Consider the following 72,089-nt stretch of genomic DNA (forward strand, 5'->3'; position numbering starts at 1 on the left):
CAAAAAATAGTTGTTAAAAAGTTTGTTCACTTCACAATAATTTATCATGTTGATCACCTATGATTTATTTACATTTAAAAATAACAACTTTAGATATTTGCACAATTTCATGATTAACTTATAATAATGATACTCTTACTATATATGTGCATATATATAAATATACATGATCTATACTATTACCCTATAAGCTATAAAATAGCTTATAATACATTTAGTAATTTTATTTGCACATTTACATCCCCTTGTTAAATGTCCTAAATCTTTTACACAACATAGAGAGAAATAAATAAATTGATAATACATGGATGGATAGGTAAGCTGATAGATACACAAATCACACATATATAAACATACTCACATAAATATGTGAATCACTGGAATCAATGAGACTGAAGAACCTATTATAGTTATATAGATAGATAGATAGCTTTTATGGGGAAATTATATGCTGTATTTTTAAACAGGCAACAATTTGCAAAGTCTTAGAAAATAACTCAGTAAATACCAAGAACCAAATGTCCTTATATTTTTACTGTATTATATAAGAAATAAATGAAATAATGTACAGAAATTATTTTATAATCTGTAAAACACTTATTATGGGAGTTCCCTTCGTGGCGCAGTGGTTAACGAATCCAACTAGGAACCATGAGGTTGCGGGTTCGGTCCCTGCCCTTGCTCAGTGGGTTAACGATCCGGCGTTGCCGTGAGCTGTGGTGTAGGTCGCAGACGCGGCTCGGATCCCGCGTTGCTGTGGCTCTGGCGTAGGCCGGTGGCTACAGCTCCGATTCAACCCCTAGCCTGGGAACCTCCATATGCCGCGGGAGCGGCCCAAGAAATAGCAACAACAGCAACAACAACAACAACAGACAAAAAGACAAAAAGACAAAAAAAAAAAAAAAAAAAAAAAAAATTAAAGGTTAGCAAGTTTAAAAAAAAAAAAAAACACTTATTATGGAATTAGAAATCATGACTTGTTTACTAAATTACCACTCTGCAGGAAAACATCAGCATTAATAGTGTTAAATTGGTTGTTAGTAAAGTAGTAGAGCAATAGATCAGAGAAAACTGAATAGCTAAATCAACTTTGTAGAAATTCCTCCACCCAACCCCTCTAGAATTTACCACAGTTCTGGGATATGAAAGAAAAACTTCCATGACTGAAAAAATAGAAGTTTATCTCTTACAATAGCTAAAGTTTGATAAAAGTTGTCCTTAAGGAAAAAAAAAGTCTGTTGAAACTTCCCAGAAGGAGTTAAGTAATGGCAACATGTTTAAATAATACCTTATACAGTATTTTTATTCATCTATTGTGGTGTGGAGTGGTGGGTAGAATTAAAATTATCTAAATCAGCTCTCTTGGTAAGGCGATAATTTTTAAAAGCACGTAGCTTTCTTTAAAAGCTGTTTCTATGAACAATCCACAAGTTTAAAATGGGGAAAGGCAAGGTAAAATTATGAAATGAATTTAACAACAGACGCATGAATGTCAGGGAAGTTAGGATTACAACCAATCTTAATACATAAATGTCTAGATTCATCCTTTTATCATATTATTCAATAAATTAAAATTATATGAAAAATTGAAACAATTTTTATTATAAAAATTCAATTGGATTTTTAGAATTTCCAGTTGTATTTATTCAATGAAAGTAAGCACCAATCTTAGACTGAATGTTAGAGAACGTAAAGCAGAAATACAAGTAGATCCTCTTGCTTTTCCCCTTTAACTCCCAGTGCTCTTGGCCTCTTTATGATGTCACTTCTCAACATCATTAATTTGAACTTACAGTGTTTAAGTTCTGGCAAATCATAGGTGGGGGAAATGTCTGTACCAAGATTGTAAGTCCTCTTGTCAAATTTAATGTTTTAAAATAACTGAATTGCTCTAGTTAGCTTTACATTATCCTCTTTAGTATAGAGATATGTTTGCTAATATTATTAACATGCCATTGACAAATAAGAGAGTATATGTTTAGCAGACACATATGTTCTCAAGCAATATCATGAGTGGTGTTGATCCCAGACTTAACTAGTTCATTCTCTTCAGTAAACAGATATTGGGTATTGGTTGATTCTTTTTCAATGTGAGTCCTCAGTTTTTTTTAATAATATTGTATTTTGGGACATATAGAATGAAATAATTAGTGGCTGACATTCAGAGAACTATCACTTCCTTAGAGCCTATTTAAAAATTTATGGAAACTTTTTTTTTTTTAAATCACAGTGACTGAGGAGTACTACTGACTTATAGAGGGTATATAGGTCTAGGGTACTAAACCTTTGGTAATAAGTGGTGCAGCCCCACACAAATCACATCTAAATGCTAACTATATCTCCTTTGAGAAATACTGAGTACGCAAAAGCGCTTTGCAATGAAAAGAAAATTACCCAGATGTGGGAAGTTTGATGATAGTAGTATCTTTATGCTTAATTTATCATATGTTCATGTGAGAGGAAAGTAAAACCTTTTAATTATGTAAACCTTTTCACCGTGAAGACATGGAACAAGGGCAAAGGCATATAACTCTGAAATATGAAGGATATAGGTTTTCTTTGGACACTTCTGTTAAAGAAAAGATGCAGTCAGATACCTTATGATATCACTTTATATGGAATCTAAAACTTAAACTAGTGAATGAAACAAAAAAGAAACAGATTCACACATATAGAGAAAAAATTAGTGGTTACCAATGAGGAAAGGGAGTGGGGAGAGGCAATATAGGGATAGGGGATTAAGAGGTACAAACTATTACATGTAAAATAAGCTATAAAGATATATTGTACAATAAAGGGGATATAGCCAATATTTTAATAATTATAAATGGAGCATAACATTTAAAAACTATGAATTACTGTACTGTATATCTGTAGCTTATATAATATTAGACATCAACTATACTTCAATAAAAAAGACATACAATGAATCTGTGGGTGATAACACATTATTGAGACCCTTTATCCCTTAAATATTTTATACACTTTTAAAACATATCCTAACAGATACATTGTTAAAGGAAGAGTAAAAGCAAATGTATTTTGTACTTAGATTAAGATTTTTAAAAAAAATTCATAAACTTGGTTAACATTAACCCCTTTTAAAAAATCTCTCCAGTGATAATGTACAAACATTTTTCTCTTAAAAAATAAACTCTCCATGTCTCCTATTTGGGATCTCCACTTTTTATTTAAGAAAACCTAAATCTAGACTCCTTTTCTAAGTCATGAACATATTCTATTCCACAATGACAATGTGTATCTTCTTTACCTAAAAAAGCTTAGAGATACCAAGACTGATTTTGAAATGATTAAGATATGTGGACCTGAAGTGAAGGCAGATTTGTGGCTTCTGTGTTCCATGTAATCTTGCTTAAGATCAAGTATTAGCTATTGTGTGTATATATACATATTTCAAAAACTAGTCATATCAAGAAATAATGAAATGTTTGATTTAATTGTTGCATTTCTTCCTCTTTTTAGAGTAAGGAATTATATTGGACTACAAACTTTATCTTCAAAGTTTTGAGGGTCCTATTTATAAAGGATATAAATAAATTTATATTCACATAGAAATAGTTTCCAAACAAAAAATAATAGGAGTTCCCTTGTGGTATGGCAGGTTAAAGTCTGGTGTTGTCACTGGTGTGGTTTGGGTTTGAACCCTGGCCTGTGGACCTCTACATGTTGCAGTTATGGCCAACAAAACCAAATAATAATAATAAGAGATACACTTACAGTTTTTTTTTTTAAATATGATACTTCAAAAATTGAATCTGAATTCATCTTAGAAAACTTGACTGTCTCAGAGAAGTAAGAGGAGAGATGTGCCACCAGCAGGATCAGACTTAGGGGAAATAGTGAGAAAACTATCTAATTCCAAAAGATTAAACTGATTTAACTGCTTATGACATATGTACATTTATATAGAGAGTGAGAACTACAGTATTTAGATCAATGCCATTTTGGGGTCCCATAAACTCTTTTCAGTAAAAATGAAAGAAATTTACATGTAATGAATTGTCACTAACCCTAACCTAACCAACTTTAAGAAACAAAGGCATTTTCAACCACACCATTCAGTTACATTTTGCCAGCTTCCAGTCAGTCCATTCTGCCCCTCACCCACAAATCGCTGCTAATTTACCATAAACAGTCTTGCCTATTCTTGAAATTCACACAAATTAAATCATAGTGTATAAGTTTTGTGTTTCTGTATTTTTTTTATTTCATTATATGTTTCTGATTCATCCATGTCGTCATGTTGCATACATCAGTAATGCCTTACATAGCTAAGTAGTATTCCAGACATTCACTAAAGAGCCCGAAATAATTATTTTTCAGGTGTCAATTATGCCTCCTGTGAATAAAAACAATTTTATTTCTTCCTTTCCAATCTTAATGCTGTTATTGCCCTAAAGTGCAAAACAGGGTGAGGATCACAATGCTGAATAAAGTGAGCATCTATGCCTTGTTTATAGTTTCTATAGGAAACAGTAAATATTCAACTACTAATTTAATTTTAATAGTAAGTATTCTCTAGACTCATTTTATCCATTTGAGGAAGATGCCTTCTATTCACAGTTTTCTGAGTTTTTATTGTGAATGAATATTATGTTTTTTCATAAATTCTTCTGCATATCTTGAGATAATCAGATGAATTTTCTTTTTTTTTCCCTTTTCTTTTTTTTTTTTTTTTTAGGATTGCAGGTGTGGCATATGGAAGTTCCTAGTCTAGGGGTCAAATATGAGCTGCAGCTGCCAGTCTACACTACAGCCACAGCAATGCCAGATCCAAGCCACGTCTGCGACCTAGACCACAGTGTGTGGCAACACCGGATGCTAACCCACTGAGTGAGGCTAGGGATAGAACGCACAGTCTCATGGATACTAGTTAGGCTCGTTTCCACTGAGCCACAATGGGAACCCCACAGATGAAATTTGTTATATGTTACTTGGAGTGATTGCATTGGTTAATTCATGTATGTTAAGCCAATCAGTTTACACACCAGAAAGTAAACCTCAATGGTTATGATATATTAGCCTTTTTATATATTATTTAGCAAGAAAAATTAATGAACCATTAAATAATTATTGTCTCATTCTGGAGTTCCCATTGTGGCTCAATGGAAAGGAATCTGACTAGCATCCATGAAGATGTAGGTTCAATCCCTGTCCTCACTCAGTGGGTTAAGTATCTGCTGTTGCTGTGAGCTGTGGTGTAGGCTGCAGATGCTGCTGAGATCTAGCATTGCTGTGTCTGCAGCATAGGCCAGTGGCTACAGCTCCCATCTGACCCCTAGCCTGGGAATCTCCATATGCCATGGGTGCGGCCCTAAAAAGACAAAAAACAATAATAATAATATTTTTTGTGTCTGTGTTAATGCATGGTATTGGCCTACAATACACATTTCTGGTAATGTCCTTGAGACATTTTGCTGACAAGTTTATTTATATTGGTCTAAAAAATGAGTTGTAACATCCCCCATCGTCTTGTTTCTGAAAAACTTGTGTCGTATTACTATTTTTTCCTTAAGTTTTTAATTTAATTTATCAGTAAAACCCCACAGGCCCTGTGCTTTTCCTTCTGGGAAGATTTTTGATAGTGAATTAAATGTATTTAATAATTATAGGGCTAGTTAATTTTTATTATTTCATCATGTGTCAGTACTGATACATAAAATGAGTTTTACAAGAAACTCATCTATTTCACTTACGTTGCTCATTATTAATGATAGTTCTCATTATCCTTTAAAATCTGTATAGTTATAAAAATCTTCATCTGTCCTAATATTGGTAATGTATGAGTTCGCTGTTTTTTCTTCATCAGCTTTAATAGGAGTTAATCAGTTTTAATAATCTTTTCAAAAAACAAAACATGGAATTTTTATATTTGCTCTAATTTTTTTTTCTTTCACTGATTTTGGCTTAAGCTTTATTATTTTCTCCCTTTAACTTTGACTTCAGTTTTATATCATCATAATTCTAAACCAGAGATTTACAACAATGATTTTAAATTTTTTTCTTATATAAGACATTAAAAGATATAAAATTCTCTCTACAAACTGTTCACAATATTCCACAATTTTTGATATAAATTATTATCCAGTTGCTTCTTTTTTATAAGTGTGCATTGTGATTTCTGTTTTACCACTGGTTATTTGGAGATGCTTTTTTTTTCAAAATATTTGTGTGGTTTCTACATACTTTTGACCTTTGAAATATGTGGGGGCTAATGGCACTGATCCTGACAAAGTTAAAATCTGAAAATAACTTAATAGTGGGCTCTCCAAATTCATGGTACTGCATCCAGGGATTCAAGTAATAATGGGTTATGTAGTACTGTAATACACATTTATTAAAAAATATTCATGTCTAAGTGGAAATGTGATGTTTAAAACTGTGTCGTCCAAGGGTCAACTATGATTTTGTTATCAATTTTTAATTCAACAGCTTAATGATCAAAGAATATGCCCTAGAGATTGCACAAAAATTTAATGGACCATGCCTATGTAGCACTTTTTATATCTCAAATTTAATAAAATTTAAAAATAAATTTAATAACATTATTTCATGAAATATTTCCTCTTTCAGAGCATTTAGAACATAGAAGTTCATAAACATGGTTGAAAATCAATATTTTTCAGCAGTGTATAAATGTACATTGGCTAGATCCAAACCTAGAGATTTGGATATAATAGGGCAAGTAATTTTAATGTATATCCTCAGTTAAGAAATCACTAGGCTTTATAATATTCAAATGATTTATTCAAAATTTTGTAGAGTGGCAAAAATGTGCCAGATTTTGTTCTGGGAACTAAAGCTTTAATGAAAGTACCAAGTTTTTTTTTTACTATACTTTTAATATTTATGTAATGTCAACATAAGTAAAATACTGTGTGAGTATGTGTTATTATGTTTGCATGTGTGTTTGTGTGTGTAAGCCTAAAATATACTAATGATAAACAATGACTTTATTTCTATAATATAATGGGATGGTGTATAATGATATTTCTCTAACATATATTAATATCTGCCTTGATTACAAACAAATACAAATTAGGTATAAAACTCCTCTTTGTGTAGAGGAGTACTACATGTTCATATAGTTCTGAAAGTAGAAACATAAGTAGAAATTACTTTGCAACATGGTTTTATTTTTCATATTTTCCTAGAGAAGAAAAAAATATCAAAATTCATATTAATACTTGTAGTATATACTGACACACACACACATTCAGAGACACCACATATGCCATTGAATGATTTGGATTTTGTTTAGTTCTGAGAATATTTTGAGGATCTGATCTTATTATAGTTTTTGTAAGATGAATTTTATAATTCTTACAATATCTTAGAGTTCAATTTCAAGAGAATTAGAAGCATAAGGTGGGAAACAATCCAATCATGATTTCACATTAAAAATAATTGCCCATATTTCAATAAAGCAAGTTAGAGAATTTTTTTAATGTTTTTAATCCACCTTGTTTTAGTTCTGTTGAAGCCTGTGCTAAAATCACATATTTGCTCCCCTATATTTTTCTAGGATGAAGTAATCTTACATAATATTAAAGATCTAAGAATGTAAAATATTTCTCTATTTGGTGGTGAGAAGTGTTTATGTACAATAAGAGTCATTAACTAGAGTGATTTTTTATAAGTTAATTAAACTTTCCCCTTTTATTTTAATAGCCAAAAAATAAACTTTGGGACATATGATAATTACATTCCAGGTAAGATGATGAATTTTTTTATCATAGATGAATGAATAAATGATAAAGTGATAGCTGTCATGGAGATGCAAACTATTACATGTAGAATGGATAAACTGGAGTTCCCGTCGTGGCTCGATGGTTAACAAACCCGATTAGGAACCATGAGGTTGCGAGTTCAATCCCTGACCTCGCTCAGTGGGTTAAGGTTCCAGCATTGCCATGAGCTGTGGTGTAGGTCGCAAAAGCGGCTCGGATCCCGCGTTGCTGTGACTGTGGATAGGCCAGCGGCTACAGCTCCGATCAGACCCCTAGCCTGGGAACCTCCATATGCTGAGGGTGTGGCCCCTAGAAAAGACAGAAAGACAAAAAAAAAAAAAAAAAAAAGAATGGATAAACTATGAGGTCTACTGTTCAGCACAGGGAACTCTTGTGATAAAACATGTTGGAAGATAGTGTGAGGAAAAAGAATATGTATATATGTATGACTGGGTCATTCGCTGTACAGCAGAAATTGACACAACACTGTAAATCAACTATAATAAAAATAAGATAAAATTTAAAAAAAATCAGCTTTTAGTTTTCCTATGCACTTTTCTCATGGGTTAGTGAATACTTTCTAAGGACATTTTGTTTTTAACCCCTAAGACTATTAAGTGAATATATTTAGCAGCATAAGGGTGGGCATATTTACATATTAGAAATCATACAATCAGATAATATTACAGTTGAAAGGCAGTATAAAAATATGGATAAACAACATCTTACCTGTGTCAGAAATATCTTCTACTATATTCCTGATAAGATTGTATATGGCTCATAATTGGCCAAAAAAATTCACTATTTGACAAGGCCAGTCAATCTGATGTTGAAGGACTTCATATATCATATAATTAAATTTTCCTCATATACTGAACTTAAATATGTCTTTCATTCTGCATATTTTCTCAATGATTCTGATTGTGTCTTTAGGAGACTCATAGGGTGAACCTATTTGCTCCTATATACACAGTTATTGTACATATTAAATAGAGTTATGTTATCTCTCTCACTGGTTTCACTGATAACTTCAATTTTTTTAACTATTTATATTACAGCTTCCATGTAACTGTCAATCACAAGTCTGTAGGTACTCTTTATTTATCAGTTTTCTCAATTAGTATGCCACCTATGACAATGCAGCTCTTGGGTGTATAACATTTACTCTTGCAGCTTAGTAAATTATGATTAACTCAGGGGATCTCAAGCGTTAGCGTCTAGATTCAACCATACAGATAATGAATAATTTAAACAGGCACTGTGCTAACTACTTTGGGAGCTACAGAAGTAGTTATCATATTTTCTGTTCTCAGGAGAATTGTGTTCTATCCAAAAGAATACAGATCTTTCTGGGAGAGATAGAAACATTAAAAGGAAACAATAAAACTGTTTCTCTTCATTTACATTACAGACTGTATTAGTTTCACAACGACTATATAGAAAACTGAAAAACTAGTCAAATTTTTAAAAAATCAAATTTTATTTTCTCATATTAATAGTACTGAATTTCAAACACTAGCAATTAAAAGAAACCATAATTTGAATCACTTATTTACATTAAATTATCTTACTGTCATTTTAGATCTGATGAAATTCTATTTACTCTGAAGTACAGCTTAATATTTTCTTATTTTAGTCAGTGAATTAAGCAAAAAATCATGGAATCAGCAACACTTTGCCCTGGTATTTCCCAAACCACCAAGACCAGGAACAAAAAGGAGATCAAAACCTTCCCAACTACGCGACAGTACAATTCCTGTGAGTATTGAAACATCACATACGTTTATTGGTAATAAGCTTGTGAAATTATGTACAGTTGTATATGTTATAGATCAGTGCTGACCAGTGGAATTTCTGTGATGATGAAAATATTTTATATTTTTTGCATTCTGATTCCAGTGTGGCTACTCTACAACTGAAATGAGGCTAGGGCAACTGAGCAATTGAATTTTACAATTCAATTTGATTTAATTCACATGCAGCTTTTAAATAGCATATTGGACAGCATAGTTAAAGGTAATACAAATTCTTCTACTTGGAGAAATTAGGTATATTTTATGTGCATTTCACCATATAAAAATAATTACTTTATCTCATATTAACTATTTGTTTAGCAACCCCACATTACAGAAAATATGTGTCCAAGAAGCAAAGAAATACAGAGATCCTAATGCTACAGTTAGTATGAACATTCAGAAAATATTACCCAGTTAGAGATAACCCTTCATTAGAATCATGGAGTTACATTATACACTGAGGAAGTTTTGGTGCATTCTCATTTCCTATGATACAGAATTCAAAATTCTGAATATTAGGAGATTAAAATTTCCCAACGTTTCTGGAATCATCAAGGTATATAAAAATGTTCTAAGAAAAGTTTTCACAAAATAATTTATCATCAAATTGTTTGCTTTAGGTAATGTATCTAATCAGTAGTGATTCACATTACTTCTGACTTTTGATCTTCCTTTTTCTTTCTTTATTCAACTTATTTTTCCATTGTTCATTAGCATTCTTCCCAAATTTGCTATTTTTGCAATTAAACTTTTATAGCATGAAGCTATTAAATGTTAGAGAATAATTAGTTTGAGTTAGCATAGAAATGGAAGGGGGTAAGAAAGTCCAGGAAATCTCAAAAACAACAACAAACACAAAAGCCTCTCATAATTACAAAGAGAGGTTTTAATATGTCATTAGTTAGTGGATATCTTTAAGAATTTTAACATAAAATCTTGAGGTAATTATGAAGATACTGTAAATTGAAATTAGGCCTAAAATGAGGCTTGGTTATCCTTTAGTACCAAAAGGAACAAAATTGGAAAAGCATAATAAACTATAAAATCTACCATTTATCCATTGTCTATCAAAATCTAAAATTTTTTCATGGTTGAAGTTAAAATATATTTGATATCTAGTAATAAAGGCAGTGTTACTCACACAAAAGTTGTTCACCATTATTCTAACAAATATTTCAGAAATATGATGAAGAGAAATTAAGGGGAGATCACAGACGACCACTATGGATGTACCGTTCTTTAATGAGAATTTCTGAGAAACCATCTGTTTATTTAGCTGCCAGGAGGCAGCCTGTACCAATGAAACCAACTGGTCCCTCTAAGGGGGATGCTAAAAGTGTAGGGAAACCTTTATCTCCATCAATAAAGAAAGGTAAAGAAGACAAGAAAACAGACAAGGACAAATCAGATTCAGAAGCAGAATCCATCATTTCACAGGGAAAATCTAGGAAAGCTTCAAAGAAAGAACCAGGAGCTAAAGAAGAAAAAGCAATTGAAAAGAAAGAGTCCAAAAAAGATAAGAAAGGTCCAAAGAAGGGAAAGGAATCTGATACAGAATCAGAAGCTGAAAAAGGAGATGCAAAGAAAGGTTCCAAAAAAGAAAAGAAAGATTCAAAGCAAGGCAAGGAGTCAGCTACAGAATCAGAGGGTGAAAAAGGAGATGCAAAGAAAGATCCCAAAAAAGATAAAAAAGGTCCAAAGAAAGGCAAGGAGTCAGCTACAGAATCAGAGGGTGAAAAAGGAGATGCAAAGAAAGATTCCAAAAAAGATAAAAAAGGTCCAAAGAAAGGCAAGGAGTCAGCTACAGAATCAGAGGGTGAAAAAGGAGATGCAAAGAAAGATTCCAAAAAAGATAAAAAAGGTCCGAAGAAAGGCAAGGAGTCAGCTACAGAATCAGAGGGTGAAAAAGGAGATGCAAAGAAAGATTCCAAAAAAGATAAAAAAGGTCCGAAGAAAGGCAAGGAGTCAGCTACAGAATCAGAAGGTGAAAAGAAAGACGCAAAGGACAAGGAAGGGAAAAAGGATTCAAAGAAACCTGGTGACAAAGGTGATGAATCAAAGGACAAGAAAGATTCAAAGAAGAAGGAGAGTAAAAAAGGAAAGAAAGATGAAAAGAAGCCCAGTGAGGCAGACAGTGAATCAAAAGATACTCCCAAGAAAGATGCCAAGAAAGATGCCAAGAAAGATGCCAAGAAAGATGCTAAGAAAGGTACTGAACCAGAATCTGCTGATGCCAAGAAGGATGCCAAAAAGGATGCCAAGAAGGATGCCAAGAAGGGCAAGTAGGCCTTGGATAATAATTCGAAAGCATATTAGATGAAATAATTTTAGTAGTCTGAAACTGAAACTATGAGTGAAAAAGGAGATTTAAACATTAACAAAATAATTTTTTAAATGGAGTAAAGAATACAAAGATGGACCCAGAAAATCTTCATTAAAAATATAAGAAAGATGTTAAAAACATAAGAGATGATTCACTGAAGGACCTGGAAGATACTTACGCTAAATCTGGGGATACGGAGAATTCAATGAAGATCCCTAGAAAGTTTCAAAAAGAATATTCAGATAAGGATGTAGAAGTTGATGATACTGAATTTGTAAATACAAAGAAGAAAAACAAATCAACAAAGGTGTCAAAAAATCCAAGGATGCAGATGCTGAATCCACAAATTTAAACAATCTGAAGTTGTACCCACAGATAGATTTAAATAAGGAACCATAAGAATCAAGAGAAATAAAAAAAAAATGTCAAAGTCTACCTCAAATAAATAGAACTACAAATTAAAGGTAGCATTTCTCAAAACAAAAATAAAATACTACTTTTTTGGTGAGCTGATACCACCAGATCTGAAGTATAAACAGCCACAACCAGGTTAATGGATATTGAATGCTCTACTTCCAACCCAAGATAAACACACTTGGTAAGTTTGTTTTCCTTTCAACTCCAATAAGGTAAAAAAAAAAAAAATAACTGAAGTAATTTGAATTAAAATTTACCATTCTTTAAAATATCTGTAATCTGCTGATCAGGTTTTTACTAGACTTTAATCAAGTTTGACTTTTGCATTATAAGAAATATGTAAGAATTTGCTGGGAACACCACATGTATGAAATTTTTTAAAGTGCCAATGGAAAGTTTAAGGGAAGTAGAATTATTTATGGTAAGGGATAAGAGACTCATTTATGACATACAACTTTAAGAACTACTTACCAAGAATTTTGTTTGTTTTTAAGCAGAAAACAGTGGCTGACTTCTCTCCATTTAAGGAAGGTTGAAAAGTGATTCCAAATTAAAAATGTGAGTAAAAGAAGTCAATTAATAAATAAATACATCCCTACAGAGGTACTAAGAGAAGTCATAGATAGGGCCATCATAAAGACTCTCCTGACACTATACCTCAGGTGGCGGAGTGTTTTAAGTATAATACTGGTGATGTACAGCAGTCAGTGGCGTGGATTCAGTTCCTTGACCAAGAGTATCTGCCTTCCACAAAAGGGAGCAGGAATATAAATATGAGTGGGTGGAAGAAAACAGGGCCATAAACCTCAAGCTTGAAAGCATGCAGCTAGAGTAAGGAAACAGAAACAGAATAGTATATGGAGGGCATGGAAAACTGTGACCTGCCCTTGGAATGCCAACAAGGTCATGCTAGGGAAAAACTTTGGGTAGTTAAGGCTTATGGGCCCTGTGAGGGGAACACATAGGCCTGCTGTAAAGGTTAATGGATGGGGATGCCTTCCAGAGACAAGACTGATGATTGTTAGAACCGACTCTGTTAACCATAATTCCCCCAGGCTTGTGTGGTCCCTGTAAATTTTAATCTATAGTCTCTGTCCCCCACGGTTTTTGTTCACAATCCTAATAAAAGATAGACCCTGAGCTTGCTCAGGGCTTTTGCTTGTCACAGAAAAAAAAAAAATGTGAGTAAATTTAAACAAGACATTAAAGTGATTTAAACAAGACATATTAAAGTGATTCCTGCTAAATACATATATAAAACCAAATTTCCCAGAATTCAAGAAAGTCTAACAGAGTAAAAACATCTCCAGATGTTATTTAGATGTGAAAATAATTAACTTTATATCGTTATAACTATATTATACTATGTTGTGACCCATGAATCCTATTAATGTGAAGACAAGTAAAAAATTTGCCAATTAGTGACAATTAAATCTTTCCTGACTTAAAATATTCCCTCGGATAAGCTCAACATTGCTTCAGAACTTGCCAAGTGATTTTCTTTCCCCCTTATCCTTCCCAATATAAACTCCAGATCTAAGGTAAAGCTTCTCTGTAATATTAAAGGAAGGGTCTCCTATTCCATATGCTCTCAAGAGCTAGCTTTCTATTAACAGTGAAGGATAATTATTTTGTCTGTTCTTTAAACATTGGCCCCTGTGCTCTACATCAACCACCTGAGCATTAATGGCTATTGTAACTGGTGGTCTTCCAAGTGGTCCGACATTGCTGATCTGGATCTGTTCTAATGACAAAGAGAATCAAATCTCACCACAGTTGTCCCACTGCTTCCAGGAAACTCATTAAATCGCTTCTTAGATTAAAATCCTATTTCAGATTTTCATTCTTTTCTGGAAATGTTAGCATCTGAGAATTTATTAAATCATTTTAAATCTCCCTTTTACCTCTAAAAAAATGCCCTTAAAATTATTTTCTAACACAGCATTCAAAAGCCAAAATTTAGATTCAAATGTAATATATAGTGAAAGAACAACTGAACATCTGCCTTTATCATTCTAACGAAATACACCAAGGTCACGAGGAACCTCCATGTAGCCAAATCCAACAGCAGTTTTATCCTGGCTCTTCTTCCCTTTTCTATCTATATTTTCCTTACATAATTCCCATGGATTTATTTACCATTCATGTGCTATTGAATCCTACATTTAAACCTACTATTGACTTTCCACTCAACTGTAAATTCATATATCCAAATGCTATATTAAAGCATCTACATGACTGTCTTCCAGACATCTAAAAATTAACATGTCCCAAGAGAACTCTTGACACCGCTCCAACTGAAACCTGTTTTTCCCCAAGTTTTCACCAACTTAGTAAATAATACTGACATCTAACCTGTTGAATAAATCCAACATGAATGAGTCATTCATAATTACCCTTTTTTCTTTATCCCACTTATTGATAGTCCTTTCTGACTACCTATAAAATAAGTGAATTGTCCTATTACACTGCATTTCCACTATTTCCACACTAGAAGTACAATTAGGCATTATATCTCAACTGGAAACCCCCCAAGCCCCAACTAAATGATGCAGGGAAAGTCCCCTACATCATTTCTCACCACCATGCAACAAACCATTTTCAACACAAAAGTCATCATGTTTCTCCATTACTCCCAACTTTCCAGTGTATTAAAGTCACATTTAGCATAAACTATTCTTATGCTTGAGTTTATGAAGTTTTTAACTAACTGGATGCTATTTCTCTGTCCTCATGTGGTACCAAAATTCTCTACCATACTCTTGTCACACTGGACTTCTATGTTTAATCACACTAATCATTATGGTTCTTAGGCTTCACACTTTTTCCCTCAGCTTACAACACAATTCTTCAAGAATTTCACATTGTTAATGCCTTCAAATTATTCATTTTCAGATTATACTTTACCTTCCTAGATATTTTAAAATAGCTTTTAGTTTTTAGAGAAGTTTTGGTTTTACAGAAAATTCAATCAGAAGGTACAGATTTCCCATATATGCCCTATACACCACAAATGCATAGCTTCCTCCCCCCATTATCAACATTCCCCACCAGAGTAGTACATTTTATTTATGTATCATTATCACTCAAAACCCATAGTTTACATTAGGATACATTCTTGGGGGTGTACGTTTTATGTTTTTTTAAAGAACATGACAACATATATTCATCATTATAGTGTCATTTATAGTAATTTTACTGTCCTAAAACTCCTCTGTGCTCTGTTGATTCATCCCACATTTTCCCTCTACCCCTGGTAAACACTGACCTTTTTACTTTCTCCAGAGTTTTTCCATTTCAAGAACATTATACAGTTGGAATAGTACAGTTAGCAGCCTTTTCAGACTGGCTTATTTTATTTAGTAATATGCATTAAAATTCCTCCATGTCTTTTCACTGCTTAATATTTAATTTCTTTTTAGTGTTGAGTAATATTCCATTGTCTAGATGTAGCATAGTCTAATCTATCTTTACCTATATATCTAACGAAAATCATCCATTCACCTACTGAAAATCAACCTTGGTTGAATCTAAATTTTGGCAGTTATGAATAAAACTACTATGAATAGTTATATGCACATATTTTCATGGACATAAAATTTCAAATACTTTGGTTAAATGCCATGGAGCATAATTGCTGGATTGTATGATAAGAATAGGTTGTTTTGCATCAATATTACATTTTCAAGGTATATACATTACATACATACAGCATTTCTGTATGTCAAAAATAAAAGGTATATATATTTATATATATGTACACACACATGCATGTGCATATATCATGATTATTGCACACACACACACACACACACACACACACACAAAGAAACTAGCAAACTGTCTTTTATATTGGGATGTAAATTTTTGCATACCTACCGGCAATGAGTAAGAATTCCTATTGCTCTAGACTTTTCCACACACTTGGCGTTATCGGTAGTTTGGATTTGGGGCATCTTGCTAGGTGTAGTATCTCAGTGTTGTTTTGATTTGCATTTCTTCCAAAACAACATGCTCATTTTCAATATGTTTATCTTCTTTGGTGAAGGGCGTGTTAAGGTTTTGACTCATTTTTTTTAACCAAGTATGTTTTTCTAATTACTGTAATTTTTAAAAGTTCTGTGTATATTTTTGATAATAGTCTATTATCATAAGTTTTTTCAAAATATTTTCTTCCAGTCTATGACTTGCCTTTTTATTCTCTAGTCAATGCTGACACAAAACAGAATTGTTTAAAATACTATTTTAATGAAGTCTAGCTTATCAATTCTTTCTTTCATGGATTTCTTTGGTTTTGTATTTAAAAAGCCACCACCAAACCCAATATCATCTAGATTTTTTTATGCTACCTTCTAAAACTTTTATAGTTTTTACAGTTAGGTTTGTGATCCATTTTGATCCAGGCATGTTTCACTGCCTATCCTTTTCCATTTACTTCCCTATCAACCATCTACTTCTATCCTTTAACATGTTTTATTCTTCTAGATAATGTACAACCATCTGTTGTCTATATCAGAGTAAGAAGTGTGAAGAAAATAAAAATAAGTATCTTTCTGAACATCATTACCTTAAAATACTCTGAAATGGTTTTCCTTTCTGCCCAGAAATATTTGAAATGAGATACAACTCATGAGTATCACCCATAAGATTCGAACTCTTCAATGCTGTTTGGCTCACAAGGATATGGCCTAATCTCATTCAAAAAGATTCCTATTAATACAACTATACACCCTCTCAAATGGATAGCTCAGCTTAGAGTTTGTTACTTAGCTTCATAACCTTTCTATTTATTATAGATTGACATGTCGAAATAGAATTTAAAAATGAAAATGTTGGGATTTCCGGTCATGGCTCAACGGAAATGAATCTGACTAGCATCCATGAGGATGCGGGTTTGATCCCTGGCCTTGCTCAGTGGGTTAAGGATCTGGTGTTACAGTGAGCTGTGGTATAGGCCGCAGACACAGCTTGAATCCTGAGTTGCTGTGGCTCTGGTGTAGGCCAGCAGCTACAGCTCGGATTCATCCCCTAGCCTCGGAACCTCCATATGCCATAGGTGTGGCCCTAAAAAGACAAAACAAACAAACACAAAACAGAAATGTTTTCACTACATAAGAACAATTACAGGTTTTTATTCCCTCCAAATCAAGGGAAAAAAAGTACCAGACACAGATTTTTGAGTCTTTACTTGTAGCTGTGATTTCTGACCAAATATACTGAATTCTTCGATGGGGACTATTAGTATCACCCAAAAATAGCTTATCATTTTAGACTCTGACCTATGGCAGAGGCTCTTGGTTTTTATCTAAAGATACATTTTTATGATCCAAATGTGGGTTATGACTGTTGACTGTTTGAAACATACGAACATGATCAAAGAAAACAAAACTGTAACTCATATGCAATAAAGGCTTTTGGTTACTAAAACAAAAATGTTATAATAAAATGATATAACAATCCTCCAATCAGTGAGAAATATACAAGTCTCTAAGAAGTATACAATTTTATAACTTTTAGTTATCTGCTAAGTTTTTTCTTTATGCATAACAACAAACAGCAAAAATGTTTGGGGTAACTATAGGTTTTTTCCTATAACACTTATTGGCCTGGTCTCCTATTGAAGCCAAAAGGGAGGAGAAACAGGATGGGAAATCAATTCAAAGAGAGAGATCCATGTACAGGAAAAACTTCTACTCAATAATCCTTCTATATATTTCAGTTCTCAATTTGGACTCTTCATCACACAATTTATATGTGGAAGATATTTTTCCTCTTTTACTGCTTAATTTTCCCTTAAGTAAAAGTGCTGTGTAAAAGTGAAATACAAATGTTAAAGAACTGCTACTTTTGTAAGCTTGTTGATGAGTGCATATATGATTAAATCACTGTAAAGCCTTGCAGTTATGAGTAACATTCTCAGTGTGACTAAAATCACATAAGAAATGTCATTAATAAAAAACAAATCCTGTCTTTAAAAATCTCTATGTCCTGAAAGAAATATGAAAGTCCTCTGGCATCCTTATGTGGAAAGTTAAGGTAGTAAAATAAATCATCATTTAATCATGTTTGATATTACAGGATTCTATAAATACTCCACAATATGCCTCATCACCTCCAATAGTATGAACATTTGTAAGGTATTTTTAGTTTGAAGTTTTTTTTATACCTCCTCTGACTGTGTGTGTATGTGCGTATGTCTGTGTTTGTATAATATTATCAATATCACAGAGCAAGTAAGAAAAATATGTTAAAAGTGATTGGCATGAAAGATAAAATAACTGATTAACTTGAATTCTTTGTAAGAACTGTTTTATGTAAGAGAGAAAAAAATCACATTATGCCCGATATAAAATATACACTGATTTTCTGAAATTATATTTCAGACATTATCAGCTTTCATTAATTCTAATAGAATCACTATCTATCAGTAATTCCACTTCAGAAATAAAAACCGTTAGTAAAAAGGAGGTGGTTAGGATGGCAGAGTAGGAGGATATACAGCTCAACTCCCCCAACAAACACATCAAAAATACATCTACATGTGGAACAATGCTTAGAGAAAACCAATTGGAAACTGGCCAAAGAACTCCTACACAATCAAAGCTGGCCATTCCAATGCTTGTACAAGGATGGCAGGGAGCGGGGGAAGTGTGCAGAGCCTAACCAATGAATCTCGGGCAAAGAAGCCCTGGGATAGGACTCAGTTACACAGACACAGCCTGGAGGACCTGTGGTGTGGTCCCAGTGAGGTGGTGACAGTCATTGTCAGAACACTCTGGAATACACAGCTGTTCATCTCCCAGTGATTATGCGCCAGTTTTCCACCCCACACAGCAGCTTAGTGCGATATTTTGGGCAAGCAGGTACTAGGAGTGGACTGCCATAGAGGCAGGCAAGATCTCAGGTGGTAGGGCAGCTGACTCAATTCCTGCAGACAAAGGCCCAGACCCTGAACCCTAGACTACTGCACACAGTAGCCTTGCACTAACTAGATTTGGGATGAACACAAGAGAGAAAGAAAACCAAGCTCAGGTTGCTTCTGAGTGGAATCATGAGCACCTACATAGGCAGTGCTTAGGTCCTCTTAGACCTCACAGGTCTTACATTTAAGCCATTTTTGTACGATACCAGATAAAAGTCCAATTCCATTCTCTTGAATGTAAATATTCAGTTTTTATATCACCATTTGTTGAAGAAACTATCTTTTCACATTTGCGTATGCTTGGCACCCTTATTGAAGCTTAGTTAACTATATCTGCCTGCATTTGTTTCTTGGCTCTCTATTCTTTTACATAACCAATCTTTCTTCAGTTGGCCTCAGTGCAGCCACATGTAAAAGTGTGGCTGATAGTAGTAACATAGGTGTTCCTTCAAAATTAAAAAAGAGTTAATACATATAACATAATTGGAAGAGTGCACACTATAGAAGAAGCAATTTATAAAGTTAGTTTTTGATTAATGAAAATCAAATATATTAAATATAGAGATTTTACATTGAAAATATTGTGCTAAGTGTTTCTCAAATATTATATCATATAATCTCCATTACAGCTCAGTGGGTTGTTATTATTAAATTATTTTTAAATGAGAAAATTAAAGATTATAAAGGTGAAAAAAATGACAAACATAGGCAGCACTATGTTAAGAAAAAAAAAGACAAATAAAATTGGAAATAAAAGAGGAGACTTACAAATGGTACCACAGAAGTATAAAGGATCATAAGACACTAGTGTGAACAATTATATACTAACAAATTAGATGACATAAAATAAATAGATAAATTCTTATACCATTCAACCTACCAAGTCTAAATTATGAACAAATAGAAAACCTAAATTAACCTATAACAAGTAAGGCAATTGGACCAATAATTAAATTATCCCAATAAAGAAAAGCCAAAGACCATACAGATGGTTTCACTGGTGGATTCTACCAAACATTTAAAAGGAATTCCTGCCAATCTTTCTCAAACTCTTTCTAAAAAAAGTGAAGAAGAAGCAACATTCCCAAACTCCTCTTATAAAGCCAACATTAGAAACATACCAAAGCCAGATAAAGACTTCAGAAGAAAACTATAGGCCAATATCTGTGATGAATATATATGCAAAAATCATCAACCAAATATTATCATAATGAATTCAACAGCACATTAAAAAGACAATACACCATGATCAAATGGGATTTATGACTGGGATGCAAAGATAGTTCAATTTATGCAATTTGATTATTATGATGCATCACATTAATAAATGAAAGATTAAAACCATATGATCATCTCAATAGATATAAAAATGCTATTTGACAAAATCCAACATTCATTCATGATAAAAAACTCTCGATGAATTGGGTATATTTGAAATGTTCCTCAACATTTCTTTTCTTTTCTTTTTTCTTTTCAGGACCGCAGGTGCAGTATATGGAAGTTCCTAGGTTAGGGATCAAATCAGAGAAACAGCTGCCAGCCTATACCACAGCTATGGCAATGCCAGATCCCAGTTATTTCTGCAACTTACATGACAGTCATAGCAATGCCAGATACTTAACCCACTGAGCAGGGCCAGGAATTGAACCTGCATCCTCATGGATACTAGTTGGGATTGTTACCACTGAGACACAGTGGAAACTCTGTTCCTCAACATTTCTTTCCCTCTAACACTGGGGAAAAGACAAGAATGCCTACTCTCACCATTTCTCTTCAACGTATTATGAGGCATTCTATCCAGAGAAATTAGATAAAGAGAAAGAAAAGGCATCCAAGTTGAAGAGGAGGAGGTACTGTCTCTATTAGGACATATCCTAAAACTCTAAAGAACCCCCCCACCCAACTCAAGTACGTATTAGATCACAGTTAAAAGTTCAGGAAGGTTACAGGATACAAAATTAACAAACAAAAATCAATGTTTCTAAACACTAAAAATGAACTGTTTGAAAAAGAAAAAAATAGCTTTTAAATAGCATCACAAATAATAAAATACTTAGGAATAAATTTAATTAATAAGGTGAAAGATTCTTAGTGAAAACTATACTACACTGATGAAAGAAACTGGAGAAGTCATATGACAGAGATCCTGTATTCAGGGACTGAAAGAATTAATATTGCTAAAAGTCATCTATATATTCATTGCAATTCCTATTGAGATTCTACCAACATCTCTTATTTTACATAAATAGAAAAAAATAGCACTAAAACTCATAGAGCCACAAAAGACCCTGAATAGCAAAAGAAACCCTAAGAAATAGGGGAAAAAAAAAAACAGGTAGCATCCAAATGACCAGATCTCAGACTAAATTACAAATTTATAGTAATAAATATGGCGTGGCATTAGAATAAGAAATAGATGCTTAAGCCAATGAAACAGAATCAAAAGCCCAGAAATAAATCATGCAACTATGGTCAAATGATATTTGATGAAAAATCCAAGAAGGCTCAATGGGGAGAAGTACAGTCTCCTCAATAAATGGCTTTTGTCTACCTAAAGAGTCATAAGACCTGTATTCTGGAAGCTATTAGACAATGATGGAGGTAGTCAAAAATGTTGGCACAAACAGATGGAAAGAAATACCATATTCTTGGATTGGAAGAATTAACATTGTCAAAATGACTATGCTATCCAAGGTGACCTATAGATTCAGTGCAATCCCTATCAAACTACCAGTGGCATTTTTCATATAACTAGAACAACAAAAAAAAAATAATGTGTATAGAAACACACAAAAGACCCAAAACAGACAAAGTAATCTTGAGAAAGAGAAACAGAGATGGAGGAATCACACTCCCTGACTTCAGACTATACTACATAACTATAGTAATCAAAACAGTATGGTACTTGCACAAATACAGAAATCCAGATCAGTGGAACAGGATAGAAAGCCAAGAAATAAACCCACACACCTATGGTCAACTAATCTACAGCAAAGTCAAGAATATATAATGGAGAGAAGACAGTCTCTTCAATAAGTGATGCTTGGAAAATTGGACAGCTACATGTAAAAGAATTAAATTAGAACATTCTCTTATATTATGCTCAAAAATATAATCTGAAAATGGATGAAAAACCTAAACGTAAGCCTAGATAATATAAGTCTCTAAGAGGAAAACATAGGCAGTACACTATTTGACATAAATTGCAGCAATATCTGTTTCAATCCACCTCCTAGAATAATGAAAAACAATAAGTAAACAAATGTGACCTAATTAAACTTTAAAAAAATTTTCACAGGAAAGGAAATACTAAAACAAACAAACAAAAAAACAAAGACAACCCATGGAATGAAAGAAAATATTTTCAATGAAGTGACCAACAAGGGATTAATCTCTAAAGCATGTAAACATCTCATAGAGCTTTATATAAAAAAAAAAAATCCAATAAAAAAGTTGGCAGAAGTTCTAAACAGACATTTCTCCAAAGAAGACATACAGATAGACAAAAACTACATGAAAAGGTTCTCAACATCACTAATTATTAGAGAAATGGAGATAAAACTACAATGAGGTATCACCTCACACCAGGCAGAATGCCATCATCAAAAAGTCTAGAAACAATAAGTGCTGGAGAAAAGGGAACCCTCTTACACTGTTGGTGTGAATGTAGGTTGGTGCAACCACTATGGTGAGCAGTGTGAAGGTTCCTTAGAAACCTAAATGTAGAACTACAAGATGACACAGCAATCTCACTCCTGGGCATATATCTGGGGAAAAACATCGTTCACAAAGACACATGCACCCCAACAGTAATTGCAGCACTATTTACAATAGCCAAGATATGGAAGAAACCTAAATGTCCATCAACAGAAGATTATATAAAGACAATGGAATACTACGCAGCCATAAAAAGAACAAAATAATGCCATTTGAAGCTATAGATTATCATAATTAATATACAGAACCTATAGAATATCATTAGTAAGTTACAAAAGGACAAATATCATATGAGACCACTAATATGTGGAATCTAGTTAACTAATACAAAAGAACCTATTCATTAATCAGAAAAAGACTCAAATATTTCAAAAACAAACTCATGACTACCAAAGGGGAAATACTGGGGGGAAGGCTGGATTAGGAGGTTGGGATTGGCATATTCCCACTACTACATACAAAACTGATCATAACAGGAATATTTATATCATAGAGAAATCTATTCAATACTCTGTGATAGCCTATCTAGGGAATGAATCTGGAAAAGAATAGATATACATATATATTTGCATGGCTGATTCACTTTTCTGTACACGTGAAACTAACATAGCACTCTAAGTCAACTACACTCTAATAAAATTTACTAAAAAAATGGTTTTGGGAAAACTGGATAACAACATGCAGTAAAATTAAATTAGAATCCTACTCACACTACTCACAAAAATTAACTCAAATGGATTACAGACTTAAACATGAGACCTGAAACCATAAAACTCCTAGAAGAAAACTTTGGAAAAACTTCCTTGAAATTGGTCTTGCAATGATTTTTTAGATATGACACCAAAGGCACAAACAAAAACAAAAATCAGTATGTGGGACCACATCAAACTAGAAAGCTTCTGTAAAGAAAATAAAACCATTTGCAAAGTGAAAAGGCAGCCTACGAAAGGTTAAAAAAAATTGCAATTTATATACCTAATGAGTGAATGTCCCAAATATATAAAGCACTCTTATCACTCAAAATGAAACAAAATTCTAATTTAAAAATGAGCAAAGGAATTAAATAGACATTTCTTCAAAAGAAGATGGCCAAATGGCCAAGAAAAATATGAAATGATGCTCAATATCACTCATCAGCAGAGAAATAAAAGATCAAACAAAAATGAAATCTCACCTCATTTTTGTTAGAATAGGTATCATCAAGAACTCCTGTTATAACAAGTTTTGGTGTGGATGTGGAGAAAAGGGAAACTTGTGCAGTGTTTGTGGGAATTTAAATGGGTTCAATCATGGGAAAAAGTATGGAGGTTCTTCATAGAATTAAAAATCTAACTACCACCTGATCTAGCAATCTCATATCTGGTATATATCCAAAGGAAATGAAAACAGGATGTTAAAAGGATATGTGCAATCCCATGATTATTCCAGCTTTATTCACAATAGCTAAAATAGTCAAACAACCTTAGTGTCTACTAATGGATGTACAGATAAAGATGTGATAACTGGAGTTCCCGTTGTGGCGCAGTGGTTAACGAATCTGACTAGGAACCATGAGGTTGCGGGTTCGGTCCCTGGCCTTGCTCAGTGGGTTAATGATCCGGCGTTGCCGTGAGCTGTGGTGTAGGTTGCAGACGCGGCTCGGATCCTGCGTTGCTGTGGCTGTGATGTAGACCAGTGTCTACAGCTCCAATTAGACCCCTAGCCAGGGAACCTCCATATGCCACGGGAGCGGCCCAAGAAATAGCTAAAAAGACAAAAAAAAAAAAAAAAAAAAAAAAGATGTGATAACTATAAATCCGTCTGTCTATCTACCTACCTACCTACTTATCTATGTATTATTTTGCAGCCATGACAAAGAATGAAACTCTGTCATGCTACAATGTAGATAACCATTAAGGACATTATGGAAAATAGGCCAAAGACAAATATGTATGATATCACTTATATGTCAAACCTAAAAAAGGCAAGCAATAGAAACCAAGAATAGATTGGTGGTTACTATGGGATGGGGAGGGGGTATTTGGGGAGATACTGATTATAGCGTACAAACATGGCGTTAGAAGACAAACAATTTCTGGAGTTCTAATGTGAAGAATTGAGATTATAGTCAGATTATAATCAACAAAACTGTATTGTATACTTAAATGTTGCTTGGGGGCTAGACTTTAAATGTTCTTGCCACAAAATGAAATTATATTGACTTGATGTAGGTGCTAGTAATCATATCACGACATATAAATATATCAAATCAATATGTTTTATACAAACTTACACAATATCAAGTATCTCAATAAAAAAACAAACAATTGAATTACATATGATATGTATACAAATATGTTTAAATAAATATATATAACTATATAGGTAAATTTTAAGCCTAAATAGAGGGTTAAAATTTTATATGATATAAACCATTTTTAGTAACATCAAAGATAACAAAAACCTTAGAATAAACTTAATAATGCACAAAATCTCTACAACATGTACCACAAAATAGCACTGAGAAAATTCTAAAAGGCATATATAAATGAGGAGATAGATTACATTTAGGTATTGGATGTTTTAATATAATGTGTCAATTCTATGAAAATTTATCTATAGATTCAGTGTGATCTCAACCAAACTTCCATCTAGTGTTTGGGGAAAGTGAAAACTAAATATTTTTAATGCGGGTTACATCTAGAAAGTAGAACAGGATGATGCTAACTAAGAGGTGTACTTGGGACCCTGGGTGAGTGTTGGCAAATGATATTTTTCATTTTGGTTCTTTTTCTTATAGCATATTGATATGTTTATATATATTTTATGAATTTTAATGGATATATGTTATGCTTCAAAATATTAAAACTACAAAAAATAGAATAAACACAAGAAGAAATGTATAACAGCCTTGATTTAAAATTTAATTTTAAAATTTAAAGTCAGAGATTTTCAGATTGGATAAAACCAAAACGTGCTTTTTAAAATGTTTTGGCTGTACCTATGTATGGCATGTGGAAGTTCCTAGATCAGAGATTGAACATGCTCTGCAGTTGTGACTTGACACAGCAATGTTGGATCCTTAACCTACTGCACTATATGGGAGCTTCCAAAACTTGCTTTTTTTATTTTAATAAGGAACAAGCATGAATTTATTAAAAACCTGAATTTATTGAAAGTTTGATATTAAAGTATACAAAAATATATGCCCATCATAATCCAATCAAGAAAAATATTGATTAATATCAAACAAAATAGAATCAAGGAAAAAGTTGTAAAGGCAATTGTAGTAATATTTTTAAAATGTCAATTTTTCAGGAAGTCAAAAATTATAAACAAATGTGAATCTCATAATAGCTTCTACTTACATAATAAAGAATCGAAGACAACAAAAAAGACCTAAGATTTAGTCTTTGGAAGATGATAATATATTTCTTCCTACTTTTTGATACATAAAAAAGAAAAAAGTAGGAAAATGCAAGATTTTTAACAATGGTGTAAACAACTGTATATTAACTGGGCATATATTAAAATTTCTTCCAACAATTAGAGTGTGAACGTTTTCAAGCTTACTTAATTTGAATAGCTACCAGGTCGTAAACAAAGTTTGCAAAGTACAATGCTCTTTTAGAGGAAAATATGACCTTAATCTCATTACAGAATATAAGCAACATCTCAGAATATGTATGTGTTACACATATATGTGTGTGTAGGTAAATGTATTATATATGTATATTGTGTTTGTGTGTGCCATCAGATGTCTTAACTGTTTCTTCAGCATTTTTATGATTTTTTTTCAGATATGTATAAAATATTCACCACTTATGGATATCCTTTGATAAGGCCTTTAATTTTTTTAAAGTATGTTTATTGGTTTATGTTTTAAATCCTCTGACTTTCATTATATATGTTCTATATTTTTTCATACAGAATAATTATTGTAATAAAATATCTTTTGAATTTCTAAGTCCTGCAGTCAATAATTTATTTTCTTTTCACTAATTTGAAATGAAGTTGTTATTACACAGACACTGCAATGATCTAGAACACCTGAAAGTAGAGGCAATATTTGAAAAGACTGAAGTAATAGTCAATATCTCAGGTACGAGTTCTAAATTTGGAAATATAGGTGTAGTTTTAGAAATGTAAATTTTTCTTCCATTGATACTGGCTATGAGTTTATCCCCAATCTCAAACATTAACCACGTTTATACACTATTTTATCATTTAGAGAATGTTCTAAGAAAAGAAGATGCTAGTGAGCATGGAGATAATTGAGAACATGAGCATGGGAAAACTAAGAAGGAAATATACACAGAAAAAAAGAAATTATAAAGGTCCTTGTGTGCCGGGCATTCGTATCTCATAAAAACATTTTCTATCCAATCTTTGTGAACTATGTATTTACTTTTGCAATGAGTTAAAATGTTTTTAAATGATAATCAGTTCAGTTGTGTAGATTAAGGCATGTTTTTTAATATGGCAGTAAAAACATGAATTGAAAATAGTGAATTTATTTACAAGGAAATTTTAGTATATTTTCCATTATGATTATAATTAATTTACATGATTATTTGTAGTAGGAGGCATTCACACCATTTTCCCTATAGATAATCTTCCTGTATATTCTGGAAAAAGTAGAAGTATCATGGGTTAGTTTTTTTCTTTGCAGGGCTACACCTGCAGCATAAGGAAGTTCCCAGGCTAGGATCTGAATTGGAGCTGCAGTTGCCAGCCTTAGGCACAGCCACAGCAATGAAGGATCTGAACTGAGTCTGGGGCCTACACCACAGTCCACAGCAATGCTAGATCCTTTAACCCACTGAGCGAGGCCAGAGATCAAACCTGCATCCTCATGGATACTAGTCAGGTTTATAACCTGCTGAGCCACAATGGGAAATCCTCAAGGATATTATTAAATCTAGATTTTATTACTAGACAATTGTCAGAATATATCCTTCAGCAATAAAAAAAAAATGACTGATTCATACTTTCAGCCATTTTTGAATTTTATCACATTTCCTAAAAGAAAATAAATGCAGAAATCCCTTCTATCTACCCAATTACTAATTACATTTTATTTGTGCTTTCTGATAGGGTTTAGGTCATGTAGGGAAAAGCAGAAATTAAGTCATGGATTGTTACTTTTGATTTTAATATTCCTATACCTCATATTATACTATACAATAAATATTAAATTTCTAAGAGGCTACAGTTGATGATGATAAAACAAAATATTTCTTTTACATACAGTCAATATTGAACTTAGTAGAAATCACTAAAAAGTCTATGCAGATAAGCCTAATGATACAGTTGGTTAAAAAGGTCATTTATTTCCTTTATTACTGGAATAATAGTAAAAATGTAAGAAAAATGTGGTCCAAATTCTATATAATAAATATCAATAATAATAAAATGAAAAATTTCAAATTAAAAATGCTATTACATATATTTTAAAAAATATATATCACTACTGGATATTTAATTATTCAATCTCATTTCCACAAGCTATCACGTACTGTTAATGTGAAAAGTAGACAGAAATGCCTGAGACATAAAAGTTTTTAAGTTATCTACTAAGTAAAAATTTGTATAGCACATTACATTATAATAAGGAAAATATTTTTAGAAATAACAGCAAAATCTAAACATTTCAATATTATAATCATATTTCAAGACATTACAAAAATGTTTAATCTACAAATATTTTAAATTGAAATAACAGCCACAGCAAAAAATCAACTAATATTCACTGACCACTAACTCTCTGCTAAATACGTTTCTTATACTGTCACTAATACTTAGAATAATCCCAATATGTTATCGTCATTTAATTGGAGCTTAGAAAGGTTAAGTAACATGACTAAATTTGCATAGCTAGTGGCAAAACTAGAATATAAGTCTGAATTTGAATCTCACATGACACTATCATTTAAACCATGGTTTATACCCTAATTGTTCTGGTCTTTGGAGGAATTATTATTGATTATCTCAGCCTGTTTCTTCATAGCCTCGCTCTAGCAAAAATGTAGAGTTATGTTAAAGTTACAAAAATTACATCATATATGTAAAGTTCCTACCACAGAATTCCGTACGAAAGTCAACTGTTCAATGCATAATTGCTTGCTTCCATGAGTCTCAAAGGAACTTCTGCCACTATTTGTCCCACTCCCCTTAGCCTTTGATATGTCTCCTCAATTAAGTACTGCACTCTGCTCACTAATTTTATGAGTTGTATTTGTAGCAATACGATAGGAATTTAGAATATGAATCCTAGCTCAACCATTATACAGTCACAGTACGGGAAGGAGAATATAAAACACTGAACTCAGAGCAAGATGGAAGCAAATAGCACTGATTCTAAAAACGCATTAGAAAATGACTCAGGCCTGAAAAATATAGGTTAAGATTCATTTACTTATCTATATAATATTATTAAAGAATCAGCTTTAGCTAAGAGGATATTTTCCAGAATATCTAGAATGTTTACCCCTTATATTTATACATGTCATAAAGAAGTACTTTTGTGATTCCTTTGTTATTTTATTTTTACATTTTCAATTAATCAATTTGTATTAATTACATTATGCTAATAATTGCATAGAATAAGGGGTGATTGATCATGTAACAAGTCATATGAATCATACAATGGAGGGTATATATGTTATATAAAAACCTAGAAAATTTTGTTTCATGTATAAATCTTGAACATAGTAAATACTGATAAATCAAAAATTGTTTTTACATTATTTTACTTTGACAGTGATACTTTACTAACCAGTCACACTTATATCCATAAAAAGATTTCAATGAATAAGAGGATTAGAGGTTAAATGGTATATATTCACAAATCCGCACAAAATCATGCTCCTACGTTATTAAAACATCTTAGTCTAAATTAGAGGGAGTTTAGCTAACTGATAAGCAGGAGAGTGTGGTTTAAGTCTAAGATTTCTCTATATAGGTAATTTAAACATTACTGAGCTTCAGTTTACTAAGTAGCATAAAGGCATTAAAATACATTTCAATTTTCTAGTAAATTAAGCTGTTTGGTTTAAAAATTGACTAATAATCTGAACACAAATATTTTTAATAAATAGTCATATAGACCAAAGTCAATCTTACATCACATGTAACATTTTAATCCATAGTAATATACAATTTTACAAATGCCACTGATAGAAAATTATGACAGATAAGTGATTTCTTATAATGTTTCATAATTCCATGTCAACCACTGGAAATTATAATGAATGATAAACACATTATTTCTGACAAAGAAACTTTTTTCAAATACCAGATATGCTGCTGATCCTCTGATACTTTAGAAGACTAACAACCCAAGATTTTATCTTTGGCAATTTTTAAATGCCAGCATGTTGTCTATCGCTATCTTTATGTGCTACTTTAATACAGTTGTATGCATTCAAAAAAATAATAATGAAATTTAGTTTACTTTAAAGCAGAACAAAATGAAATCATTACAATTTAAAATTAAATTGAGAAGACACTAAGACTGCTCCATTTTAGTATGAATATAGGGAAATATATTTTCTACTCGTAATAATTATATTATTTCAACATTTTCTAATCAGATAGTTTTAATTTTCTTTGTATAAACTTTTTTTTAGGCATTGTAATTGTCTTCCCATTTTGAATGTTATGCATTTGACGGCAACAGAAAGAACTTCACAAGTCAGGTGTTATGTTATATTAAAGAAAAAACTAATAGAATATATTTATTGTAGTAAATACAACAATTTACAATGAGAAATAGTAATAATTCTAAGAAATTTAAATTATAGCCTTAAAATCTCAACCTGGAAAATTATGTATTTCATTTTAAAAATAAACTTTAAATTTGAATATTATGCTTCTAAAATTTTGTAACAGTAAAATTTTTGGTAGGCAGGTTTGGAGACAATGGAGGTCATAATACATACATATATTTAATAAATAATTACAATATAAACTTACCTTTTCTTTGTAAAGGGATATAAAACTAGCATTTTGTTACACTTCTGTAAAATGCAATTGTTATTAAAATTGATTGCGTATGCATCATAAGGTGTTTGAAAAATTTAGGTGAGTCTATGTAAAATATATAGGGTATACATATACACATATATAAATATATATATGTTATATTTATTATATTTATGTTATATATAGAAATATATATAAAGGTATAGTGTATGCATATATGTAAAATATAATATATATTATATATACTATATAATGTAAAATATATAAAATATAAAAATATATGGCATATAAGTATAAATTATATTTTATATTTTAATATAAACTATATATAATATATCTTTAAATATATATTATATATAATATATAAATATTGAAAGCATATTTAAATCAACTTCTGAATCTGGAGGTAAATTCTTACAGAGGTAAAGACTTTTCTAGAGAAATCTGTAGTAAACTAGTAAGCACTTACAGATCATAGAAACTCTCCCTCCAAAATAAGATGTAACTACTTAGAATAACATAGTGTATAAGTACTTCTCTAGAAATCCACAATGTGGCAAATTTAATCACATTTGTTTTATAATGCAGCTTGTATTCTCAAGACACATGTTTTGTGTTATGATAACTCAGTGAAAGGGACATATTCTGCTTTTCCCTTCAATTACCAAGTTTGGTTTGTTGTAAAGTAATATTCCAAAATTAATAAAAGACACATACAGTGTATATCTACATCTATATCTATCTATCTACCTATCTATCTACGTAAATAAATGCTATATTTCACACTAAACAATAAGCAGCTTATTACAAGTATTTTCAGTATCAATAGAAACCAATCATATAAGAATAATACTAAAAAAAAGTGTAGGGTAATACCAAATGATCACTGATATTGATACTTCAAAATAAGTCAAAAGAATCACTAATTGAGAAAATTTTAAAAGCTTTGAAATGAGAGTCACTATCAATAACATTCATTTTAACTCACAGGGAAAATGTAATTCTTATCTTTTACATACCTAATAGCAGCATCTCCAAATTTTAAAGCAAAAATTGAACAAATTAAATGGAGACATAGATTTACTATTTAGAGAATTTAACTCATCCTACTGGGAAAAAGTTAAATTATCTCTCTCTGTTAGTGACAGTCATTAAACATCAGCAGTAATTTTGAAAACTTAGTATAATTAACATCAGGATATATTGGACAAACATATACATTTATACTTAGTAACTAAGAAAATATACACATTTTTCCCAGCATGCAAGGTCCACTCACAAAAATTTATCTCATTCGAGGCTCTAAAGTAAGTTTTAAGAAATTATACATTTACAAAATCACTGGCCACAGATTGTTTAATTTAAAAATCAAGAACACACAAAATTTAGAAACATTCCAACATTTCAATTATGTAGAAATTAATAAATAAACACTTCTAAGTGACTCAAGAACTAAAACAATTTTAATAAAAGCAGAAACAAAAAGTAATGAAAAAACCATAGTATAATAAGATTTGTGTATCTAGTTAAAATTGCAGTAATGCAACTAACGAATTAGTAAAATTAAAGCACAATGGAATTAAATATCAAAGGAGAAAATGGAAATTATGAAATAGGAAATGAACAAAAAGAGAAGATTAATGTAACAACAAAGTGAGCACTGGAAAAAACAATTCCCAAGCCATTAAAATTTTAAAATTAGGATTTATTAAGAAGTAATATAGAAGGCAGATCAAGAAAGTAAAACACATTTTCAAAACAGAGGACAGCAACATTTAGAAAATAACAGATGGAAACTTGAAATCTTTATCTTAATAAATTTGAAAACTTAAACACTCAAGAAAACATATTACTTGTTAAAACTGAATCAAAACCAAAACCCTAAATATTTTTGTCACCTCTATAAAAGCTAAAATGATTTTTAAAAATCAGCCTATGAAAAAAGTCCAGTCCAAGCAGGTCCTAACAGTTTTTATGTAACATTCAACAACAACAAAAAAAATCAAATTTAACACAACTATCACAAAGAATGGAAAGAAAACACAACCATATCACTTTAACCAAATCTCATAAACTTGGTATGATCTCCAATAAAAATAATCTTAAAATTAAAATTATAAGCAAATCTCACATATAAACATAGCTATTCAAACCAAATAAGGATAAATAAGGATATAATCATCTTGAACTATTTGAACTTACTGCAGGATTCTATTTTTTTAGTATTAAAAATGTAAAATAACATAAACAAATTAGCTTGCATATGAGAAAATAAGTAAAAATCACAATAATTACCAAAAAAGATTAAAAAGCTATTTTAATTATTTTTAAAATATCTTACCAAACGTGCAAAAAAGGAAATATTATACTGATAATCCTTAGCTATCATAAAACTTAAAGCAAACACTATTCATAATACTGAACATTTAAAATATTTATGACCAGAAACAAATAAAAGCATTCATTCTCACTAGTGTTATTTCAAATTTTTCTGAAATCACTGATTGATACCATCACATGATAGTAAAGAAAACAGATAAGGAGATAGGAAAAGTCATATCTTTTATTTTAGATGATATAGAAAAAAGAATCCATAGTTATAGAGCTAAAATTCTTTTTTTTGCCTTCTTTGTTTTAATTTTTAACTATAGCTGATTTACAATGTTTGGTCAATTTCTGCCTTACAGCAAAGTGATGCAATTATACATATGTGCATGTGTGTGTGTGTGTGTGTGTATATATATATATACATACATTCTTTCTCTTACATTATTGTCCATCATGTTTCATCATAAGTGATTAGATATAGTTCTCTGTGCCATATGGTAGAATTTCATTGCTCATCCACTCCAAATACAATAGTTTGCATCTACTAACCCCAAACTCCCAGTAAATCCCCCTCCCTCCCCCTTGAAAACCATAACTGTTCTCCAGGTCCATGAGTTTGTTTTTTTTCTTTAGATAGGTTCATTTTGCCACATATCAGATGACAGATATAAGTAATATCATATGGTATTCATCTTCCTTACTTCACTTAGTATGAGAATCACCAGTTCCATTCCCTGTTGCTACAGATGGCATTATTTCATTTTCTTTTATGATTGAGTAGTATTCGATTGTGTACATGTACCACATCTTCTTAATCCATTAATCTGTTGATGGACATTTAGGTTGTTTCCATGTCTTGGCTATTGTTAATAGTGCTGCAATGAACACAGGGCTGCATGTATTTTTTTCAACAAGTTTTGTCTGGATATATACCCAGGAGTGGAATTTCTGTGTCAAACTGTATTTCTATATTTAGTTTTCAGAGGTACCTCTACACTGTTTTCCATAGCGATTGTACCAATTTACATTCCCACCAACAGGGAGGAAGATTTCCCTTTTCTCCACACCCTCTCAAGCATTTGTTACTTGTAGACTTATTAATTAATTACAGCCATTTTGACTGGTGTGAGGTGGTACCTCACTGTAGTTTTGATTTGATTTCTCTATAATTAGTGACGTTGATCATATTTTCAGGTTCCTTTGGATATCTGTATGTCTTCTTTGGAGGAAAGTCTATTCAGGCATTCTGCCCATTTTTCACTTGTTTTTGTTTTTGTTGTTGAGGTGTATGAATTGTTCGTATATTTTGGAGATTAAGCCAAATCTGGTTGCATCATTTAAAACTATTTTCTCCCATTCTCTAGGTTACCTTTTGTTGTTGTTGTTATGGTTTCCTTTGCTGTGCAAAAGCTTGTTAAGTTTGATTAGGTCCCATTGGTTTATTTTTGTTTTTATTTCTATTGCCTTGGGAAACAGACCTAAGAAATCATTTGCATGGTTGATGTCAGATAATATTTTGCCTATGTTCTCATCTAGGAGTGTCATGTGTTATGTTTAAGTCTTTAAGCCATTTGAGTTTATTTTTGTGCATGGTGTGAGAGTGTGTTCTAGTCTCACTGATTTACATGTGGCTGTCCAGTTTTACCAGCATCACTTGCTAAAGAGACTCTTTTCCCCAATTTTATATTGTTGCCTACTTTGGCAAAGATTAATTGACTGTAAGTGTCTGGGTTTATTACTGGGCTCTCAATTCTATTCCATTGGTCTGTATGTCTGTTTTTATATCCATACCACACTGTCTTGATTACTGTAGCTTTGTAATATTGTTTGAAGTCAGGGAGAGTTATGCTTCCTGCTTGGTTTTTATTCCTCAGGATTGCTTTGGCCATTCTGGGTCTTTAATAATTCCATATAAATTTTTGTATTATTTGTTCTAATGCTGTGAAAAATGTCATGGGTAATTTGAAAGGGTTTGACTTGAATCTAAAGATTGCTTTGGGTGGTATGGCCATTTTAACAATACTCATTCTTCCAATCTAGAAGCACAGTATATCTTTCCTTTCTTTGAATCCTCTTTAATTTCCTTTTCAGCAAATAGGTCTTTCACCTCCTTGGTCATGTTTATTCCTAGGTATTTAATTTTGGGGGTGCAATTGTAAAAGGTGCATTTTTATAACCCTTTTCAAATACTTCACTATCAGTATACAGAAACACAACTGAACGTTCATCTTCTATCCCATTGCTTTTCTGAATTCATTAATCAGTTTGAGTAATTTTTGTGTGGAGTCCTTAGGGTGTTCTATATATAGTAGCATGTCATCTGCATTGAGTAACACTTTTACCTCTTCTCTTCCAATTTGGATACCTTTTATCTCTTTTGTTTGTCTGATTGCTGAGGCTAGAACTATGTTGAATAACAGTGGTGAGAGTGGGCATCCTTGTCTTCTTACAGATTTTGTGGGAAGGCATTCAGCTTTTCTCTGTTGAGTATTATATTGGTTGTGGGCTTGTCGTGAATGGCTCTTCTGATGTTAAGGAATGCTCCCTCTATACTCATTTTTGTAAGAGCTTTTTCATGAATGGATGTTGGATTTTGTCAAAAGCTTTTTCTTATCTATTGAGATGATCATGTGTTTTTTTGACTTTCTTTTGTTAATCTGGTGTATGACGTTGATTGATTTGTGAATGCTGAACCATCCTTTTGAACTTGGAATGAATCAACTTGGTCATAGTGTAGGGTTTTTTTTTATATGTTGTTGGATTGGTTGGCTAAAATTTTGTCGAGAATTTTTGCATCTATGTTCCTAAAGTTATTGGCCTATAATTTTCTTTTTTGGTAGTATCTTTTTCTGGTTTTGATATTAGAGTGATGTTGGCTTCTTTGACTATCTTTGAGATAATGCCTCCTTCTTCAACCTTTTGGAAAAGTTTAAGATGGATGGGTATAATTTCTTATTTGTATGTTTGGTAGAATTCACCTGTGAATTCATCTGGTCCTGGGCTTTCATTTGTGGGGAGTATTTTTATTCCATATTCAATTTCATTTCTAGTGATTGGTCTGCAAAGTTGATCTATTTCTTCTTGATTCAGTTTTGGTGGGCTCATTGTCTTTAGAAAGTTCTCCATGTTTTCTGAATTGATAAATTTGTTGGTGTATAATTGTTCATAGCATTCTATTTTTTTTTTTTCTGCAGTGTCCTTTGAGATTTCTCTTTTTTTTTCAGTTCTTATTTTGTTTGAGTTCTTTCTCTTCTATTCTTAGTGAGTCTGGCCAAAGGTTTGTCAATTTTATTTAGCCTTTCAAAGAACCAGCTCTTGGTTTTATTGATTTTTTTTACTTTTTTTGAACCTCAATTTTATTGATTTCCTTTATGATCTTTGTGGCTCCCTTCCTTCTGCTGACTTTAGCTTTTGTTTGTTCTTTTTTTTCTAATTATTTTAGGTGGTAGGTTAAATTGTTGATTTGAGATTTTTCTTCCTTTTTGAGGAAGGCCCCATATTGCTATGAACTTCCCTCAAAGAACTGCTTTTGTGTCATCCCATAGACCTTAATGACACTGTTTTTGTTATCATTTGTCTCAGAGTATTTTTTAATGTCCCTTTGATTTCCTCACTGACCCATTCTTTTTTAGTAGCATGTTGTTTAGTCTCCATGTAGTCAGGTCTATTTTTTTTTTTTTTCTCATTTCTTTTTCTGTGGTTGATTTCTAGTTTCATACCATTTTGGTCAGAGAAGATGTTTGAAATAATTTCTAAACTCTTAAATTTGTTGATGTTACTTTTTTTTTTGGGGGGGGGGTCTTTTTGCCTTTTCCAGGGCAGCTCCCACGGCATATGGATGTTCCCAGGCTAGGGGTTGAATCTGAGCTATAGCCAGTGGCCTACACCAGAGCCACAGCAACACGGGATCCAAGCTGCGTCTGTGACCTACACCACAGCTCATGGCAACGCCAGATCCTTAACCCACTGAACAAGGCCAGGGATTGAACCTGCAACCTCATGGTTCCTAGTCAGATTCGTTAACCACTGCACCATGACAGGAACTCCTGATGTTAGTTTTTTGCCCCAGTATGTGGTTAATCCTTGAGAATGTTCCATGTGCACTTGAAAAGAATGTATAGTCTGATTTTTTTTTTTTTGGATGTAAAGTTCTGAAAATATCAATTAAGTTTTTTATTGTGTCAATTAGGATCTCTGTTGCCTTACTGATTTTCTGTTTAGAGGATCTGTTCATTAATGTGAGTGGGCTGTTAAAGTCTCCTACTCTTACTGTATTTCCATAAAATTCTCCTCATATCTATTGTATTTGTTGTATGTATTTGGGTGCTTCTATATTAGAGGCATACATATTGATGACTGTATTATCCTCTTTTTGAAATGATCATTTTGTCATTAAATAGTGTCCTTTGTCTTTCTTTATGGCCTTTGTTTTAAAGTCTGTTTTCTCTGATATGAGTGTTGCAACTCCTGCTTTACTATCTTTTCCATTCACATGAAATGTCTTTTTCTATCCCCTCACTTTCAATCTGTATGTGTCCTTTGGCCTAAGGTGAGTCTCTTGTGAGCAGCACATTGTAGGCTCTTGTTTTTTATCCATTCTGCCACCCTGTGTCTTTTGAGTGGAGCATTCACTCTTTAGTCATTTAAAGTAATTATTGATAAATATTTATTTATTGCCATTTTAAACCTTGTTTACCAGTTGATTCTATGTTTCTCCTTTGTTCCTTTCTTCTTCTTCTTCTTCTTTTTTTTTTTTTTGGATTGGATTATTTCCTTTTAGTTCATGCTTGCATCCTCTTTTTAGTTTTTGTGAAAGGTTTGTTTGGTTTTGATTAGTAGTTGCACTGTTTTTCAAGTATGATAACCCCTTCCTATATCTGCTTGCTTTAACCTCATAGTCATATATGTTAAAACATATTCTAAAGAAAGAAGTCTAGATTTTCTTTCCTTTCCCACACTTCATGATTTTTATGTCCTTTTATTAACATCTTCATGTTTTACCTCTTATTGTTCCTTGTGTTTATCATTACTTTTACATTTTTTTTTCTTTTAGATCTGCATACTGGCTTATTTAAATGATTACTTTCTAATTGTGATCTCCTCCATCCTATTTCTTTTTACTTCTTTTTCATTTTCAGTATTACTTTTTTTTGGAGAAATTCTTTACTTCTCCTTGTATTTTAAATGATATTCTTGTGGGCAGAGCATTCTAAGCTGCCAAATTTTTCCCTTTTAGAACTCTGAACAAATCCTGTCACTCTGTTTTGGCCTGTAGTATTTCTGTAGAGAAATCAGCTGATAGCCATATGGGGGTTCCCTTAAAATTAACTCTTTGTTTTTCTCTTGCTGCCTTTAGAATTTTCTCTTTAACTTTTGCCATTGTTATTATAACATGTGTTGGTTTGGGGCTGTTTGGGTTCAACTTGTTTGGAGACCTCTGTGCTTCCTGTATCTTGAGATCTGTTTCTTTAGATTTGGAAAGTTTTCAAGCCATAATTTCTTCAATATATTTTTATTTCCCTTTTCTTTTTTTCTCCTTCTGGAATCCCTATTATTAGTAGATTGGACTTCTTTATATTATCCCACATATTTCCTATATTGTTTTCATTTTTTTTTTTTTCATTTGGCTTTCTGTCTGCTGTCCTGATTGGGTGATTTCCATTATTCTATCTTCGAAGTCACTAAGTTGTTCATCTACACTATTAATTCTGCTCTTCAGTGCCTTTAACTCAGCTTGCATATCTGCAAATGAATTTTCTAATTTCCCTGGTTCTTCCTTATATTTTCTAGTTTCTTTCTAAAGTAATCTATAGTACTGTTCTTATCTACTCTTAATTCCTTCATATTTTCTCTTAATTCCTTCAGTACTTTCACTATCTCCTTTTTGAACTTGGTGTCTGTTAAGACTGCAGAGGTCTTTTCCATTGTTTGCTCTTTTAGGTGAATGTTCCTCTTCTTTTAACTGGAAATGGTTCCTGAGCTTCTTCATTTTGCTTATATATATATATATATATATATATATATATATATTATTCTGTGAGTTAAGGGAAAACAACTACTATAGTCTTGGACAGCTATTTATATATGACACTGCCCCTTGGTATTTCATGAGGGCTTATTATTATTATTGTTATTTATTTTTGGCATGAGGGCTGCTTTCGGTTTGGACACTTGCTGTCTCTTTCTTCAGTGTGCATAGCCTGTTATCCCCATGCTGTTGTATGCCCTGCATGTGCTTCCAGCGAGATGGAGGCAATGGGCAGAGCTAGTAACCACTGCCTGATTGCTGGGCCCTTGCCAGTGGCAAGGACCTCAGGGAGGTGGCACAGGCTGCTCCTAGTTTCAGGGCCCTGAGAAGTCACAGTTATCCTCAGGCATGTAGAGATAATGCCCAGAGTGTTTTCTAGTGGCAGCATCAGGGCATGTGTATTCCCAGCAGAAGAAGAGCCACAAATGGAGGCACTCAGTTTCAATGCTTTCCTCTGTGCTCACTGCTGAGGTGACTTGGGCCCCAGATAATGCCTGTTCATGGATGCATAGTGGTGGTAGGCCACATCTACCTCTGGTGTCTGAAATGGTTGCTGTGTTTTCCCCCAATGCCTGTAGGCCATGCAAGAGGTGTGTCATCACTTTTAGCCCATGCAGGAGACACCCCACTGCTCTTAGCCCATGCAACAGGTGCCCAGCCACCTGTAGCCCAAGCAAGAGGTGCCCCATCACCTATAGTCTGTGCAAGAGGTGCATTGATGCCCCTCGCCTGTGCCAGAGGCACCCCACCTTCTGAAAGTCTGTGTGTGCACAAAGATATTCCTATGGTTTTATGCCCCTCATCTTGCCCTCCCTAAGGATGGTGCCTTTCTTCTCCTGCAGGCCCAGTCCTCCCCTGGGTTCCCTCAGCTGTGACAATTTGCTCACCAGCCTATGGTACACTGTTCCTTTGCTCCCTAGCCCAATAGGCTGTCTCCACACAACCAACCCTAGTCCTCTCCCTGGAACTGACCTCCAGAGCCTGAGTCTCAGTGTCCAGTCTTTTGCCCAAGCCTCACAGGGTGTGGTGTCTGGGATGGTGGTACTGATGGTCTTTGTGGCTCTTTCTCTTTGCCTTCCTCAGTCTAGCTGCTGGGCTTTTCTCTGAGGCTTTGAGGTCTGTTCGTCTTGGCTGATCTTCCTCTCAGTTAGGTGAATTCCCATGGTGTGGGTTCCTTTCCTCTTTCACAGCTCTCTCTCAGGAGTGCTAGTCCCATCCTGATTCCTTTTTTTTCCTTGTTTCTCTCTCTCTGTTTTTCCTTTTGTTCTACCCAATTATGTGGAGCGTCTCTTGCCCTTTATGGAGGTTTAAGGTCTTCTGCCAGCATTCAGTAGATACTCTGTGCAAATCATTCTACATGTAGTTTTTTGATGTGTTTATGGGAGAAGATGAGTGTCACATCTTACTCCTCTGCCATCTTGGTCCCACCTTCTCAAACGCATAATGAAACATAGTTGAATATCTGTATAAAAATTTAATACTTTTGAAAATTAGTTGAAGTGTAATTATAGCTATATGCATTTTGAATATCTAATTAAAATACATGATTAACATGGCACTAAGAATTCTAATATCCCTAAGAGGTAAAATCTAAGGAAATGTGTTAACATTTTTACAGAAAAAAAATCATGTTATATATATATATGTCTAATATTTATCAATAACATAAAATTTATATATTTTACATGCTATATATATATTTATCATAAAATTTACTGACATATTAAAGGAGATATTAATAAATCAATAGATACCACATGAATTAGAAAATTTAACAAAAGATTCCACATTTATCAAATATATATTCAATTTAATTTCAATCAAAATTCCAATAGGATTTAGTCAAAATAACAGGAAGTTTATAAATTTTAACTAGTTGATTAAAGGGCCAAGAATTTCCAAGCAACTCCTAAAGAACAATATTTATCAGAGAAATAACAATTAAATATTATTTTTAAAGATGCCATAATTATGTCAATATCACATGACAGTGACATAAACCAATCAATGATATCTTCAACACATATGAATGCAAAATTTAGGATTAATATTACATATAAAATCCCTATAAATCTATCAGAAAATCACAAAGTATCCAGAAGATAAGTGGACACGCACTTAGAGTGGCAATTCAGAGGAAGATATATGAAAGTGCAATTAATTAGAATATGATATCATGTATTTACATATTAAAAGCACAGATCTTAAAATATTTTTTTAGGAATTCACACACATGTGATGAGATGCTAACAAAAGACAAGTAAAAGATAAAAAACAAAATTGAGGCTAGCAGGTCTCTGGGATGGAGAACAGTGGGTTATAGTCAGGGAAAAGGCTACTAGGGACTCCATAAAGATCAGAAAGTTCTGTGTTGAAGCTGTTGGTGAGCTCAAAGATATTTTATTCTTATCCATTATGCATCACATATACATTTAATATATTTTTATGATATGTTTCATATAAAATTGCACAATTAAAGGAATGCCATGGTAAAATATAAGAAGAAGAAAAAAGGACAAAATCTAATATAAAAAGTTTCTGGAGAGAATAAAAAGCTCCAATCATAACAAGCAAACAGCATCACAGGAGTATCTACAAAGGAATAAAACTAAATGACATCACACTTAACATCTAGGGGAATCACAGTGCTCAGAGAAGCAACATTAATCAAACAGTCAGAACCTAGACCCTTATACTCAACAAACTAGCATATATAGGAAGGGAAGATTAAAAACACTTTCAGAAATGCAAGTTTACCACCCACTGAACTTCTAAGGGAGAATTACTATTAAAGGTATGCTTGCACAGTACTAAATTAATAGAGGATTATGAAATATAAGGAATAATGATGAGAAAGCTAATAAACTACATTGTTAATTCTAGCAATTAGTAACTAAAAAAAAAAAACCCATCAAAAGACAATGACAGTAACAAACAATTTTTTTACTTCTTTCTCAGAACCACTATTTAAAAATTTTATATAAATGTCTTAATCTTCATAATTACCCATTGAATAAATTATAATAACAATGATTATTTAATTTTGTGGATGATGATATGAAATTTCCTCTGAAATTTAGTATTTTATTAGATTTAAATAGAACTAATCTTGCAAAAAGTCTGTCATATTTACAGCTTGTATTTTCTACCACTATTTATTCTGTTTTTTATAAAAACAAATGTTAACTATGTCACTTATTAGTAATAAATAATTCATTCAAACAGTTATTTTTAATCTTTATTCACTGAATTTGGGAGGATTCAAAAAATTTAAGTCTACAACTGAAAGAATAAATTATAAATAGATGGTTGGTACAGTTATATGCTCCAGCCAGATCTTGGACCATAGGTACTAATTATCTGATGAAAAATCAAACATATCTCCCAAAATTCATTGTATAAATCATATGTTTTATGTGATATTATTTTTTAATGAGGGTTGAAACTTTTTTTTGTCATACCCGTGGCCAGGGATGGAACTGGTGCCATAGCAGCAACCCGAGACACAGCAGTGACAACCCTGGAGCCTTAACCTACTAGGCGCCAGAGAACTCCCTATGATATTCTTTTATGAGGAAAACTCAACTAACGCCATACATAGAGATTTCAGGCTGCAGACAAAAAACTATATCTCCTGGAAGGATTTGGAAGTGACTTGAAAACAGAAAGTATTTACAAGCCTTCAAAAATCTCCAAAGCCATTTAAAACCAACATAGATAATTCAATCTTCTGCAGTTATTTAACAGGTCTATGCATAATAATTAGGAAAGCAAAAGCAAACCTGAAAAACAACAAGGTTGGTATTTAATTATTATGACATGTAAAATGCAATGACAATCTTTGAGGAATTACAGCCTTGGAAAATGGAACCTTATTAATATTTCCTCTAAAAATATCCAGAATGGGTCAGCTCTTAGTGAATCAGAGCAGAGTACACAGCAGGGATGTGTATGTCACATAGGATATCACATAAGATGAAAGGATAAAATAAGACTGTCCCCTAATGATCAAGAAGGAATGTTTTCTAACCCCTTCTACATGAGAATGTCCTTGGTATACATAACTGAAGGATTGAGAGATAATGCTAAAACTACCCATATATGCACATACACATCCCTACATACAACTAGTAGACTAGATTTTTAATTTTTTATAATTGTTTTTGCATAATAAGGAGAACACATTTTTCTGATGCACTGCTTAGTTTTATAAAGTTGAATGTTACTAAAGTTATTTTCTTTGGTTTTAGATCTATATAACTTTGATAATGTAGGTATCCCAAGTACTACAAGATGCAAAACAGCTATTTTCTTTTTCTCAAAAAGAGTTTCATGTCATAGTTATTTTCTTTTTCTCAAAAAATTTTTCATGTCTTCTGTTGTCACAAAAGTTTGATGAAAAGTCAGTTATTACTTAATTTTGGTATACAAGTTAAGGCAATTTAAGTTATTTCTGTGGAAAAGGTGATCGTCATTCTCTAATGGTACTTGAAACCTGATGAAACCACATGAGTGACAAAAAATGGGGTCTATGTGAAGCTAACTGATTTTGAAGAGTTGGGTAATGAAGGGTGGTTGATAGAATAAAATGTTATTAATATGGCTTCGAGTATGGCATGGTTCCACAGGAAGTGCCAAAAACCCAAAACTATTACTTTGGCAAAGAAGTGCTCAAAACCCAAATTATTAAGTGCCAAAACCTAACTAAACACTTAAGTTATCTAACATTTCTTCATGAAGTATACAAAAAAAGTTTACTTCTAGAGAAGGAGGTATTAACCTAAAGTTCATAAATATCCAAAACTTACAGGAAAATCTTGTGACCTGTGCATGATTTTTTATGCAAAATTTGGTTTTCTCAAGAAAGTGGTAAGTCATGGAAAATATGAAAGTGATTCTGAAAAAGAATGTATTCAAATTCCCTTTGCATGGATAGTGAGTTTGGGGTTGGTGGGTGCAAACTATTACATTTAGAATGGATAAGCAATGAGGTCCTACTGTACAGCACAGGAAATTATATCCAACCAATTGGGATAGAATATGATAGAAGGTAGTATGAGAAAAAGAATGTATATATTTTTATTACTGGGTCATTATGCTGTACAGCAGAAATTGACACAACACTTTAATCAACTATACTCCAATAACATTTAAAAGATTCCTTTTGTAATACATATCTTTGTCAAGTAGCAAAGGAATAACTTGCTAAAATCTGGATTATTCTCTGTAAATGTGAGAGGAAGGATGATACTTTTTATAAGGTAAATCTCTCAAAAGCTTACTAATGAGGAATATCTACCTATTTATCCATCTATCCATCCATCTCTCTACCTAATCATCCACCTACCTACCTAATTACCATCTATCTATCTGTCATCCATCTCCTATGGTCTTCTTTCAGTCCTTTCAGTATTTTTACATCCATGCTTTTCCAGATCAATTTTATTTTTCCATTTGACAATAATTTATTAGTAAGTATACCAGATGGAAGAATTTTGGGTTTTGATTATCATTCAGTATGGCAAATCTAATATTTTCTAAGGAAGCACAGCTTCCATTTCAAGCCTCTGCTTGTTAAATGATTCAAATAGAACTCCTGCTCTTAGCTTAACCTGGAACTTAATGCATTATAAAAATTAAATTGCCTCTATAAACTAAGTATAATATTTTATCAATGAAAAACATTATTATGGGTAAATATAAGAGGGGAATACCTAGGAAGTGACTCTTAGTTTTCTTAGACTGAGATAGTAGGAGAAAAATATCATGAAATATACTTAAGTATCTAAATCCATTCAATAATTATTTTTACGGTTCTCAAAAAGTTTGAAAACATGCTAAGTTTTTTACATTTCCTAAGTTCATGCATGAAAAAGGAAATAGTTATCATGGTAATTATACTTATAATTCTTATACTTAGCAATAATAAAAGAAAGATGTTACATGGGGTGTAGAGAGAGTAAAAATGACAGAACACTGAATTGTGTAGCTCAACTTTGAGATAAAGAAGGTTAAATTGAAAAGACACATAAACTCAGGACATATATTTTGGAGAAAAAAAAGTATAGGTGTGCTTTTATTGATATCGAGATTATATACTCTGTATTTGGAAATCTAATGATATATCTAGAATAAAGGAATGCTTCAGATATTTCAATATGAATCATCTCTAAAATATGCTTGAGTGCTCCTTGAGTGTTTATGTGAGCATGTTAAGTGATATGGATCACTACATCTTAGCATAAGGTGTTTTTGTCTCTATCTTTTACTTTTAGAAGATAGTCTCCTTCTAGTTATAAACTGCACCGATGCATATTCTAATCTTCTAGTTTAATTTCTTGCTTTGCCCACTTAATAGCATTATTTATTCAACTTCACAAATGTGTGAAACTGGACAAATGGGGACAAATATCAACTCCTGATTTCTGATCCAAGCTCAGATCTAGAGATATAAGTAAATGAATGAATGAATGAATGAATGAATGCTAAATTAAAGCTGATAAACAACTAAAAAGCAGGGTAAAGAGAATGATTAAGATTGAGGAAAAGCAGCAACCTCTGGTAACAGAAGTACACCACCATGGTCAGAGAAAGGTACAGCTTTTCTCCCTAGCACACTGTAATGGGAAGATCACTACATGCTGCTGCTCCTTCTGGATAGAAAAGTGATGAAAAAGTAGCATTGCAGTTATTATTATGTGCAAGCAGCAGTGTAGGATGATTCTTCTTCTCCTTCCTTTAATGCCCTGAGGATTATAGCCAACTAGGGAGAAAAGAAAGCGCTTAATGTCTGTGATTCCCTGAATCACCTAATGGAAATGAAACAAAAGAGGGTAATTGAGACTGTAGCTATGTGAAGTTTCCCACCCAACAGCAGCTTTATCATGAACTGCATGTAGGTGAAGTGTCTTAAGTCTTAAACCATTGCATTTTTTACTTACCATTTATACTATTTTTAATATAAATATAGTTTTATTACAAATAACAAGTGCTGGAGGGGCTGTGGAGAAAAGGGAACCCTCCTGCACTGTTGGTGGGAATGTAAACTGGTACAGCCACTATGGAGAACAGTTTGGAGATACTTTAGAAAGCTATACATAGAACTTCCATATGACCCCGCAATCCCACTCTTGGGCATCTATCCGGACAAAGCTCTACTTAAAAGAGACACATGCACCCGCATGTTCATTGCAGCACTATTCAAAATAGCCAGGACATGGAAACAATCCAAATGTCCATCGACAGATGATTGGATTCGGAACAGGTGGTATATATACACAATGGAATACTACTCAGCCATAAAAAAGGATGACATCATGCCATTTGCAGCAACATGGATGGAACTAGAGAATCTCATCCTGAGTGAAATGAGCCAGAAAGACAAAGGCAAATACCATATGACATCACTTATAACTGGAATCTAATATCCAGCACAAATGAACATCTCCTCAGAAAAGAAAATCATGGACTTGGAGAAGAGACTTGTGGTTGCCTGATGGGAGGGGGAGGGAGTGGGAGGGATCGGGAGCTTGGGCTTATCAGACACAACTTAGAATAGATTTCCAAGGAGATCCTGCTGAATAGCATTGAGAACTATGTCTAGATACTCATGTTGCAACAGAAGAAAGGGTGGGGGAAAAAACTATAATTGCAATGTATACATGTAAGGATAACCTGACCCCCTTGCTGTACAGTGGGAAAATAAAATAAAAAAAATAAATAAATAAATATAGTTTTATTTATGATATTGTGCCAATTTCTGCTGTACAGAAAAGTGACCCAGTCACATATATATGTTATATATATATATATTTATATATATATACATACACACTCTTTTTCTGAAATTATCTTCCATCATTGTCTACCTCAAGAGGTTGGATAGTTCCCTACTCTATAAAATAAGATCCCGTTGCTTATCTATTGTAAATGTAATCATTTGCTCGCTATTTACTTATTCTTTCCTTCAGAATTTTAATAGAATTTTTTTTGTGTTACAAGCCACGTATCCCATTTTTTAATTCTTTCTGCTATTTACTACTTCTAAGGACATCATATTGTAATATAGGATCTTCTTCTCTTTTTTTCTTTTTAGGGCCACACCTGTGATATATGAAAGTTCCCAGGCTAGGGGTTGAGTCGGAGCTGCAGCTACCCGCCTACACCACAGACACAGCAAGGCAGGTTCCGAGCAGCATCTTCAACCTACACCACAGTTCACAGCAATGCTGGATCCCCGTCACACTGAGCGAGGCCAGGAACTGAACCTGCATCCTCATGGATACTGAGTGGATTTGTTTCTGCTGTGTTACAAAGGGAACTCCCAGGATTTTTTAAAATTTAAGTTCTTTTGTTATCTCTGCCAGGCCCCTGTAAATTTTGTATTACTGTCTTAGCTTCTCATTAACCACTGCTTATAAAAATATGATTAAGGAAAAAAAAAAGCTTCCTGCCAAACAATTCAGTTGAATTAGCAGAAAAAGAAACTTCCTCTTAGGAAGAGAAAGTTTCTTTGTCTTAGGTAAAGTAACTTCAAATAGAATAATAGGATAATAGAACTTGAAAGAAGTGGTGTTCTAAGCATAGTTCAGCTATAAGACATTTACATTATAAAAAGTCAATTTTTCTACATAAAAGATAAACAGGGATTTTTTTTCTTTTTTTTTTTTTTTGAGGAGGAGGAGGAGGAAAGGAAGCTGGCAGCTGGTGCTAAAGAAAGTTATCTTAAATGGCAAGGGTGATAACAAAAAACAGCACAGGAAAACTGGGTAGAAATTACCCTTTACGTGTAACGGACATCTAACATTAAGACAGTCATATGTAGTATGTAAGTTTATTCTTGCCACATTGTTATCACCTGAAGTCCCATACCTGCGATGAAAATCATTTTCATCAGTAGTCTTGTTTTAATGGTATTTAGGTAGAATAAATGAAGAGCTAATCAGGAGATAGTAAAGAGGACAGAGAAGGAAATTTTAAAATGGAATTTAAAATAAGCTGCAAAGATAAACATCACATGATATCACTTGCTTGTGGAATCTAGGATACAAATGAACTTATGGCAGAAAAGAAACAGACTCACAGACTTTGAAAAATGTAAGGTTACTAAAGGGGACAGGTGGTGGGGAGGGATGTACTGGGAGTTTGGGATTGGCATGTGCACACTGAGATACATGGAATGATTGATCATTGAGGACCTGCTATACTGCACACAGAACTGTACTCAATATTCTCTGATAATCTACATGGGAAAGAAATGATCATAACCTTGTAAATCAACTATACTTCAATAAAACTTAAAAAAATAAAAAATAAAGTAGGCATCAGTTGTGAAACAAGACTGTACAGGAACTAACCATTACAATACATCCTAATGTCCATCCCAATAATACTGAATCCTTCTAAATTCAAACTAATATTAGAGAGTTAGAAGATCTCAAATTTCATTTGATTGTAGTTAAAGTTTTATTATTTTGACATAAAGAATATCTACGGATTGTTGAAGGTTTGAAGTGATATGAAATGTATCTATTTTATAAAGGGCTGTTTAATTTTCAAAAAGAGTTTTCGCTTGTCTCTAATGGAATGACTAAATTGATCTGAAGAAACAGTATGGCTATCAACTATATACTCTGTTTATCCCCTCAGAACCTTCTTTTTAAAAACGGCATTCCCCCCAGTTTATACATCTTTATGTAAGTATATTCAAAAAATGTTTTTTTCTAAACCTGGCATAACCAAATATTAATTGGATCCCCTTTAACTTTTTCTAGATACAGTTGATAAATCTTTCTTAGAATTTACACATGAGGGGTATATCTGTTTTCTAGGGTTTTCATAATAAAGTACCACATACAGGGTAGTGTAGACAATATACATTTATTTTCTCACAGTTCTGGAAGGTAGAAGTCTGAGATCAAGAGCTGACGTTTTCTGAGCCACCTCTTTTTGCCTTGAAGATGTTTTTCTCCCCCTTTCTTCACATGGTCTTTCCTCTGTAATTCTGTGTTCTAATCTCTTCTTATAGGAACATACCTCATATTCAACTGAGGCCACCTTATGGACCTCATTTAACCATAATCACTATTTAATGTCCCTTATCTCCGAATCACATTCTGAGATACTGGGGGTTAGGATTTTAGTACATAAATTTTGGGAGACACAATTCAGCCCATGAAAGGGGATGTATGAGACTAGTTCATCTTAACGGTTTTAATTACTCAGTTTTCTAAGGTAGCGGGTTTGGAACTTACAAATTCAGTAGGGGAATCTGTACTTATTCTTTTAGTAGAAATTACTGCATCTGGAGAGAAACTTTAGTATCTTACTTGTTCTCATCTGATTAAATTTCAGGACTACTGTGAAGAGGTTCTGAAATTTCTACCACACTGGAGAAGTGAATACTCCATTCAGTCGGTGATATTCCTGTCGTGGAAGTTGCTTGCCAGCTCTAATTTTGAATGAACACATTAAACACAATGGCCAAAATATCAATTCAAAAAATGTGCTCTCCATACTGTGTGTGCCTATTTCCCTGTGTGTTCTGACCTAACTCACAAATACTTACACACAGCTGTCTGTAGCTTCTGCTTTGCCACAGTAAAAGAATCTTATTGGAGTTTCCATTGTGGTGCAGCAGAAACGAATCCGAGCAGGAACCATGAGATTGCATGTTCGATCCCTGGCCTCGCTCAGTGGGTCAAGGATCCAGTGTTGCCATGAGCTGTGGTGGAGGTCACAGATGCAGCTCAGATCTGGCGTTGCTGTGGCTGTGGTGTAGGCCGGCAGCTACAGCTCCGATTGGACCCCTAGCCTGGGAACCTCCATATGCTGGGGGTGTGGCCCTAAAATGACAAAAGACCAAAAAAAAAAAAAAAGAAAAAAAAGAAAAAAGAATCTTACTTAAAATCATCAATTTTTTTCTACTGGTCTATCTTTCCTTCAGCTCTTGCTCCCCAAGACTGAGACATGGAGGGACCCTTTTCTCTTCACCATACAATTCTTATGTTAGGAATTTTAAAATGTCCTTAGAGTTTTCACTTATGTATAGACTTTATTTCCTAATTTCAACACTGAATTTTTTTAATATTTTGCTACTTTTGTAAATTGTGTTGAAAATTTGCACTTATTATTCTCCAAAATTCCTCCTCCATAAGACTTATTTCTACTTGGATGTTTAAAGATCCTCCCCCCACCAAAATGATAGTATTCAGGTCCTTAATTTCTAGTCCCCTCCCCCAACAATCTCTGAGAGTTTGAAATTTAGCAAATGAACTTTGTGACATGTAGCCCTTAAGAGTTAACACAAAATCATCCTCAGTATAGTGTAAATCCTTACTTTTTTTTTTTTTTTTTTCTAATGAATGTGTCTGACTTAGGTTTTGATTACTGACGCAACCACTTCAAGAGGCATCCACTCCAAGGATGACTATCTAGAAAAATGCACCCCAGCAGCTGGACTAGATAAAGTACCACGCCACCTCCCTGCCCTGAGGGTCCTTTGTTTTAGAAATCCTGATTGATTTCGATAACTGATCATTTGGGCCACCTGATTTTTCTTTCCCGACACTTTAAACTCCCACTTTTGTTTTAAATTTAGCAATAAAGCGTGAACCCACAAAACCCCTAGGCTGTCACCCTCAACCCCAATAAATGTAGACCCTCAAGCCAGTGTTCTCTCTTACTAGTTCTCACTTTGATTCTCTCTCACTCTCACCACTCCCTACTCCCAACCCTTTGCTGTGTGGCTCCAGCTCTGCTATGTAATTTCTAAGCCCTATAAGCAACAAATCTTTATTTTTTCAAATAAATTTATGGTATTGCTGAAGGGTATCTTGCAGTCATAATAAGAACCAGAAGGGCTTGCCCAGGCACAATACTGGCTGTTAGTAGGATAAGACAGGTACAACACAAAAGGAAACCTTGTAAATAAAACTAAAAAAAAATCTATATCAAAAAATCATTATCAGACCATATAATATTCCTTTAATGGATCACTTCTAAGTTTTAAATATTGTTTAACTGAATGTATACCATTTACAATCTGGTCCTAACCTTTTAGTCCCACTTACATTATCATTCCACCTTCTTCAATTCAGCTTAATTCAATTAATTCAATTGATGTCAATGTTCCTTTTTTTCCCAAAACATATTTTATGCTTTCCCTCCTTGGTGTTTTTATCATGCTGTTTACTTGATCTGGAATATCATTTTCTTTCATTGTTTCTGTCAAACATTTTTATATACCTCAAAGTCCCTATTTAGGAAGCTTCACAGCAAGTTTCTAGTCCATTTTGAATAATCTGAGCCTAAGGCCCCAGGCACATATATACTAGAGAAATATTGAGCTATTCTTATTTTCATAACTGGAAATCAGGACAGCAGTATAAGCCATTCAAAGAAATAGTGTTTAAACTCTACCAATTACTCTCATCGTATTTGGCTTCACTGATCAGTGAATTTGCATGAGCCTAGTATTCAGAAGCATCCTGCCCTTGTTTTTTTTTTTTTTTTTTTTTTTTTCTGTAGTCATAGTTTTGAATGTTTTTATTAAAGTATAGTCGATTTACAATTTTGTGCAAAGAGACTCAGTTATACACATAAATATATTTTTTAAAAAATATTCTTTTTGGAGTTCCTGTCATGGCGCAGCAGAAACAAATCTGACTGGGAAACATGAGGTCGTGGGTTCATTCCTTGGCTCCACTCAGTGGGTTAAGGATCCTGTGTTGCTGTGGCTCTGGTGTAGGCCAGAAGCTGTAGCTCCAAATGGAGCCTTAGCCTGGGCCCTAGCCTGGGAACCTCCATATGCCGTAGGAGTGGCCCAAGAAATGGCAAAAAGACAAAAAAATAAATAAATAAAAATTAAAAAATTAAATTAAATTAAACAAGAGCAACATAGAACAGTAAGAGGCACTCCACAGCCACTAATTACATTTTTTTTCTCTTGAATGGTTTTAATACACATTGTTATCACGTTAATTTGAGTAAAGACAGTTCTGGAGGTAAGATTTGTATATATCTGAATAATTAGAAAGCACATATATGTATAATTTGAGAAAAAATTCTATGTATAGAAAATATAGAGGGTTATTTCAACATAGTATGATACACAGAACATATGTCCATATTCTGGACCTACCACTTTCTAGATATATATTCGGGCAATATTATTTGGTTTTAAGTATCATAATTTTATTTTTTAATTTTTATTTGTTTTTTTTTTGTTTGTTTGTTTGTTTTTTTTGTCTTTTGCCTTTTGTCTTTTGTCTTTTGTTGTTGTTGTTGCTATTTCTTGGGCCGCTCCCTCGGCATATGGAGGTTCCCAGGCTAGGGGTTGAATCGGAGCTGTAGCCACCTGCCTACGCCAGAGCCACAGCAATGCGGGATCCGAGCCGCGTCTGCAACCTACACCACAGCTCATGGCAATGCCGGATCTTTAACCCACTGAGCAAGGGCAGGGACCCAACTCGCAACCTCATGGTTCCTAGTCGGATTCGTTAACCACTGCGCCACGACGGGAACTCCTAATTTTTATTTGTTTAAACCTAAAGATAAGATGGAATAAAATAGATGATCCATAAACTTTAGTTACTGTTACTCTAAAATAATTATCATCTATCAGTAACTCTGAAAAGCACATTGAACAGTTAATTAGCTCCTAAAATATATTGCATAGGGCATGACCCAGAAATAAAAATACTGACACAAAAAGAACAAAATTAATTTTCATAATTAAGTGAGAAATTTAGCATCTCTAGTAGGACTAAAGGAAAGGGTAGATAGGGCCCTTAAGAGACGAAAATAAATAGATGATGAGTGGAACACCGTAAACACTGATGGTGGTAATTACTGAAAGACTTAAGAATGTGGATGAACTCTTTGTTATACAGTAATAGCATATAGTACTCCTCAATAAAATATACCCCAGTGCTCAATAAAAATCACATACAGCCTTGAACAATAATTTCGTAAAGAATAACAAAGTAAAGGGGGATCTGGTGAATAAGTGTACCATGGTTAAAACCAGTAATAGCCCATGAAGATAAGGTAATCCCACCACTGTGTTAATTCGCCAGGAATAATAACTCAATCTAAATATGTGACTATCCTCATCCCCCTTTGCTGGAGAGAAAAGGATAATAATGAATTTTAACTAAAAATAATAGCAAACACTTACATAACATCAATTATATAAGAGACACTATTTTATACAACATAGAAACCACTCTGAAACAGACACCATTAACATATGTATGAGGAACCTAAGACACTGAAAGGTGATTTACACACTTTGACATAAACTACAAGCAGAACAGCCAGGATTTGAATCATGACTGTCCAATTCCAGAGCCTATTCCCTTAACCTCTATATCACAAGATCTCTCTGTACAGATTCAGGTTTCTCCTTTTAATTGAGGTATAGATGATTCACAATATTACACAAGTTTCAAGAGTACAACATAGTGATTCACAATTTTAAAGGTTATATATACTTCATTTATAATAATTATAAAATATTTGCTATATTCCATGTGCTGGCTTGTTTATTTTGTGCATAGTACCTTGTTCCTCTTAATCCTCTATCCTTTTTTATTCCCCTCATCTTACCTCTCTCCATCTGTATTGATTCTTACTTTCCTAACATTGGTGAATACAATTTCAGATTTTCCTCAGATAACATCTTACTTATACTGACTTGCACCATTTTCTCTATTCTCAGTGGACATTGGGAAAAAGAGAGGAAGAACTGCAAAACCATAGTAACACATTCCACCCCAATAAGTTAGGAGTCACAGCTTTTTTTCCTCTCTCTCGCAAATGCTTGGAACAGTGTAGTACATTTCTGATGACTCAGCAGCAATGAGATTGTAGATTTTTGAAAAAGTTTATACTGAACCATTTTATCCTATTTCAGCCTGAAATTTGTATCTTTCTGAGTGACTTTTATATGACATTATTTGTTTAGGAATGGCCAATATATTCCAATTAGATAATTATTCTAGATTCTATACCATTTCATAGTATGTTGACTATGGGTAAAAATGTCTAGATTAGTCTGTGATTACTACTGAATTGCTGAAACTGTTACCAAGGACTCCATAGCATAATATTTGATATGTGGTGTTCATTTGATAGATGAAATTACACAAGGGAGAACAAACAGAGGCAGATTGTTTCACTTATGAATTTAAGTTAGTGCTTGGTAGTTTTGGCAGCTAAAATAATGCAAGGCTTTTGTCACTGCTAAAATTCTTTTTTTTTTGTTTGTTCATAAATTCACTTAATTTACTGAGGACTTAATGTGTAGGTGTTTCTAGCCAAGATAGGCAACAACAGGGTCATACAAGGTGTAGGAAATTGCACGGAATGTACATAAATTATTTTTCTAAAGAAATAATGACTAAATTTTTGACTAAAGAAATAAAAAAGATTTTCATATTGTTATAAGGTTTAAAAAACCTTAATATTTGTTAAAAACCTATTATGTGTCAAGAAGTATGAACCTTATCAGAGAACCCCATTTCTCTGGTTATTTTATTATATTTTCCTGAACTACTCTAAAAATCAATTTCATCATTCTGTTATTTATTCTCCCTGCTCTGACTTTTAACATAGCCATATTCTTTTATTTGACTTTGTATTTTCATTAAAAATGTTAATTTATTAATAACCATTTGCTCCCTACTTCTCAGGAGTCAGGCTGCCTTAGCGAGCACTAAGCTTCTTCCTCTACCTCAAGTTCCATAAAGTCAGGTTCTTCCTCTCTTTGGAGCCTAAAGTCTCATTGGCTAGACCTCATTCAAATGACTTAGCAACCACACTGGTGCACTTAGACAAACACTAGTGGCCTTTGCAATATGAGGTCTTCACATTTAATTGTATGTACATAGCTTTACCTTATATTGCAGGAGATGCTAATGAATGCAATTTCCCTTATGCATTATTGCACAAAACATGTCCTGCTTTTTTGAAAAAAAAAAAAAAAAGAAATACCTATTTGAATGGAGTGCGATAGAGCAATTTTGTGTGAGTTTATGGCTTTACCTTGTTTGTTCACCTATATGGGCAGCAATAGATAGGCTACCACAAATCCATTTGGAATAAAAGTCAGGAAAGGAATAGGAAATATTCACCTTAGATTCATGTAGTTGTCCCCAGAAACAAGAATCAGGGTCATATGTGCTCTCAAGTTAATTCCAGATTTATGAATTATGTCTGAGACCCAAACATGAGTTTTCCAACAAAAATGGGTGTTAGATTTTACTAAAACAAAAATAAAAATAAATGGTGGCTCTTATTATTGTGAACAAATGCCAATATCTTAAGTCCAGTTAGTTAAATACTTATAAAATCAATTTAAACCCAAAGGATAAGGAACCAATTTAAAAGGCCTGAGACTGGAGCACTGTCTCTGGAAATCAAGTTTTGCAAGTAAATCAACAAAGTACTAGGACTGATTCTGTCTTACTGTCACAATGAAAACAAAAAAACAAAAAAAAAAAAAACAAAAAAAAAAAGAAGGAAAGGAAAAGTTTAAAAATGGAGAGGTTTCCTTAACAGAAATGAGGAAATATGGAGTTCCCGTCATGGCTCAGCGGAAACGAATCCAACTAGGAACTGTGAGGTTACGGGTTTGATCCCTGGCCTCACTCAGTGGGTTGAGAATCCAGCGTTGCCGTGAGCTGTGGTGTAGGTCGCAGATGCAGCTTGGATCCCGCGTTGCTGTGGCTCCGGCATAGGCCAGCAGCAACAGCTCTGATTAGACCCCTAGCCTGGGAACCTCCATACTCACGTGGAACTGTTTTATTAGGAAAACATTAGACAATGTGTATTAATTAGTAATTTGGTTTAGCACATTCTTAGAGAAGCTCTCATTTGGTACAAACATGGAATTCAAAGGAAAAATGAAAATTAAGTTTTTGATTACATTGGATTTTTTTTCCACTCTTTAGGAGACAATTTGCACATGTAGATTTTTTTTTCCCTCCAAACATTTTAAATGCAAAGTACCATCAAATATTTGTCAATTTAGTTTAAGTCCAAAGGTCCTGTATTTTGAAATAGATTACCGTTTTGATGATGATAAATATTTTGATTTTTCTTTCCCTGTTCACAATTCATCACTCAGATGATGAGTCTCTGATATTATTCTCAATACCACTTAATTTATGTTCTGAAACATAAATTTTCCTGGAAAACTTATTTGGGCTAGTACGTGGCTTTTAAAAAATTTTAATATTTTAAATAAAATTTTTAATACTTTTTAAAATATTTGGTGTTATAATAATTTTATTTCATATTATTTGAATTTTTAAAAGATAACAGTCATGAGACACTTGGCGTTTGATTTAAATTTAAACAACATCTGATATCCTAAACAACGTGGTACCTTTCCACAGAGAAACACCTAATATTGAAGCTGCCATCTGAATCCCATCTTTATCAAAGCTCTGATCCAAATTAGGAAGGAAATAAAAGCTAGCAGTTGGCCTATGAGACTAAAACTAGCATATCACTCCACTAGCCATTTGCTGAAGCTCTCTCAATCTACAACTTTATTCAGTCTTTTGCATTTGATGCCAATGCCCAAACTGCTCAGTTAGGCTGGCATCAAATCCTTGGGCAGAAATTATGAGATGATAAGTGTTCACTATGGACTGAACTCACTAAGATTTGGTATAATTTGTTACTCAGGGATAGTTAAGTGACATATAGAGCAAAGTATTTACATAAACAAAACAAAACAAAAGCTTTGCTTGAAATCCCAATGTTCTACTTTGGTGAACAAATAAACAAACCGGGACAATGTTGTGAACTTTTTTTGTCATTCCTAAAGACCTCAACACTAAAACATTGCAGTCAAAAGACCTGCTGTGGTTCTAACTTCTCATTTAAGTACTGGATCTTAAAATTGCATAAATTTAAACAAGGAGAAACAAACCATTCCACTAAAACTCTCTCCTTGTGTTTTCTAATAAATGTCAAAGTCACTATCTTTCTTCCTAGGAAGTCAGAGAGGTGAGGAGTGAAACAAAATAAAAAGGAATCTAAACTGTATCTGGAAGTAAAGGTAAATCATGATATTATTATTATTTAATAAAAAGGTAAAACTGGGAGTTCCCGTCATGTTGCAGTGAAAACGAATTCAACTAGGAAACATGAGGTAGAGGGTACAATCCCTGGCCTCGCTCAGTGGGTTAAGGATCCAGCATTGCCATGAGCTGTGATGTAGGTCACAGATGTGGCTTGGATCCTGCCTTGCTGAGGCTCCAGCGTAGGCTGGCAGCTGTAGCTCTGTTTAGACCCCTAACCTAGGAACCTCCATATGCCACAGGTGCAGCCATAAAAAGCAAAAAAAAAAAAAAAGGTAAAAGGTAAAACTGTAGGGATAAAAAATAGATTAGTGTTTGGCAGAGTACAGTGAATGTTGGAGAAGTCAATGACAAAGGCTATGCACAGGAGACCCTTTAGTATGATGGAACTGTTCTGTAAGTTACCGGGAAGGAAGATGCATATTACAGATATATCTTTGTTTCTTTCTAACTATCTCTGTCTTTCTCTATCTATCTATTACATATACATTATTCAACTGCATTGAAAGGTGGGGGGATAAAAAGCTTATGCAATTTTGGGAAACAGTGTTTTGATTGGAAACAAAAAAGCTAAAGACAACAGGAACTCAAAATAAACAATGCACTCTGACTGGTACGTACATATTCCATAATGGCGTAGATTAACAATTCTGTTTTATTTATAGACTGGAGTTGACCAAATAAGTAAGTGGATAAGGAATACTTGGAACTAGACTTTTCACTGTCAGAGAGGGAAGTTACAGATAGGCAAGCAGGACAGCCAGTTTGGGAGCCTGTGTTAGTTGAAGACATCCATAGAAACTTACTTTTAGCTCTCTCTGTGTGTGTTTGTACATACATACAGATAGATAATAAATAGCTATAGATGTGTGTACAGAGATGCATTATTAACCATATATATATATTACCTAACTCTAAGCTCTAAGAGAACTTAGATGCATCTTGTAGTACTGGAAAATAAGTAAGTACTCAAAAAAACATGAAGGATGATGTTTGCAAAGTGACACAGGAATCAACCTGAAAGATGCCCCCATGGAAAGATTCCCCACTGGAATAATCTGAGCAAAAAATAAATAATATAATATCAGATTACCAAATTAAGCATAAAATAAACATCAAAGAAGGCACATTGATATGAATTACAAAATAAATAAGTAAACAAAGGAGAAGAGACAGTCTCTCTACCGGAAATAAATTCCAAGCACTATATAGAAATTTTCCTTTCTCAAGGTTGTAGAGTTGAAATCCTTGCCCCTTAACAGTGGGCAAGGCTTAGTGACTTACTTCCAAATAACAGGGTATTAAAAGGGGTAAAAAGCATTTCTGTAGTGAAGAAAACTGGCACACACTACCTTAGCCAAATGGTCAAAGTTAAAACTACCAATGATGTCATGTAGATATCAAGTAACTCTATAAATTGCATAAATAATGAGAAACATAAATGAAGGAAAAGGTAATTTACCTCTATGATATTTTTCTCTAAATCTCATCAATCAAGTCTAATCATTGGAAAAGCATCTGATAAATCCACATAGAGAAACTTTCTACTAAATACTGACCAGTAGTCCTCAAAACTTCCAAGGACATGAAAAACAAGAAATAATTGAGAAACTGTCACAGACCAGGATAATCACAGAGAAGACTTGACAACTAAGTGCAATGTGGTATTCTGGAATAAATAAAAAGAACATCAATGGAAAAATTCATGAAAATTAATATGAATATAAATAAAGATTAGAATTGAGTTAGTAATACATCAATGTTTGCTTCTTAGTTTTGAGGTGTCAAGGTAATGTAAAATTATTATAATGGGAAACAAATGGGATAAGGAATATATTAGAATACTTGGAACTATCTTTGCAGCTATTCTATATATCTATAACTATTTCAAAATTTGCAATTTTTTAAGTGGTAAATTTTATAAAGTGAATTTTATTTTTGTAAGTTAAAATTGGTAAATATTAAAATTTAGATTATTTCAATCTTATTAGACTACATTGTCTTTTATACTAATATACTTTGACTATGTAATGAGATATAATGACAAATCAAATCAACTAATAGAAAAAGTAAATAAAATTTTTTTCTCTGCATCTGAGTTCAGTGTGAATAAATATTTAATCTGTCCATAAATATATGCATGTTATAGTTCACTGCAGTTTTTTAAATCATATTGCATTTTAGGTCAATACTTAATCACATTCATAAAAATATTTTAGAAGTAAGGAAACTACAATAAAAAATTATCATTTCACATTGTTGTCTGTAACCTTTTTAACAGTATCAGCTATAATTTGAACACTGTATCTTTAAAGTACATTTGACATCTGAAGGGAAAAATGCTTCATTACCCTTCCATTTGAAATATTCCTGAGTATTGCAAATATATTCTTTCAGAGGTACAACAGAATCATTTTGCTTAACTTTATGTGAATTTCATTGGGTTCTATAGTAGAAAGGCATATACTGAATTTAATTTAGAAAGATTTAGTAGATTTAAAAATATATAATCTCTTAAACCCAAGTTCATGGCAAGTCTCTTTATTTTATATTTCATTGTCTTAAAAAGTATAACTCCTGCACAGCTCAAGTTTTCCTTAAGTATTTTCTACACGTTTTCCTTACTGCTCCAAATGAGCTGTTTTATTCCACATCATTCTACTTAGCATCACTGTAGTACAAGATAAATCTATATTCCTTTTGTTTCTTTTTCCTCCATGATTACTGTGGCTAGGACTTTCAAAACTATGTTGACTTACAGTGGTAAGAGTGGACATCATGGTCGTGGCCCTGATCTTAGCAGAAATGCTTCCAGTTTTTCACTGTTGAAAATAATGTTAGCTGTGGGTTTGTCATAGATAGCTTCTATTATATTGAGGGACGTTCTCTCTATGCTCAGTTTCTGGAGGGTCTTTAAGATAAATTCATGTTGGATTTTGTCCAAAGCTTTTTCTGCATGTATTGAGAGGATCATATACATATAAATTCTTCAGTTTGTTAATGAGGTTTATCACACTGATTGATTTTAAGATATTAAAGAATACTTGCATCTCTGGGATAAATCCGACTTGATCATGGTGTATCATCCTTTTAATGAATTGTTTGATTCAGTTTGCTAGTATTTTGTTGAGGATTTTTGCCTCTATATTCATCACTTATATTGGCCTGAAATTTTCTTTTTGTGGTATCTTTGTCTGTTTTTGGTATCAATGTGGTAGCTGGCCTCATAGAATGACTTTAGGAGTATCCCTTCCTTTGCAATTTTTTTGAAGAATTTCAGAAGAAAAGGTGATACCACTGTACTGTTATTCATTGTTTCTGTACCATTTCACATTTTTTCCAACTTGTGAGACTATATTTTGAAATATAATCTTCTCTCCTCTGTTGTTTATAGCACCAGTGCCAGGTATTCTGTTTTATTTGTTATATACCTTTATGGACACAATGAATTCTAGAATAAAATTCCTTAGCAATGACACAAAGTTAGATTTGGATCAGTGACTGTCCCAATTCTCTTCCCTATAGTGAGGGCCAGAACTCTATGCTTCTGCTTGGATAAGACATCATAAAATAACTACCTAATCATTCATGAATTTCTCATATTAGTGTTTGCTAAGTTTATTTCTAGAATTTATACTTTTGAAGTTCATGTGACAACAAGGATCAATTACAAATACTGTTGTCATCACCGATGACATATAACCCAACCCTATATTATATACAACTTAATTTTTGACTCTACTCATAGCATCAGCAAAAGCTCTGATTACTGCATTGCTGTGACTGTGGTGCAGGCCAGCAGCTACAGCTCTGATTCGACCCCTAGCCTGGGAACCTCCATATACCATGGGTGGGGCCCTAAAAAGACAAAATAATAATAATAATAATATCTTAAAACATGTGATTCAGCTAAAAGTGTGCTTAAAAGGAAATGTATTGTTTTCATGCATTTATTAGAAAACAGGAAAGGCTAAAAATCTATTAGCTAACTTTCATCTCATAAGCTAAAGAAAAAAAGAGCAAAATGAATTCAGGAAGAGGTGAAGAAAGGACACGAAAAGTTAACCACAGAAACCAATAAAATATAAAGCAAATGTACACTATAGAGAGGCAACAAACCAAAAGGTAGTTTTAAAAAGACAAATCAATTTATAAATTCAGAGCAAAATCAATTAAGGAAAAAGAAAAGCTAGCTATGGGAGACATTAATGATAAAGGATACATAAAACAATTTTATGCCAATCTATTACTCATTTTAAATAAACTGGATGAATCCTTGGAAGTCACACATTATGAAATTGGACAAAAGAATAAATAGCAAACCTAACGCTTATCTATAAAATGAATAAAATCAAGAATCAATAATCTTTCCACAGAGGAAATACCAGACCTAAATGACATAATTTGTGAATTTTTCCCAAGCATTTAAAAGGTAACATCATTATTTTAAAAAAGAAAATATTAAAAAGACTGGACTCTTTCTTATATTTTAGTGAAAATAGCAGAAACTTGATATATGTAAAAAAATTATTGGCCAATTTATCTTATGATCTTAGTTGCATAAGTCCTAAACAAGATATTAACTGCTTGAATCTAGAGGCATATAAAAACAATGTTAGAGCACAAAAAAATAGGCTAATTTCAAAATTTGTTTAAAATTCAAAAATAAATCTATATTATCATCACATTTAAATCATAAAGAATAAAATATATAATATAATTACATGCAGAAAACAATAATTTGAGGAGTTCCTATTATAGCTCAGCGGAAACAAATCAGACAGGTATCTGTTAAGATGCGGGTTTTAACTCTGGCCTTGCTCAGTGGGTTGGGGTTCTGGCATTGCCATGAGCTGTGGTGTAGGTCACAGACTCAGCTTGAATCCTGCACTGCTGTGGCTGTGGCATAGGCTGGCAGCTGCAGCTCCAATTCAACCCCTAGCCTGGGAACTTCCATATGCCACGAGTGTGGCCCTAAAAAGCAAACACATACACACACACACACACACACACACACACACACACACACACACAGCAATAATTTGATAGATTTCCATACTGTTTCATGATTAAAATTCTCAGCAATATAGCAATAAATGGTGACTTTAAAATCTGATAAATAAGGAATTCCCATTGTGGCTCAGCGAAAAACAATCTGACTTGCATCCATGAGGACGTGGGTTCAATCCCTGGCCCTGCTCAACGGGTTAAGGATCCTGCATTGCTGTGAGCTGTGGTGCAGGTCTGAAGGTCACAGACATGGCTTGGATTCCATGTTGCTGTGGCTGTGGCGTACACCAGCATCTACAGCTCTGATTCAACCCCTAGCCTGGGAATCTCCATATGCCGTGGGTGCAGCCCTAAAAAAGACACACACAAAAAAAATCTGATAAATGGTATCCACAAAGCAAACAAGCAAGAAACACACACACATACACATACCCCTAAAGCAATTATTGCATTAATGGTACAAGATTGAATGCTTCTGCCTTACTGCTTGGAAAAAGACATGTACGACCAGCTTACCTTTTTCTATTCATATTGCACCGATTTTCTAGTGTTTGGAATAAAGTAAGTAAAATAGTAGAAGTTGTGAAATTTGAAGAGATAAAATATTATTTTCAAATGACAATACGATATAGAGAGAAAATCCAGAAGAATACAGAAATACAATACTAGAAATAATAAACGGTTTTATCAGTATCAAACAATGCAAGATAAATGTATGAAAATCAATTCTTACTTTAAATAATTTCAATAAATATGTATACAATTATATTAGAAAATATCCTTTAGAATATCATTAGACAATATCATGAAAAAACATGAAAACAAATCTATCCAATGTGTTACATGTCTATTCCGGAAATAAAACATTTGAGGGGAATTATGAAAGGAGGTATCTCTAATAATGAAGGATATATGAAAAGGAGTACTATTCACAAAATAATTCTTTATTTTAGAATATTTGACTAAAAAGCCCCTGTTCTTCATTCCTTCTTGTATCTAAACCCCATATGTGATACCACATGAGTCTCATCCGATTCTTGACTATATGACTTGCTTTAGCCAATGGACAGTTTAAATATATAAACAAGGACAGATTTAAAAAGGGCTTATATGATTGGATTTGCTTTTGATTACTGCATCTCTGTCTGCCATGAGATATGCTGGGGCTGCTCTGCTTAAGATGAGACGTATATCAAAGTGAAGGAAGACAGGTTCAGTTGCTCCGTCATGAGATAAAGGCCACCCAACTCCCTCTTGACATAAAAGCAATCCATACAAAGTAAGAACTATCTTATCTGCAGACAATTTTTAAATCTTTTTTTTTATTTTTAATGATTTTTATTTTTTTCCATTAGAGCTAGTTTACAGAGTTCTGTCAATATTCTATTGTACAGAAAGGTGACACAGGCACACATACATATATACATTCTTTTTTCTCACATTATCATGCTCCATCATAAGTGACTAGACATAGTTACCAGTGCTATACAGCAGGATCTCTTGCTTATCTATTACAAAGGCAATAGTATGCATCTATTAACCTCAGATTCCCAGTCCATCCCACTCCCTCCACTCCCCCCTGGCAACCACAAGTCTGTTCTCCAAGTCCATGAGTTAGTTTTCTGTGGAAAGGTTCATTTGTGACATATATTAGACTCCAGATATAAGCGATATCATATGATATTTGTCTTTCTCTTTCCAACTCACTTCACTTAGTATGAGAATCTCTAGTTCCATCCATGTTGTTGCAAATGGCATTATTTCATTCTTTTTTATGGCTGAGTAGTATCCCATTGCGTATATATACCACATCTCCCTAATCCATTCATCTGTCAATGGACATTTAGGTTGTTTCAATGTCTTGGCTATTGTGAGTAGTGCTGCAATGAACATGGGACTGCCTGTGTCTTTTTCAAGGAAAGTTTTGTCTGGCTATATGCCCAAGAGTGGGATTGCTGGGTCATATGGAAGTTCTATGTATAGATTTCTAAGGTGTCTCCATACTGATCCCCATTGTGGTTGTGCCAATTTACATTTCCACCAATGGTGCAGGAGGGTTCCCTTTCCTCCACACCCTCTCAAGCATTTGTTATTTGTAAAATTATTAATGACGGCCATCCTGACTGGTATGAGGTGGTACCTCATAGTAGTTTTGATTTGTATTTCTCTAATAATCAGTGATGTTGAGTATTTTTTTATGTGCTTGTTGGCCATCTGAATCAAGAAGAAATATATCAATTGAACAGATGGATCACCAGAAATGAAATTTAAAATGTAATAAAAACACTCCCTACAAATAAAAGTCCAGGACCAGATGGCTTCACAAGAGAATTCTACCCAACATACAAAGAGGAACTTATTCTCATCCTCCTTAAACTTTTTCAAAAAGTTGAAGAAGAATGAACACTCCCAGAGGCATTCTATGATGCCACCATCACCCTAATACCAAAACCAGACAAAGATACTACCAAAAACTAAAACTATAGGCCAATATCTTTGATGAATACAGATGCAAAAATTCTCAACAAAATTTTAGCCAACTGAATCGAACAACATATAAAAAAGATCACACACCACGACCAACTGGGATTCATCTCATGTTCACAAAGATGGTTCAACATATGCAAATCAATGTCATATATCACATTAACAAAAGAAAAGTCAAAAACCACATAATTATCTCCACAGATGCATAAAAAGCATCTTACATAGTCCAACATCCATTTATGATAAAAACTCTTCCCAAAGTGTGTATAGAGGGAACATACTTTAATGTAATAAAAGCCATCTATGAGAAACCCACAGGAAATTTAATAATCAATCTTACTCTCACCAGCAGATTGTAGGTTCTCAGAAAAGGACATGGTCTAAAGGTGTGTATCAAATAATATATGGCCAATAATCTCTATGAAATAACTCTAAACAAGTTATAAATTCATGCTATACCTTCTCAGTTAGTTACAAAGTGTTTAGCCTTAGCATATGATCCACTGAAGACTGACTATACAGTAGCAGTAAAGATATTTCCCAAAAGAATTATATCCATAGAGCAGTTTTTACATTGCATTCAGGTAATCAGACATGTACTAAATCCACTATATATTTAAGGAAATTGTACTTACCATAGGATTGCTTTGGTGAGAGAAATTAAATTTATCAAAACAGCTGTAGTTCTTCAACTTTCTAAAGTAAGGGTGAAGCTCAACAATGTCCTGTAGAGGCCTATACTTCAACTCCCATGCCAAAAGTAGCCAAGAAAGATAAAAAGATAAACTGCGATCTCACAGGTCAGAGTCATGCTATGGAAAGTGATTAACTGGGAAACCATTCCAAGATGGCATAGTGGGATATAATTTTATATACTCTTCATTGTGTAAGGGTCACATTGATCAAGCAGTATTTCAGAATTGTTATGAACAAGTGACTGCAATGTGTATACAATTACTTATATTTTTTGAAAGCTTATTATGATTGTCCTGTATTTATTTCACCATTTTATAGCTATGTAGCACAAGTAACTTGTCTAATTTTTTTTTTTTTTTTTTTTTAGGGCCGTACCCACGACATGGAAATTCCCAGGCTAGGGGTCGAATCAGAGCTATAGCCACTGGCCTACACAACAGCCACAGAAATACCAGATCTTAGCTGACTCTGAGACCTATATCACAACTTACAACAACATAGAATCCTTAACCCACTGAGCAAGACCAAGGGATCAACCCGACATCCTCATGGATGCTAGTCAGATTTGTTTCCACTGAGCCATGATGGGAATGCCCTTGTCCTTCTATTTTTACAGGGGTTTGGATCTAAAGATGTAAACTCTGGACCAAATATAGACCACAAAATATTAGTTTTCTAACTTGCTTCATAAACATGTGAGATAGGTCCCTAGGATAAGAGTGAATATATTTCACATATAGGCAGGACATAATTAATAATGGTCATGGGACAGTTTTGCAGATAAATTTCAATGATAGACTCTGGTAATCCCTCTTCCCTCTACCCATAATTTTCAGATGAAACTTTGTAGTGCCTTCCTAGGCTGATTACAGGTTTGCCATGCATCTTGATTGTCCAACGGCAAGTTAGCTAAAGTGATGCAAGATGTCTTCAAAATCATGTATGTGTTTGGCCAGGAAGTTGCTCCTGCACGTCTGACTTTTCCATGAAATTATTCTTAGGCTGGTCTGCTAGAAAAATAAAGGTACACTAAGTTGATTCAGGTCATTTCAGTTGTCCCAGAAGGATGTTGTCTTAGATAAATGGGTATTTATCTAACTCCTAGATATAGTAATGAAACAACCAATAACATGGATCACTGACCTGACCCCTAGGTTCATGAGCTAAATATTGTTACATGATTTAAGTCAGTGAGTTTTAAATGTCTTATTATACAGAATTATTAAGAAAATAAGATAATGAATATAAATCTCAACCTCTATAATGCACCATACACACAATTTAATCCATGATAGCTTGTAGATTTAAGCCTGAAGGGTAAAGTAATTAATTTTCTATAGGAAAATACAGAAATGTATTATCCTGATTTAGGGTAAGGACAAGGTATTAAAAGGGCATAAAAGACAATAACCATACCAGTAAAGACTGATTTAATTGGACTTCATTCAAGCTAAGAGTTTATATTCATTAAAGGACACAATTATGGGAGTAAAAAAGCAAGCCACAAGGTGAAAGAAGATCCTTGTAATACATATATTTGACAAAGGACTTCTTTAGAATATGTTATGGACTCCTATACATTACTGGTAATACGGGAGACATAGTTTGTGACTTCACTGAACCTATTTCTAATAAGAAAAAAATAAATAGGCTGGTAAATAAAATAATGAGAACATAAGAAGAGTTCTAAGAAAGAAATTAGTTAGATGCTATTGCAGAATATAATGAACATCTAGGGAGATTTTCCTTGATCCAAAATATATGAAAAAAGCTGCTATGCAAAAGATGAAAAGAAGGCTGGGAAGAATACTTATGAAGACAGACAAGGCAGGATCTGGGAAAGGTAGGTCCAAAGGAAAACTGAAGCATAACCAAATGTCCATCTATACTGAAAACTGTTTTTCTTTTCTTTTCTTTTTTTTTTGCTTTTAAAAAATAAAATATTTTTATTACATTAAAAAATGTCATTTATTACATGGTCAATTTTATCTCTTTATTTGAAAAGCTGATACTTAATTGATTTAAACAGAAGTATATTATTTTATACACTTTACTAGGTAGGTGCTAAAATATTGCCAGGGTATAAAGGCTTATTTTTCCTTATTTCATTGAGAAGTATGCAAGAATTAATTTTTGTAAAGGATGTATTCATGAAGCAATAAGTACAATTTTTTAAAGAAAAAAAAATCACTGGGTTTTGTATCAATCATGACATCATCTTAAGAATAAACTCCACATGTTTTAAACCAGAATATAACATGCTACACTGAACAAGTAGATTATTATCAAAACAAGTATGTCTGGCTTGATTTTATAAAATATATCAAGTTTTAGATATTGTACCACCTATTTCAGAAGAATAAGGGCTAAGAGTAGGCCAGATATATTATTGAAAGCTATGGAATAACAGCCCAGTAAAGAAAATAATTGTCTATAGGATAAATAAGGACCAAAGATACTGTGACTAACCATACCCAAAGGAAACTCCTCAGACTCAATTTAGCCTTTTAATTCTAAAACTGTTGTCTACACATTTAATTTTGTGACTGTAACTCAGAAAATAACTTTATGTCTATCAATATAATAATTGCAGCCAATTCTCCGACTGCATTTGCCAAGTAGATGTGATGATGCAGTACTGAACAGATCTCCATAGTTTAATACTGGGTGAAGTCAGTGACCAACAGGCTGAGACACTAAATAGATCACTCTTCACACAGAGCATCAACCAATTCTGTCTAATAGCCACAGTTCAATCTATTCATGTCTCCAAAAGGAATCTCATGACAAGCATCAGTATGAATTTGGAATCAGGCACTTGGCATGAAAAGTAAGAGCCAAAATGGGCAAATTTAAGTTGGACCTATAAGTATATTTGGTGAGGCAGACAAAAACCTCAGAAAACGAGGAAAGACTGGTGAAAAACTGATGATAAATATGAATAAGAGATACATTTCCAAGATTAGACAAATCAGATCTTCAATCAGTGAAACAGAAAGAACTGATAGAAATCTGGATGGCTGGTATTTACAAAATCGTGAAATAAAAGAAGGTTCTGATCCACTCACGATGTTTGACAGCTTTTCCCATTCCAGGTCTTTTCCAAACATTGTGAAGATGGATGTTAAATCAGACTGAGTCTGAGTTACACAAAGACATATGGGTGATATAAGTTATGATATTGTTTGTACACTTCACTCATGGGCCAATCCAACATAAAACTGTTCTATAGGTCAGATGTTGACTGGAGCTTTCTATTTCTCCAGAAGTCTCAGGCTGCCTGATTATACTGTCTGAATTAAGACAAAGGAGTTTTTATAAACTTGTATCATTCTATGATTCCCTAACTGAATATTTTCAGAATGTGTGTGTGTGTGTGTGTGTGTGTGTCTTTTTGCCATTTTGGGGGCCGCTCCCTCGGCATATGGAGGTTCCCAGGCTAGGGATCGAATTGGAGCTATAGCTGCTGGCCTACGCCAGAGCCACAGCAACATAGGATCCGAGCCCCGTCTGCGACCTCCACCACAGCTCACGGCAATGCCTGATCCTTAACCCACTAAGCAAGGCCAGGGATCAAACCCACAACCTCAAGGTTCCTAGTTGGATTCGTTAACCATTGTGCCATGATGGGAACTCCAATATTTTTGGAAATTAAGTAGACAGAATTCTGACAGACAGAGACTCAAGAATGTCAGATTACTATTTTGTCAATCATGATTTCTCCTGAGGAATTCCCAGGGAAATTATATAGACAAGGAACAATGAGCATGATATTTTAAGAGTCATATTTAAAGCTGAACAATGGCCTGAATCTCCAAATTAGTGTTTCCTGAGAAAGACTAATTTAGAAGAAGAAACTTAAGGTTCAAGATTTAAGTGGAAACTCCAACTCTCCCGGATTCCAAACCTTAGGTTATTATCATCCTCTGGTCATCTACATTTTCGGGGGAAAAAAAATATCATGTAACTTTTACTTTCCAGAAGAAATTCTGATCCATCAACAGACTAAGAAAAATACATAATACTAAAATATCAAGGTTTTGAGTTTCAGTTCATTATTTCCTCAAAAAGAAAATTTTGATTTCATGAGGCCTCTCTCTGAGTTCGATGTATCTTATTTAAAGAATGCATTAACTGACTTAAATTCTCAAAGTTGCTTAGTAACAAGTTTAGAATTAGACAGAAATTACTAGGAAAAAACTGAAGGATATGACACCCTCTAACCTTGATAGACAAATGCTAAAGCAGTTTTAAGGCATACAGATTTTAATGCATACTTATACACAAGGGCCCTGGTGGGTGAAAGTGAGGGGAGGGTGAATAAACATTGGATGGTGGGAGATATATATAAATATCTATATGTATATCTATATCTCTATATATCTATATATACACACACATATACATATATATGTATATATATGCAGAGTTTGAAAGGAAATTAATTACACTACATACACATAAAACAAACTCATCACTAAAATACAATTTTTATTTAAAAGGGAAACTGGGTCAAGGACAAGAAAATAGAACTTTCAAAGTGAAAAATAAAAACAGCTTTAAATATGCTAAAATAAAAATTTTCACTCATGAGACTGACAGATTAAAACTATAACAAAAAAAGTTAATTCCTAATATTGTTATTTGAACATAGGAATTTTTTTATAAACGACTGGTTTGCATAATAGTATAAACTGCTTAGGTGCACCATCTGGCAAGGAAATACAGGGAAACAAAGGGAAATTTTATAGTGATGAAAAATACTTATTTATAACCCCGTATTCATAGTGCCTAATTATCTAAAGGCTTCCACAGATCATTCTCTAGTCAAGAGGAGATGCCTATCTCTTATTCCTTCAAAGTCCTGTTCAATAGTTATATACCTACTTGGACTTTTACTGCTTAAATTCTTGACCATTCAAGTTGAATAACTTATTATCTGAAATATTTCTAATAATTCTATCCCATTACTCATATATTTTACTCACAGTTCCTTTTATTAACTGAAATAATTTTTTATATTAATAATTTAATAACTTGTTTTCATGCCGGTTTCTCCTGGCAGAATGCAAACTTTTCTATTCAGTCTCACTAGTTAATTATAATTTGTTTCTGCTCTTTGTAACTAAAAGGTAACAGTTTTATAAAGGTGCTGAACTATGTGTGTCACCTGATTTTAAACCAACAATTATTGATCTTGCCAATTGGTATATTACATTGTTAGAAGAGTATCAAGCAGCTCACATAATCAAGTAAGTATATTTAAAAAATCAAATTCTAGTGAAAACCAATGAAGTCAGTCAGGCTGAAACTATTTACACGGGACTGCCCTATCTGACAAAAGGGCAAGTCAGTACTCCGTCACTGTCTGGAGACCCGCTGACAATAAACGTTTGTTTACATAACTCTAGACGCTAGATTCAGCTGTCACACATATTTTTTAGATCTACTTTGTCTTAATACTGAGTGCATGTATCTCTATACTTATTAAAAAATATTTTTTCACTTTGTCTCACTTCGAATAGCACATACTATGTCTTTAAACCCAAACCACATTTTCTACTACAGTGTTTTATGCCATTAATCACATCCAATGTATATTTTAATCTCACAAACTATGTTTTTTTCCTCTGGAAGATCAAATTTAGATCTTTTCATATTTTCATATCTTTATTTTTAAACATTTTTGCCATATCATTCATATATAATACAATTCATCCATATAAAGTGCATAATACAGGGTTGTTTTTGTTTGTTTAGTTTACTTTCAGATATGTGCAATAATTACCATAGGAAATTCTTGAACATTTCATCTATTCAAAAAGGAACCTCATGCCCTTTAGCTATTAAACCCTGCCTCTCCATCCCCAACCCAACCTCGCAACCACTAATATACTTCTGTCTTCATGGATTTGTCTATTCTCAGAATTTCATATAAATGAAATTATAACAAATGGTCTTTTATGAATGACTTATCTCACTTATTATAATGTTTTCAATGTTCACTCAGGTTGTAAGATGTAACAGTATTCCATTCTTTTAGTGTGAGAATAATATTCCGTTCTACAGATATTGCCATAGAATGTTTATTATTCATCAGCTGATTGACAATGAGTTGATTCCACCTTGTGCATGTTATTAACTGTTACAAGTATTTATATACAAGTTTATGTATGGCTATGTTTTAATTTTTCATGCATATATGCTTAGAAAAATAGTTAAACTGCAGTCACATGGCAATGTAGTGTTTATCCAACTGAAAAACATCTAGATTGTTTTCCAAAGTAGCTGCACTACTTTAAATTCTCACCAGAATTACGAATCTTTGCTTTTCTCAGCATCCCCATCAACAATTATGATTGTATATGTATATATATTTTTTAAAAACTTTGTCTTTTTAAGGCTGCAGCTGTGGCATATGGAGGTTCCCAGGCTAGGGGTCTAGACAAAGCTACAGCTGTCTGCCAGCCTACACCAGAGCCACAGCAATGCCGGATCTTTAACCCACTGAACAAAGCCAGGGATCAAACCTGCAACCTCATGGTTCCTAGTCA

General features: G+C 33.2%; 1 protein-coding gene across 5 annotated transcripts; it reads left to right on the plus strand.

The window, feature by feature from the left end:
• The first annotated feature begins 1,761 nt into the window (after nucleotides 1-1,761).
• CYLC2 (cylicin 2) lies at nucleotides 1,762-49,750 on the plus strand. Of its 5 annotated transcripts, none has more exons than XM_085003725.1 (9): nucleotides 1,762-1,845; nucleotides 7,693-7,733; nucleotides 9,388-9,509; nucleotides 10,727-12,468; nucleotides 12,785-12,845; nucleotides 27,137-27,296; nucleotides 42,719-43,044; nucleotides 48,896-48,942; nucleotides 49,601-49,750. In XM_085003725.1, the coding sequence occupies exons 1-4, from the start codon at nucleotides 1,829-1,831 to the stop codon at nucleotides 11,831-11,833; spliced, it is 1,287 nt and encodes a 428-aa protein (XP_084859851.1). In that variant the 5' UTR covers nucleotides 1,762-1,828; the 3' UTR covers nucleotides 11,834-12,468; nucleotides 12,785-12,845; nucleotides 27,137-27,296; nucleotides 42,719-43,044; nucleotides 48,896-48,942; nucleotides 49,601-49,750. The 5 variants fall into 5 exon arrangements, with proteins under 5 accessions (XP_084859851.1, XP_084859840.1, XP_084859844.1 ...); XM_085003731.1 differs by having other exon boundaries at nucleotides 1,772-1,845; nucleotides 12,782-12,845; XM_085003714.1 differs by lacking the exon at nucleotides 42,719-43,044.
• Nucleotides 49,751-72,089: the final 22,339 nt, after the last annotated feature.

This window comes from Sus scrofa, chromosome 1 (assembly GCF_054392235.1).
Source record: "Sus scrofa isolate SSC_HxYL_T2T_F1_AM1 chromosome 1, Sscrofa_HxYL_maternal_Yorkshire_Landrace_v2.0, whole genome shotgun sequence".
In the NCBI taxonomy this organism is placed as follows: Eukaryota; Metazoa; Chordata; class Mammalia; order Artiodactyla; family Suidae; genus Sus; species Sus scrofa.

Bases quoted from the DNA above. Each gene is read 5' to 3' on its own strand.
- CYLC2 (XM_085003725.1), top strand. The intron at 7,734-9,387 runs GTAAGATGATGA...TTCTTATTTTAG, and splicing joins ATATGATAATTACATTCCAG to TCAGTGAATTAAGCAAAAAA. The intron at 9,510-10,726 runs GTGAGTATTGAA...CAAATATTTCAG, and splicing joins TACGCGACAGTACAATTCCT to AAATATGATGAAGAGAAATT.